The sequence below is a fragment of the Schistocerca americana genome, chromosome 2 (assembly GCF_021461395.2).
Source record: "Schistocerca americana isolate TAMUIC-IGC-003095 chromosome 2, iqSchAmer2.1, whole genome shotgun sequence".
Taxonomy (NCBI): domain Eukaryota; kingdom Metazoa; phylum Arthropoda; class Insecta; order Orthoptera; family Acrididae; genus Schistocerca; species Schistocerca americana.
In genome coordinates this window covers 918,181,828-918,253,916 of record NC_060120.1, presented here as the reverse complement: position 1 = coordinate 918,253,916, position 72,089 = coordinate 918,181,828, and the positions used below count along the sequence as shown (strand labels likewise).

At 43.9% G+C, this 72,089-nt stretch overlaps 1 protein-coding gene across 1 annotated transcript; it reads left to right on the top strand.

The window, feature by feature from the left end:
- The first annotated feature begins 24,504 nt into the window (after positions 1-24,504).
- Positions 24,505-65,113, top strand: LOC124595756 (glutathione S-transferase 1-1-like). Its single transcript, XM_047134634.1, has 6 exons — positions 24,505-24,564; positions 51,314-51,462; positions 51,829-51,887; positions 61,161-61,299; positions 64,125-64,286; positions 64,876-65,113. Exons 2-6 carry the CDS (start codon positions 51,322-51,324, stop codon positions 65,023-65,025), a joined length of 651 nt encoding a protein of 216 aa, XP_046990590.1. The 5' UTR covers positions 24,505-24,564; positions 51,314-51,321; the 3' UTR covers positions 65,026-65,113.
- The last annotated feature ends 6,976 nt before the right edge of the window (positions 65,114-72,089 follow it).

Below are 72,089 nucleotides of genomic sequence, written 5' to 3'. Positions count from 1 at the left end.
AAATCTCCTGTACAAAAATGAACCTACATTCCGCAAGCAGAAATCTAGCGAAACTCAGCTCGCTTTCTCATGAGATTTGTAGCACTGTAGACAACGACGCCGTTTTCCCTGACCTCAGGAAGGCATTCCGCAACGTCGTTTAGTGAAAAAAATACGAGCTTAACTAGTATCGGAACAAGTTTGCGACTGGAATCAAGACTTCCTTGCAGATAGAGCTGAAGACGTGGCTCTTCACGGAAATAAATCGACATAGTTAAAGATAATTTCAAAAGTTGCCCAAGGAAGTGCGACAGGACCATTACTGTTTACTGTGTATATAAATGACCTAATAAAAAGCATCGGAAGCTCTTTAGCATCGTTCCGTACGACCCGTGATATTTTTTATCTTCTCTTGATGGTCTTATGCAGGAAGTATGTTGGTGGTAGTAGCATCGTTCTGCAGTCGCAAATGCCGGTTCTCTGAACTTTTTCCCGAAAACACATTCCCTCCAGGGATTCAGGTTTGCGTTCACGCGCCATTTTCATAATACTCGCGTGTTGGTCGAAGCTACCGGTAACAAATCCAGCAGCACGATTTTCAATTGCTTCGATGTCTTCTTTTAATCCGATCTGATGGGGTTCCCAATCCCTCCAGCGGCACTGAAGAAAGGGTCGTGCTAGCGTTGTTTTACAAATAATCTACGCTTTACCAGAATTCTGCCAATAAACTGAAGTCACCTTCCCTACAACCGACTTTACGTGCCCCTTCCACTTCACGTCATTTTGAAATGTAACGCCTAGATATTTAATCGACACCTCAGGCAACACACCATTAATGCTGTATCCGAACATTACAGAATTTTTTTACTGCTCCTCTGAATTTTCCACGTTTAGGGCAAGTTGCATACAGCCATACCAATTCTAATTTCTGTGAAAGTCATCCGATGTCGCCCTACAGTCACCCAACGGCAACACTTCCCCTTACACTACAGCATTATCAGCAAACAGTCGCAAATTGCAGCTCACCCCAGTAGACAGATTATTTATTTACGTAAAGAGTGTCTGATGGACATTCACCGTCAAGGACAACGTCAGTGGTTTCTTTTATTTAGTCTTAAAAACACTCACACACCTGAGAAGCTATTGTGTGTGCTTGGACTTCCGTTACCACTCTGCAGTGTGGCAGTGTGACAAAGATACTTCGTAAAGACCGATCATTCCGCCCTCCTGGAATGCTCACAAATGCTGGCTAAGTACTTTTCATGTCAGTGAGACATGCTAACTCTGTCACGTTTCCTCCTCCTTTGATGCTCTTAGGTGAGTGAGCTTGCTGTGGAATAATCTTTCGCGGTTATATAAGTGCGGACGCTGTAGGGCATATTACTTCGCTATCCACGCCGGCTCTGAGGCCGAGCGGTTCTAGGCGCTTCACTCTGGAACCGCGCTGCTGCTACGGTCGCATGTTCGAATCCTGCCTCTGGCATGGAAGTGTGATGATGTCCTTAGTTTAGTCAAAGTAGTTCTAAGTCTGGGGGACTGGACCTCAGATGTTAAGTCCCATAGCGCTTAGAGCCATTTTAACCATTTCCTATCCGCTTCCAGTTTTGTTAATCCATTTGGGCTATTTCCACAAATGTTAGTGCTCGTAATTTCGTGTCCAAGAATTCTCAGTAAAAGTAAAGGGAAATCATATCGGACTTTTGACTGGTAGATCTCAAGCAGAAGGTTCCGTCACCATCTACACAAATGGGCCGTTGTCAGCGGGAGCAACCCAGAAGGAAGTCTTGAGTCCTGTGAATGTTTGACGAAGGTATACTTCCTAATATGGGGAAGTTTTGAGGGATTGTTACGTGGACCAACGAATCTACTCGCAAGAACAATCTAAAGCCTCCCGTAAAGCAGCACAGTTGTGCATCCTCGTCTATTATAAATCTTCACGTTCGAGTAGAAGAATGGAATGTGAGTCTTTCGAGAGCTAATATGTGGTGAAGTTTTTCGCCGTGCACATTAATTCATCAATTTGTCTTTGAAGATACGGAATCTCTTATGGATTTACGCACTCCAGCCAGATAAATGTGACCACCGACTATGTTCGACGTCAACGTGCAATAACCACTCACAGACTTTAAGTGGCAATATTAGTAGTGGAGTGTGTATAAAACCTGTCCGGGGGATGCGGAAAACAGCATTTGTAATGCGGGAAAGGAGCGACTTCTGTGATGTCCAAATATCATAGGCTTCCTGGCCAAGGGTGGATGCATTTTCGAAACGGCTAAGTTTATAAACAATCCGCGATCCGCCGTGGTTAAAGCACACTGTGCATGGCAGACCGACCCCGTGCCAACTGTGGTGCACCACGAGCCACGGATGACAGTGGTGAACGATGGCTGCAGAGATGTGTACGGCGGCAGATACATGCAATGTTTGAGCAACTGACAGCCCAAATGAACCAAGGGGCTACCAACAGTATCTTCTCAACACAATTCAGCGAATGTTGCTGCGTAATGGGTTCCGCAGCAGTGCGAGGTACATGGCTCATACACCTATACTGGCTGCTGGAATTTGCACGCCAGTACCGCAACTGGACGTCCACCTACAGGTGGTCTATTCAGATGACAGATGACCGTTGGTATACACGCCGTGGAAGATATGAAAGGAAACAGTCTGCAACAGTCGTCGATAGGGTCTAGGCCAGAGGAGGGAGCGTTTTAGTCTTGGGAATGTTTTCTTCGCATTCCCTGGGTCGTCTTGTCATTCTGTAAGGCACAGTGGATCACACAAGAATGTATCTACCATTAGGGACCATTTTGGTATTCCTCGGCCCGATGTCATCTACCAGCAGGACAATACAATGTGTTAGACAGCTCTCAGTGTAAACGCGTGATTCGAAGAGGGCCAGGATGAGATCAACGTACATCCCTGACCCGACATGGCTCCACATCCCGGTTGGTACCTTCCAGAACCTCACAGACTCTCTTCCTGCACGTCTCGCAGCGGTCCGCGCTGCAAATGATGGTTATTCAGGATTTTTACAGGTAGGCACGTTAATGTGACTGGACAGTGTGTATAGTGATTGTGCCTGTCATTACTGAACTGTCTGGAGACGAGGGATGACACCTTAGTATAGTTAACATGTTGTGACATACTTCGGTGACACTATGTTGATGAGTCAATTCGAATTGTATTATTGGGATCCTATAACAATTTTCAAATTTCCATCCATGGTCTCTAAGTGTCCTCTAGAAGATACGAGGCATAGACTACACAGAAGAGCTTCGAGCTGCCCCCGATTCAGATGCAACGTAGTGTGGGGTTAATTTCCAGAGAGGGTGCACACAACGAAATCTGCACTATTGGCCATTAAAATTGCTGCACCACGAAGATGACGTGCTACAGACGCGAAATTTAACTGACAGGAAGAAGACGCTGTGATATGCAAATGATTAGCTTTTCAGAGCATTCACACTTGCAACGTGCTGACATGAGGAGAGTTTCCAACCGATTTATCATACACAAACAGTAGTTGACAGGCGTTGCCTGGTGAAATGTTGTTGTGATGCCTCGTGTAAGGAGGAGAAATGCGTACCATCACGTTTCCGACTTTGATAAAGGTCAGGTTGTAGCGTGTCGTGATTGCTGTTTATCGTATCGCGACATTGCTGCTCGAGTTGGTTGAGATCCAATGACTGTTAACAGACTATGGAATCGGTGGGTTCAGGAGGGTAATACGGAACGCCGTGCTGGATCCCAACGGCCTCGTATCACTAGCAGTCGAGATGACAGGCATCTTATCCGCATACCTGTAACGGATCGAGCAGCCACGTCTCGATCCCTGAGTCAACAGATGGGGACGTTTGCAAGACAACAACCATCTGCACGAACAGTATGATGACGTTTGCAGCAGCATGGACTATCAGCTCAGAGACCATGGCTGCGGTTACCCTTGACGCTGCATCACAGACAGGAGCGCCTGCGATGGTGTACTCAACGACGAACCTGGGTGCACCAACGGCAAAACTTCATTTTTTCGGATGAATCCAGGTTCTGTTTACAGCGTCATGATGGTCGCATCCGTGTTTGGCGTCATCGCGGTGAACGCACATTGGAATACTGGCGTATTGCCCAGTATGATGGTATGGGGTGCAATTGGTTACACGTCTCGGTCACCTCTTGTTCACATTGACGGCACTTTGAACAGTGGACGTTACATTTCAGATGTGTTACTGCCCGTAGCTATACCCTGCGCAACCCTACATTTCAGCAGGATAATGCACGACCGCATGTTGCAGGTCCTGTACGGGCCTTTCTGGATACAGAAAATGTTCGATTGCAGCCCTGGCCAGCACATTCTCCAGATATCTCACCAGTTGAAAACGTCTAGTCAATGGTGGCCGGGCAACTGGCTCGTCACAATACGCCAGTCACTACTCTTGATGAACTGTGGTATCATGTTGAAGCTGCATGGGCAACTGTACCTGAACAAGTCATCCAAGCTCTGACTCAATACCCAGGCATATCAAGGTTGTTATTACGACCTGAGGTGGTTGTCCTGGGTGCTGATTTCTCAGGATCCAAGCACCCAAATTGCGTGAAAAGTTATCACATGTCAGTTCTATTATAATATAGTTGTCCAATGAATACCCGTTTATCATCTGTATTTCTTCTTGGTGTACCAATTTTAATGGCCAGTAGCGTATATTAATCATCTGCCTTACGCCACGTAAGTAATTCCCAACGGGACATCCATCGACCAAACGTGAATATAAACAGACACAGAGCAACACTCAGTGTGTTGTACCTCAAGATAATCATCTGACAGTACCAGGACAAGGTCTTAGAGAGTGTCTCAAGACTCATCTACAACCTCCGCCAAAAAGAGCCAAACAAGACACTATATAAGTGATGTTAGTCGTCGTTAGGTGGATTTTGGACTATACTAGTGTTTAGAGATGGATCAGTGTACGTGAACTTTGAACGATATTGCCATCCACAATTTCATACTCCAGGTATTGTGTAACTTCTATCACTAAACCACTGTAAAATATTCCTAATCTATGTTGCTTTCAATTTTTTCCAGAGCTGTTTCCTAACCTTATTTGACCCTCTGAGCAAGCCGCTTCATAACAGCAACTACTGCAGTGGTAATGTTTGACCCAAGTGCATGTGGTGACTGTAACAGTAACATATCCAAACTTCTACTTATGGAGGACGTTGAAAGATGCCATTTATCAGCAAACCCCACCTCGAGTCTTACTGGAGTTTCATTTTCAGCCATCTCACCAGGCACAAGTGCAGCTACAAATTTCTCATCAGTTCGGCGAATCCATTATGTTTAATCATTGATGTTTTTCACTTCGATCACTACAATAACTCGACAATCACGGAAGAAAAGTGATTAAACTTTATTTTGTTTCAAAGATGTAGACCTACACACCAAAGACAGGACGTGTTTTGGTACCAGGTGTGAAGGCTGTGTCCTGTTTCAGCTTTAATGCATAATATTCGAATGTCATTATGACAGGTATTTCGGCACATGACATGTCAAGCATATCATTTAAAAACGAATCAATGATCGTACTATTTCCTCGGAGGGGACACGCTAAAATCAAAGAAATTCGGGCTCATGCAAATGGACACCAGTAGCCGCTTTCTCTCGTGCCATCCGCGACTGGAAGAGAAATGAAAGACTATGCACGCTCGATCACACACCACATGGTGACTTAAAATGTGTTAATGTATCCTTATATATCTTCGCTACAGATAAACCTGTTTTCGACTATCGAAACTAAACAATCGAGTGGTACGGCTATGGCGTGGGGAACGCTGATTATTGACCTGATGGGTGGACTTCGTGGGATGAAACGGATGAAATATTTAAATCAATTTGTACACCACTTCGTGTGATCTCTAGAAAGACTGTGATTAATGCTATTTAAATTGTTAAATGTGTACTCCGCTGTTATGCGATAATGAACTAAAACAACTTTTGCGTGTTCAATGGACGCAAATCGGCGAGTCTCCGGCGAAACAATATGTATGCACGATATTAGGTTCCAATATTTCGACGACTTAAAAAAACCCATGAACTATGTTGAATCAATTATTAGGCTGAAATTGTTTCGAGGGTGTCACGCAGCAGGACATTGTATAGACTGTGGAATATACTCCATAAATAAGTCAGTTCCGTTTACTTAAAAATGTGCACACTATGGAAGTTGCAAAAAAAATGGCTCTGAGCACTATGCGACTTAACTTCTGAGGTCATCAGTCGCCTAGAACTTAGAACTAATTAAACCTGACTAACCTAAGGACATCACACACATCCATGCCCGAGGCAGGATTCGAACTTGCGACCGTAGTGGTCACGCGGTTCCAGACTGAAGCGCCTTTAACCGCTCGGCTACACCGGCCGGCTGGAAGTTGCAGTCCCAAGACATCAAGATCAAGACGACAGCTGCGACGGTACAGGCGTAATCGCAAAGGAGACATAATTTACAATGTAGAATAGTCTAATACCAGAATCGCGTGTCGTCGTCGCCACATTATACTTGAATCTTCTAACGAAGCGAGGTGCAGCCAAAGCAGAGATTTTTGAAAGACTGCTACATAAATTAGGCTCTCATATTCAAAATTAATGTAGTACCTGAGTTCTCTTTAAAACAGAATGTTGTTCCAATCCTAAAACTATAATTTCTCAGTCTATAACAACAATGTCGTTGCAATAGTGTCAACATATAAATGTAGGGTTTACTCCACATCCAACGCTACAATTGTCCTACTATTTAGTGACATAAGTCACACATGTTCCAATTTATTCAGTGCATTTGCCGTGTTCGCAAGTTTTGATTTCTCACGTAATAAATAAATAAGTTCATGAAGCGAGCAAATCTGCAAGCTGCCATTATACTGTGTGTCTGAGAACCTATCACAAATGTGCTTTGTATTGATTGGCCAAATACTGTAGCATGCTCGTTGTTTGAAATTGACAGCCGACATACACGTGTTTCAGACTGGTTCATTTACAATAACATGAGTTATATATGTCGGGGGCATCAATATGTTTCGAGCAACTGAATGCATTTCTCAGCGCATGCACACTTATTACGCAAAAACGTTAGTACTATAGACACACGTTGACTGTATTTAATGTTGAGGGTCGTGAGTCGTGCTCATGAAGCTCAGTCGGTAGAGCACTTGCCTGTGAAAGGAGAAGGTCCCGAGTTCGAGTCTCGGTCTGGCACACAGTTTTAATCTGCCAGGAAGTTACATGACATTGTTGTATGTCCTACCTTTGTATCTGCACAGTGAGTGTACTAATGTGTGCAAACTTAGCTTACCACTTAGTGTGCAAATTGACAAAACATCTGAACTTTCTCCTCAAGCCCAGGGTGTCAAACAGACATTCTAAATAAATATGACCCTGGCCCTGTAAGGCAGCTAATATCAGGTGCGGATCATAACAAGAATCACAGCTGCTGTCACTTACCACTTGTGCGGTCTGCTACGAGACGAGAGAGAGAGAGAGAGAGAGAGAGAGAAATGTTAGGTCTGAAAGTGCTTTTATACAATGGGGATCTACATCTTCATCTACATTTATACTCCGCAAGCCACCACCGGTGTGTGGCGGAGGGCACTTTACGTGCCACTGTCATTACCTCCCTTTTCTGTTCCAGTCGCGTATGGTTCGCGGGAAGAACGACTGTCTGAAAGCCTCCGTACGCACTCGAATCTCTCTGATTTTACATTCGTGATCTCCTCGGGAGGTATAAGTAGGGGGAAGCAATATATTCGGTATCTCATCCAGAAACGCACCCTCTCGAAACCTAGCGAGCAAGCTACACCGCGATGCAGAGCGCCTCTCTTGCAGAGTCTGACACTTGAGTTTGTTAAACATCTCCGTAACGCTATCACGCTTACCAGATAACTCTGTGACGGAAAGCGCCGCTCTTCTTTGGATCTTCTCTATCACCTCTGTCAACCCAATCTGGTACGAATCCCACACTGATGAGCAATACTCAAGTATAGGTCGAACGAGTGTTTTGTAAGCCACCTCCTTTGTTGATGGACTACATTTTCTAAAGACTCTCCCAATGAATCTCAACCTGGTACCCGTCTTACCAACAATTAATTTTATATGATCATTCCACTTCAAATCGTTTCGCACGCATACTCCCAGATATTTTACAGAAGTAACTGCTACCAGTGTTTGTTTCGCTATCATATAATCATACAATAAAGGATCCTTCTTTCTATGTATTCGCAATACAATACATTTGTCTATGTTAAGGGTCAGTTGCCACTCCTGCACCAAGTGCCTATCCGCTGCAGAACTTCCTGCATTTCGCTACAATTTTTAATGCTGCAACTTCTCTGTATACTACAGCATCATCCGCGAAAAGCCGCATGGAACTTCCGACACGATCTACTAGGTCATTTATATATATTGTGAACAGCAATGGTCCCATAACACTCCCCTGTGGCACGCCAGAGGTTACTTTAACGTCTGTAGACGTCTCTCCATTGATAACAACATGCTGTGTTCTGTTTGTTAAAAACTCTTCAATCCAGCCACACAGCTGGTCTGATATTCCGTAGGCTCGTACTTTGTTTATCAGGCGACAGTGCGGAACTGTATCGAACGCCTTCCGGAAGTCAAGAAAAATAGCATCTACCGGGGATCCTTTATCTAATGTTTTCTGGGTCTCATGAACAAATAAAGCGAGTTGGGTCTCACACGATCGCTGTTTCCGGAATCCATGTTGATTCCTACAGAGTAGATTCTGGGTTTCCAAAAACGACATGATACGTGACGTCAGAGATATAGGTCTATAGTTTTGCGCATCTGCTCGACGACCCTTCTTGAAGATTGGGACTACCTGTGGTCTTTTCCAATCATTTGGAACCTTCCGTTCCTCTAGAGACTTGCGGTACACGGCTGTTAGATGGGGGGCAAGTTCTTTCACGTACTCTGTGTAGAATCGAATTGGTATCCCGTCAGGTCCAGTGGACTTTCCTCTGTTGAGTGATTCCAGTTGCTTTTCTATTCCTTGGACACTTATTTCGATGTCAGCCATTTTTTCGTTTGTGCGAGGATTTAGAGAAGGAACTGCAGTGCCGTCTTCCTCTGTGAAACAGCTTTGAAAAAAGGTGTTTAGTATTTCAGCTTTACGCGTGTCATCCTCTGTTTCAAAGCCATCATCATCCCGGAGTGTCTGGATATGCTGTTTCGAGCCACCTACTGATTTAACATAATACCAGAACTTCCTAGGATTTTCTGTCAAGTCGGTACATAGAATTTTACTTTCGAATTCACTGAACGCTTCGCGCATAGCCCTCCTTACGCCAACTTTGACATCGTTTAGCTTCTGTTTGTCTGAGAGGTTTTGGCTGCGTTTACACTTGGAGTGAAGCTCTCTTTGCTTTCGCAGTAGTTTCCTAACTTTCTTGTTGAACCACGGTGGGTTTTTCCCGTCCCTCACAGTTTTACTCGGCACGTACCTGTCTAAAACGCATTTTACGATTGCCTTGAACTTTTTCCATAAACACTCAACTCTGTCAGTGTCGGAACAGAAATTTTCGTTTTAATCTGTTAGGTAGTCTGAAATCTTCCTTCTATTACTCTTCCCAAACAGATAAACCTTCCTCCCTTTTTTATATTCATATTAACTTCCATATTCAGGGATGCTGCAACGGCCTTATGATCACTGATTCCCTGTTCTGCACATACGGAGTCGAAAAGTTCGGGTCTGTTTGTTATCAGTAGATGCAAGATGTTATCTCCACGAGTCGGTTCTCTGTTTAATTGCTCGAGGTAATTTTCGGATAGTGCACTCAGTATAATGTCGCTCGATGCTCTGTCCCTACCACCCATCCTAAACATCTGAGTGTCCCAGTCTATATCTGGTAAATTGAAATCTCCACCTAAGACTATAACATGCTGAGAAAATTTATGTGAAATGTATTCCAAATTTTCTCTCAGTTGTTCTGCCACTAATGCTGCTTAGTCGGGAGGTCGGTAAAAGGAGCCAACTATTAACCTAGCTCGGTTGTTGAGTGTAACCTCCACCCATAATAATTCACAGGAACTATCCACTCCCCACCGTATGGAGTCTGTGTCGCCACGTATGGCTTCAGTCAATCACTGTCTCGCTAGAGGGTAATAAACGTATTTTTCTTGCTGGGTCGCAGCCTAGCCCTGTTAATGACATGCAGCCACTTATCCTCGGTCCTGGCCTTATTTCCTTTAAAAGGAATAATGTATTGTTCTTGCCTTATCCCTTTCTGCGCTGAAGCTAGCTCGCCATTCCCTTGCTAAACGGGAGTTTTACAATATCATTAACCAGCTGCTCTGTTCATCTCCAAAATGCGTTTCACTTTAACTTGTTTGTTCATGCCAGCCCATATATTGGTAGATATTGTTTTATTAGTTTCTGGTACATGAGATTAACTGCAGTTGCCTTTTGTTGATATGATATAATTATTATTTTCTGAAGATCTCATACTGTATCGTCCTGTCGTTATGGATCAAGGTCATGTAAGGTCCTTAAAATCCGGACGCCTTACAACATGTCATCATTGATTTGTGTTTGTTTAGCTTTGGACGTTATGCTTCCCCGTGTGACGGTAGCTCGGATAGGCAGATATCTATCGTTCCGATAGCCCTGGGAGCTTCCCTTGGCCAGAGTGTCCGCTAAACAAGTGAGAGCGCGACCGACAGCCATCTCTCCAGCTGTCCGTTCCGTTAGCGGCGAGGGCCGGCGGTTTGGCGCCCACACCGACGCAACAAATCTCACTTGCCTGCAAGGCTTTCACAGTCGCCACAAATTGGCGTTTACACTGTGCTACGATCAATCTGAACTCCCGGCCATCTTTCCCTGAGATCATATTCCATAGTCATTGATGTTGTGGTCCTCACGACGATAACTTAAAGACGTAATGAAACTCGACGAGAAAAAACGGCAAATTCTACGATTCAGTTAACATAATCAGTGAAAAGCAGGTAGAATGAAGATTTCTTCCCCACTTATACGATTCAGTTCTACAATTCCTTCAGTTTCATGGGATAGTATCTTTTACATGAAAGAAGATAGAAACTGTAGGAAACTGTACGAAACATATATCTTTAGGAATTCATTGCCTTGTTTTCAAAAGGACAGTCCGATTTTATGAGACTTTACTGTGTATTTCAAAAACAGAGGGAGTAACTTTAGGTGTGTGTTACCAATATGCAGACAATAAAAACAGTTCATTACAATATTTCTCCAAACGCACGGCACACAAATCTGTAGCAGTACATAGTTTTTGTTTCTCGAAAGACATTCCGATTTTACAAGATTGTGCAGTGTGTTTCAAAGATTGGGGGCATAATTTCAGGTATGCATTCCCCATGTGTAGCCAATGACCATAGTTCATTACAACGCGCGTCGAAGTTACAGTTTTCAGAATGGTGATATTCCCCAAACGCATTCCTTCGCACATGTAGATGCCGTGACAGAAAATATTGAACCGACAGTTCCTTTCGAGGCTGCGTGTTTGACATTCGACATGAACTCAAGATGGCAGAAGCGTACTTTCTGTAAGGTAAGGGAGACGAAATTTCTCCGCTGGCTCGTAGTCGGTACCTGGAGAGGACTCGCACCGAAGATGTCCAGACATCGTCGTCTGCGCGCTCGTGAGAAGTTTATATCTCCTGATTTCCAGAGGGGTCAACAAGGCTCTATAGTCCCAATAGTAGGTGAATAGATGGTGGATTTTGTGCGTGCGACGCCTTCTGTTGGCACTCGAAATTTGGTATTGCAAGTGAATACTACTCCAACGACGGTATGGAGATAGTTGCAGTAGCAACAATGGTATTAAGTATGTAGAGGGACTCTGGTTCTTGCAGCGGTATGCTACAAATTCATGACATTATAAATTTCTACAATCAACATAGGTTATATATACACTCCTGGAAATGGAAAAAAGAACACATTGACACCGGTGTGTCAGACCCACCATACTTGCTCCGGACACTGCGAGAGGGCTGTACAAGCAATGATCACACGCACGGCACAGCGGACACACCAGGAACCGCGGTGTTGGCCGTCGAATGGCGCTAGCTGCCCAGCATTTGTGCACCGCCGCCGTCAGTGTCAGCCAGTTTGCCGTGGCATACGGAGCTCCATCGCAGTCTTTAACACTGGTAGCATGCCGCGACAGCGTGGACGTGAACCGTATGTGCAGTTGATGGACTTTGAGCGAGGGCGTATAGTGGGCATGCGGGAGGCCGGGTGGACGTACCGCCGAATTGCTCAACACGTGGAGCGTGAGGTCTCCACAGTACATCGATGTTGTCACCAGTGGTCGGCGGAAGGTGCACGTGCCCGTCGACCTGGGACCGGACTGCAGTGACGCACGGATGCAAGCCAAGACCATAGGATCCTACGCAGTGCCGTAGGGGACCGCACCGCCACTTCCCAGCAAATTAGGGACACTGTTGCTCCTGGGGTATCGGCGAGGACCATTCACAACCGTCTCCATGAAGCTGGGCTACGATCCCGCACACCGTTAGGCCGTCTTCCGCTCACGCCCCTACATCGTGCAGCTCGCCTCTAGTGGTGTCGCGACAGGCGTGAATGGAGGGACGAATGGAGACGTGTCGTCTTCAGCGATGAGAGTCGCTTCTGCCTTGGTGCCAATGATGGTCATATGCGTGTTTGGCGCCGTGCAGGTGAGCGCCACAATCAGGACTGCATATGACCGAGGCACACAGGGCCAACACCCGGCATCATGGTGTGGGGAGCGATCTCCTACACTGGCCGTACACCACTAGTGATCGTCGAGGGGACACTGAATAGTGCACGGTACATCCAAACCGTCATTGAACCCATCGTTCTACCATTCCTAGACCGGCAAGGGAACTTGCTGTTCCAACAGGACAATGCACGTCCGCATGTATCCCGTGCCACCCAACGTGCTCTAGAAGGTGTAAGTCAACTACCCTGGCCAGCAAGATCTCCGGATCTGTCCCCCATTGAGCATGTTTGGGACTGGATGAAGCGTCGTCTCACGCGGTCTGCACGTCCAGCACGAACGCTGGTCCAACTGAGGCGCCAGGTGGAAATGGCATGGCAAGCCGTTCCACAGGACTACATCCAGCATCTCTACAATCGTCTCCATGGGAGAATAGCAGCCTGCATTGCTGTGAAAGGTGGATATACACTGTACTAGTGCCGACATTGTGCATGCTCTGTTGCCTGTGTCTATGTGCCTGTGGTTCTGTCAGTGCGATCATGTGACGTATCTGACTCCAGGAATGTGTCAATAAAGTTTCCCCTTCCTGGGACAATGAATTCACGGTGTTCTTATTTCAATTTCCAGGAGTGTATATATATATATATATATATATATATATATATATATATATATATATATATATATATATATATATGTATATATATATATACATATATAACCTAACCTAACCTATATATATATATATAAAACCCACAAGCAACTGTTTCATCTCATCACCAAGTGCGGTTCTCCCTCAAAATGTGGGCCGACATCTACATCTATATAGATACTTCGCAAGCCACTGTACGGTGCGTGTCGGAGGGTACCCTGTACTACTACTAACCACTTCCTGTTACAGTCACAAAAAGACTGACGGAAAAACGATCGTCTATATGCCTCCACACGATCCCTAAATTCTCGTATCTTATCATCGTGGTCTTTACGAGCAATGTATGTTGCTGGTGGTAGAATGCTTCGGCAGTCGACTTTAAATTCCGGTTCTCTATATTTTCTCGATTGAATTTCTCGAAAAGAACGTCACCTTCCCTCCACATATTCCCATTTGAATTCTCGAACCACCTAACACTTACGTGTTGTTCGAACCTACAGGTAACAAATTAACAGCCCGCCTCTGAATTGCTTCAGTTAGTGACTGGTTAGTGGGACCTCATACACCTGTAAATATACTTAAGGGGCTGTCTGTATAGGATGGGCTAAGGATGGATTTTTTTGTGGACTCTACGATAGTTAAAATCGAAAGAGAGTACCGCAGAAATCTACAAAAATGTTTCGAGGTTTATTCTATTCCAAAGGGGTACAGACAGCGTACCTAAGGTAGCCGCCATCCATCTGGAGGTGGGTGAAGTCCCAAATAGAACACGGGAGACTAGGAGAGGGACTTGTTAGCGGATCGGACGGCACCAGCCAAGAGAGCGAGGAGTCTATTCTGTAGCTATTCCAAGCAACCCCCTAGCTAGAGGAGCCGAAATGGAGCTAGGTACCATTAGGCTAGAGTCAATATATATTTTTTACAGTGTCAGTCATTAATATGCGCAGTAGAGCTATCCATACGAGGTGCATTCGAGTTCTAAGGCCTCCGATTTTTTTTCTAATTAACTACTCACCCGAAATCGATGAAACTGGGGTTACTTCTCGACGTAATCGCCCTGCAGACGTACACATATTTCACAACGCTGACGCCATGATTCCATGGCAGCGGCGAAGGCTTCTTTAGGAGTCTGTTTTGACCACTGGAAAATCGCTGAGGCAATAGCAGCACGGCCGGTGAATGTGCGGCCACGGAGAGTGTCTTTCATTGTTGGAAAAAGCCAAAAGTCACTAGGAGCCAGGTCAGGTGAGTAGGGAGCATGAGGAATCACTTCAAAGTTATTATTGCGAAGAAACTGTTGCGTAACGTTAGCTCGATGTGCGGGTGCATTGTCTTGGTGAAACAGCACACGCACAGCCCTTCCCGGACGTTTTTGTTGCAGTGCAGGAAGGAATTTGTTCTTCAAAAAATTTTCGTAGGATGCACCTGTTACCGCAGTGCCCTTTGGAACGCAATGGATAAGGATTACGCCCTCGCTGTCCCAGAACATGGACACCATCATTTTTTCAGCACTGGTGGTTCCCCGAAATTTTTTTGGTGGCAGGGAATCTGTGTGCTTCCATTGAGCTGACTGGCGCTTTGTTTCTGGATTGAAAAATGGCATCCACGTCTCATCCATTGTCACAACCGACGAAAAGAAAGTCCCATTCATGCTGTCGTTGTGCATCAACATTGTTTGGCAACATGCCACATGGGCAGCCATGTGGTCGTCCGTCAGCATTCGTGGCACCCACCTGGATGACACTTCTCGCATTTTCAGGTCGTCATGCAGGATTGTGTGCACAGAACCCACAGAAATGCCAACTCTGGAGGCAATCTGTTCAACAGTCATTCGGTGATCCCCCAAAACAATTCTCTCCACTTTCTCGATCATGTCGTCAGACCGGCTTGTGTGAGTCCGAGGTTGTTTCGGTTTGTTGTCACACGATGTTCTGCCTTCATTAAACTGTCGCACCCACGAACGCACTTTCGACACATCCATAACTCCATCACCACACATCTCCTTCAACTGTCGTTGAATTTCAATTGGTTTCTCACCACGCAAATTCAGAAAACGAATGATTGCACGCTGTTCAAGTAAGGAAAACGTCGCCATTTTAAGTATTTAAAACAGTTCTCATTCTCGCCGCTGGCGGTAAAATTCCATCTGCCGTACGGTGCTGCCATCTCTGGGACGTATTGACAATGAACGCGGCCTCATTTTAAAACAATGCGCATGTTTCTATCTCTTTCCAGTCCGGAGAAAAAAAATCGGAGGCCTTAAAACTTGAATGCACCTCGTAGAGCACGGGAGACTAGGAGAGGGACTTTTTAGCGGATCGGACAGCACCAGCCAAGAGAGCGAGGAGTCTATTCTGTAGCTATCCCAAGCAACACCCGAGCTAGAGGAGCCGAAATGGAGCTGGGTACCATTAGGCTAGAGTCAATATGTGTATTTTACAGTGTCAGTCATTAATACGCACAGCAGAGCGATCCATAGTGATCTGTCACTTTTCATGAGCAATGAGTTCGCCAGCTGACCATAGCAAACCCTTGTCGATAAGGTATAGTAGCACTGACCAATTGTCTTGAGAGTGTACCTCCAAAGGTATCTCTCTTAAATATAAAAGAAAAGTCTAAGTTTATACTGAAATGATATTTCAGGCGCTCTGACGACTTAGAAGTAGGTGTGATGCTATCACAGTGGGAACTATTAAACAGTAAACTGCTACCGATTAAAGTAACGCAGCAGGTTTCAGGAACAAGCGCTTCAACATAACAAATTGGAGTAACAGTCGACGGTACAGACACAGAATACAATCGGCTGTTGTTAACAGGGATAAGAGTAGCACTTGCAGCCCACGTCCTTTCTCATTTGTTGGGTGTATTCCAACCTCTGTCTTCCTTTACAGTTTCTACTCTCTACAGCTCCCTTTAGTACCATGGGAGTTACTCCCTGATGTCTTTAACACAGGAAAATTTGGAAATTTGTGGTAAGGTCTTACAGGAACAAATTGCTGATGTCATCGGTCCCTACACTACTTAATCTAACTTCAACTAACTTACGCTATGGACAACACGCACGCCCATGCCAGAGGAAGGACTCGAACTTCCGACGGAGAAAGCCGCACGGAACGATACAAGGCGCCTCAGACCACGCGGACCCCGTGCGGCTCTTAAGACAGGTCCTATCATCCTGTCCCTTCTTCTTGTCAGTGTTTTCAATGTATTCCTTTCGTTTCCGATTCTGAACAGAACTTCCTCACTCCTTTCATTACTTTCATATGTCTTCAGATTACTCCAATACATATTCTGAGCTGATTAGAATGTTCATTCCATTCAACAGACCGTATAATACTTCTTCACTTTTACTGAGGATAGCAATGTCATCAGCGAATCTTAACATTGGCATCTAACCACCTTGAATTTTAATCCTACTCTTGAACCTTTGTTTTATTTCCGTTATTGCTTCTTCGACGTACGTATTGAATAGCAGAGGCTACAGACTACATCCCTGTCTTACACCCTTCATTTTTTCATGCACTTCTTTCTTAGTTTTCCACTTTTATTGTTCCCTCTTGGTTCTTGTACACTGAAGCGCCAAAGAACCTTGTTCACCTGATTAATATCGTGTAGGGCCCCAGTCAGCACGCAGGATTGCCGCAAAACGACGTGGCATGGACTCGACTAATGCCTGAAGTAGTGCTGGAGGCAACTGACTCCATGAATCCTGGAAGGCTATCCTTAAATCCGTAAGAGTACCAGGGGTGGAGATCTCGCTGAACAGCACGTTGCAAGGCATCCCAGATATGCTCAACAATGTTCATGTCTGGGGAGTTTGGTGGCCAGCGGAAGTGTTTCAGCTCAGAAGAGTGTTCCTGAAGCCAATCTGTAGCAATTTTGGACGTGTGGAGTGTCGCATTGTCCTGCTGGAATTGCTCATGTCCGTCGGAATGCACAATGGACATGAGTGGACGCAGGTCATCAGACAGGATGTTTACGTACGTGTCACCCGTCACAGTCGTATCTAGATATATCGGGGGTCCCATATCACTCCAATTGCACACGCCCTACATCATCACAGAGCATCAACCAGCTTGAACAGTCCCCAGCTGAAACGCAGGGCCCATGGATTCATAAGGTTGTCTCCATACCCATACACATTCACCCACTCGATACAATTTGAAACGATACTCGTCCAGCCAGGCAACATGTTTCCAGCCATCAACAATCCAGTGTCGGTGTCGATGGGCCCAGGAGAAGCGTAAAGTCATATAGTCGTCATGGGTATACGAATGGACCTTCGACTTCGAAAGCCCATATCGATGATGTTTCCTTGAATGGTCACACGCTGACACTTGTTGATGGCCCAGCATCGAAATCTGCAGCAATTTACGGAAGAATTGTACTTCTGTCACGCTCAACGATTTGGTTCAGTCATAGTTGGTCTCGTTCGTGCAGGATCTTTTTCCGGCCGCAGCCATCTCGGAGATCTGATGATTCGCCGAATTCCTGATATTCACGGTTCAAAATGGTTCAAATGGCTCTAAGCACTATGGGACTTAACATCTGAGGTCATCAGTCCCCAAGAACTGAGAACTACTTAAACCTAACTAACCTAAGGACATCACACACATCCATGCCCGAGGCAAGATTCGACCTGCGGCCGTAGCGGTCGCGCGGTTCCAGACTGAAGCGCCTAGAACCGCTCGGCCACATTGGCCGGCGACGTTTCACGGCCGTACGAGAAAATCACACTTCATCGCTACCTCGGAGATTCTGTGTCCCATCGTTCGTGCGCCGACTGCAACACCACGATGAAACTCACTTAACTCTTGATAACCTGCAATTGTAGCAGCAGTAACCAATCTAACAACTGCATCAGACACTAGCCGTGCTATACGTATAGGCACTGCCGACTGCAGCGCCGTATCTGCCTGTTTACATATGTCTGTATTTGGATACGCATGCCAGTACCAGTTTCTTTTGCGCTTCAGTGTACATATTGTATATTACGCGTCCTTCACTATAGTTTTTCTCGAGATATCGAACATCTTTTAACATTGTCGAACGCTTTTTCCAGGTCGACAAACCCTACGAGCGTGTTTTGATTTTCCTTCAATCCTGCTTCCATCATTAACCGCAACGTCAGAACTGCGTTTCTGGTGCGTTTACCTTTCCTAAAGCCAAACTGATCGTGATTTAACACACCAATTTTCTTTTCCATTCTTCTGTATATTAGTCTTGTCAGGAACTTAGATGAAAGAGTTGTTAAGATGATTGTGCAATAATTCTCGCACTTTTTGGCTGTTGCAGTCTTGAGAAATGTATGTATGATGTTGTTCCGAAAGTTTGATGATGTTTCGTCAGTCTCGTACATTCTACCGAACAACGTGAATAATCGCTTTATTGCCACTTCCCCCAAAGATTTAAGAAATTCCTTTCCATCCCTTCTGCCTTATTTGATTTTAAATCGTTCAAAGCTCTTCTGATTCTAATACGGGATCTCCTATTTCTTCCCTGTCGATTCCTGTTTCTTCTTCTATCACATCATAAAATGGTTCAAATGATTCTAAGCATATGGGACTTAACATCTGAGGTCATCAGTCCCCTAGACTTAGAACTACTTAAACCTAACTAACTTAAGGACGTCACACACATCCATGCCGGAGGCAGGATTCGAACCTGCGACTGTAGCAGCAGCGCGGTTCTGGACTGAAGTGCCTAGAACCACTCGGCCACAGCGGCCGGCTTATCACGTCATAAGACAATTCCTCCCCCTCATAGAGGCCCTCAGTGCACTCCTTCCGTCTATACCCTCTATCCTCTGTATTTAACAGTGGAAATCCTATTGCACTCTAAATGTTACCGCAATTGCTTTTAATTTCACCGGAAGTTGTTATAACTTTTCTGTATGCTGAGTCAGTCCTTTCGACAATCATTTCTTTTACGATTTTTTCAAATTTTCATGTAGCCGTTTCGCCTTAGCTTCCGTACACTTCCAGTTTATTTCATTCCTAAGTGATCTGTATGTCTGTATTCTTGAATCTCCCTGAGCGTTTTTGTACTTCCTTCTTTCGTCGACCAACTGAATCATTTTTTCTGTTACCCACGGTTTCTTCTCCGTTACCTTCTTTGTACCTATGTTTCTTTCTCCAACTTTCGTGATTGCTCTTTTTAGAGAAGTCCATTTCTCTTCAAATGAACTGCCTGCTGAACTATTCCTTATTGAAATGTCTATAGTCTTAGAGAACTTCATTCCTTAGTACTTCCATGTCCCACATCTTTGCGCACTGATTCTTCTTCACTATCTCACAAATTTTAGCTAACTTTTCGTCTCTACTAAATTGTGATCTGCGTCCGTATGTGCTCCTGGGAACGTCTACAATCTAATATCTAATATGGGAATCTTGCTCTGACCGTGATGTAATCTAACTGAAATCTTCCTATGTCTCCCGGCCTTTTTCAAGTATACCACTTCCTCTTGTGCTTGTTGGACAGACTATTCGCTATCACTACCTGAAAATTTTTGCAGAATTCAATTAGTCTTTATCTTCTTTTATTCCAGGTACCAATCCCGTATTCTTCCGTAACCCTTTATTCTGTTCCTTCCTCTACAACAGCATTCGAGTCCCCCATGTCTATTAAATTTTCATCTTCCTTTAGTACTGAATTACACGTTCAGTATCTTCTACTCCCTCTATCTCTTCATTTTATGCTCGCGACGTCTGCATGTGTTCCTGAACCATCATTGTCGATGTTGGTTTGCTGTCGATGAGAACAACTCGATCACTGAATTGTTCACAGTAACTCACTCTCTGTCCTACCTTCCTATTCATAACGAATCCTACCCCCGCTACATCTTTTTCTGCTGCTGCGGATATTACCCTACATTCATCTGACCAAAAATCCTTGCCTTCTTTCTACTTCTCTTCACTGACCTCCACTACATCTAGACTGAGCTTTCGCATTTCCCTTTTCAGATTTTTTAGTTGCCCTAGCATGCAGAAACTTCTGACATTCCACGCCCCGACTCGTAGAACGTTATCCTTTCGTTGGTTATTCAATCTTTTTCTCATGGTCATCTCCCCACTGGCAGTCCCCTCCCGGAGATCCGAATGGGGGATTAGTTCGGAATTTTTTGCCAAAGGAGAGGTCATCATGACACTTTTTCAATTACAGGCCACATGACCTGTGTCTTTAATGCAGTGGTTTCCATTGCCTTTTGCATCCTTCTGCTTACTGCCCCATGGGCAAGAGAGTGCCCTGAACCTCCGTCCACTCCTGCGCCGCCTTTGACAAGGCCGTAGGCCTCATGCTGGAAGTTTCGGTCGCCAATGCTGATAACTTTTATTCAAAATTTAAGTATCGGCGATGTTCTAACCCGGGACCGAGGACATTTTGATTTCTAACCAAGCGCGCTACCCCTAGTCTTTGGTTGGGAACTCCACATTCCCTATTAAACCATCAGTTTCGAGGCTCCATCCGCCTACGACGAAGTTAACCAATGACAGCTCATATCTGGCGTCTCCACTTACATAGAAATCGAACAGGACGTCATAGGGGTACTACTGTTTTCATCCAGCTTTGCAAGTCACCCATTCCGAAGACCGAATCCGACAACCTAAATCACCCTTGGTAAGTTATTGTAACTTTAGAGTTTTGTAATGGTGTGATTTATTTGTGACGAAAATTCCCGTTACGGGCCGTATGGTTGATCAAAGTTCCCTATGAGATGCGGCGAGTTCTGCGCTTTGGACTCTCAATGAAATACCCCATAACAGTGGTTGCTCTTCGTTCTTAGACGTTTCCGATCGTCCAGCTTTCAGTTTTACGGAACTTCGTGAGAAGTATTATCACCCCTTTCCAATCACCCCTTTCCAATTGTACATTCCGAGTTGCATCCAAGATGGTGGCTTCCAAATCCAAAATGGCCTCCGTGTTGATAACGTAGCCTCAAAGATTTTTCCCTTCACCTTTCTCTTACGACTTGACTTTAAATTTGCGTTTATACATTTATTTTTGTGTTAGAAACGTGGTTCCACACCTATGAACCAACCTGTGTACTGTTCTACGACCGTTTTTGCAGCGGCCTACTATTTACCGACTTCCAGTGGTCTTATTCTAATAATTCCTAACAGTAGCTAACACCTAAGAGAAGTGATTTATTTGGGCGTTCAGTTTAGTTCTTTTTAATCTAGTAGCTTCTCACGTTCTTCTAGCCCGCCGTTAGAATCGAATTCATGGGAAGACCTAAGGATAGTCTTCGTTCTTCATCGACATTTGTTACCTGCGACCCTTCTGAAAACCACTGTCCATCATTGTCTTGACACTAGAGATTATCCAGAGTTGTAAACAGTTTATAAATATAGATCAAGGATTGCAAAACAGTTTCTGTTTCGACATAAAAGTTTGCTGGGTTTGGTACCTCGTCATAATGTAAAAACTACTGCTGCTATAGAAAAACCAACGTTTCGGCCACGATAGCAGCAGCCATCTTCTGGGTCTAATGGTCCGTTCTAGCTATGCAGTGTCCTTTATATTTTGTTGTTAGTGTTCACTGCGCATGTCATTACGTCATAATTTTAAGAAGGTAGTTAGTTTCATTGGTCACCTAAGGAAGAAGGAGAGGAAACTTTATTTTAATAGGTTATTGCGGTGGAGGGAGAACGTGACCTCTGTTGTCCATTGGCTCTTGTGTTACGTGCCATGATTGGTGGCCACCGTCGAGTGAGAAGTTTGCTGCTGTTTACCAACTGCTGGACGTCGGCCGCGCGGCGGCAGTTACTCGCCGGTAGTGCTCGTGCCTCGTGTTGACAGTGCGGTCTGTTGGGCTCTGATTGCTGGCAGCCAAGATGCGGCAAGCCTGAGTCCATCCTCCCTGTTCAAGTTGCTAGGATGTTTAAGTATTTCGATGGCCTCTCTGATTTTTCGTTTCGTCATAATTGGCTGCTTGGCCAACACACAGGCTTCGCTGAATTTTATTTCTTTTCCGCAGTCATGGTGATGTTCTGCCACTGCGGATTTGTTGTGTTGCCCTAGACGAATATAACGCTCGTGCTCCCGAATTTGCGTTGCTATTGGCCTACCAGTCTCGCCGATGAATGCCTCTCTACATTCGCATTCCACCTTGTAAACGTCTACAGTGTGTAATGCATCCACCTTGTCCTTGGTGGAGCCTAGCACGTCCTGGATCCTACGACCACTATAGAAGACAGGTTGCGCTCCAACGCGGCGAAGGCGTTTGCCTATTCCGTCAGTAACGTTTTTCACATAGGGTAAGCGCACTGTTGGCTGCAGTTTGTGTTTCCTGCTTATCTTTCTTGCTTGTGTTCGTCGACAGGGCTGTGTTTATCGACTTATGGCTGTAGCCACTGGCTAGACACGTTGTGCGTAACCAGTCTCTCCTAGAATTTGTGGTGTTCCAAAGCCTGTGGCTTTCCCAAGTTACTAAGTACTCATAAGTATGTAATCTCGAGTATGTAATTTACTGCGTAATCACTCAAATTATTTAAATGAGTTTGTTTCATTGAAATTAAGTTCAAATTTTCAGTATCGAACTGCTTCTACGTTTCATATCGAAGAAATGGGGACGTATATTGACATTATATAACACAAAAAATTTATGGCAGTAGACAAACACTTCCAGATAAGACACACATTTACGTTTATATTAGTTCCTGCCCTTGTACCAATCTGTATTTTACTCATATTTCCTCTTCGCTTCTGCCTACATCAATTATTTTGCTACCGGAACTGCAAAACTCATCTACTACTTTCACTGTCACAGTTGCAAATCTATGTCCCTCAGCGTCACCTGATTTAATTCGACTTGTTTACATCATCCAAGTGCAGCTGTTTTCGAGGTTCTAATACAAGAAGCAAATATGATAATTTGAAACATGGTTTCACGGAACCGTGTTAACAATGTATACAGAGCAAGTAAGAAAAAATAGGCATGGAAAGAGGTCAACGGAAAACCTCAGCTATAAGAATGGGCAGTTTAATAAGATACATGATTTGACATTCAGGTATAATTATTTTGTCAATGGAAGCAGCGACAGAAGCGAAAAATTGTAGGGTAACCAAGGATAAGAACTATATGAAACAGATTGTAAGAAACATTTAATATCCTTTGTGTACACCAACTACATGATTAACTCAAGACAATGAGTGCTGCTGACTGGCAGTAAACCAACAGAGTTACATCTTTACTGTATCTCATGAATGGAATACAGATCATTCCAAACAATAAAATCCTGTTCTTGGTAAGTTTTTATTTCTATTGATATTTCTTACTCTTTGGGCCTCTTCTTATATCTTTTTTTCCTATTAAAATTGGATTTGAGTCTATGAAACTTTTGTTCTTAGGTCACATCATCTTCACGGTTTGGCTAATTAGATGTTATTCTAAGATATTAATTAGACACCAAACGAAAATGTACGTATTCGCCGTACCTTTGATGTACAACTTATGTACACGAGCTTCAAAAACTTATTTCCACTAGCTCTGAAGTCCATAAGAAAATACATATGGCATCCAAGTTTATACATTAATTTTAAAGCAGTGCGCGCGTCGGACGGAAAGTACTGGATCATCCTCTCTATAGGTCGTACTTGGCACTCAGTTATATCTTTCATGATGGATAGAGCTTAGATGCTTTTTTCAAGTCCTGCAGGGCTATCAGTGGCCTTGCTACTAGCGTTATGTTTCAGTATCCAGCAACTGCAGCAATTTCCTTGCCTTTTAATAAGCGCACATTATGGATGCTACGACAAGTATAAGAGCCACAGAGCCAGTCTCGTGGCTGTGAATCCGTGAGTGGAAATGTGGGTAAACGTGTAAAAGTAAAGTCCTCACTCAATGAATTTCTGTGTTTCGCAGGTGTAATCTTAAACCTAAAAAAAGAGCCACGAAAGTTTCAAGCAAGAGAGTACAGGAAGTGAGTAGTAACATTTTGAAGAGCAGGTTGGAATATACAAGTCATGGGCTATTCGGCCACAGAGGAAATGTTGCGGGTTGTAAGATGAGTTACGGGCTTTCCACAGAGCAGAACAAGCCGGCATGATAAGCAAGTTTGGAGCGCGCCTTATCACCGCCGCTGTTGGCGCGCGCTGAGTGACCTTGACGCTGCTTCCACATAAAACCAGTAGCCGCCGACAAGTCCGCTACAGACGCAACTTGCCTCCACAGGCAGTTAGTGCTACGCTGACCTCGTCTGGTAAGTAACGTATCAAATGTCATTCTGTACGCACCAAAGCTGTATGGCAGTGAAATGGCTGGTCTCTTCGCCTACAGCGTGTTGTAAAATCTGTCTCGAGGAAGAGGAATAATTCTGCACGTGTCGTAAGAGAAGTCACTGCAATATTCGCGTATCAGTAAAACTGCTGGAATACTCAGAATTTTTTTTTTCGATATTACCGTTTCACTCAGTATTACTAAGCATTTGTCTTTCTAAAGTAACCAAAGATGGAAACGACATCAATGATAGTTGTTTACATTTGATACCAGCTACCTGGAGTAGTGAGTACATTGCAACTCTGCTCCACATATCGTCTTTCGGTATTTGGCGGAGCGTACTTCTCGTACCACTATAATTTCTGCGTGGTTCTGCTTGTTCGAGAAGGGTTCCCGGGAAAACGACAGTGAAAAAGAACGGCCTAGTGCATTAAGCCACATCAAACATTCAGTTTTGGTCTGTCCCTTATCTGCTGCATCGCAATATCTGTACGTTCTCCAAACCCCGTAATGCACATTGTGCCTGTTTACATTCCCGGAGATGTGAAAAGTCGCTTCATTGTCTGCATAGATTCCTTCCAGCATTTTCCTAGCAAGCTCAGAACTTCTAGACCTATCATCTGGCTGCAAGCTTTCAGGAGTTGGCACCTTGTATCCACGCAAATGCAACCGTTTGTGTAAAATCTTCATCACTGCGCTCTGAGGTATGGCTGTTTCTCGGGAAACACGAGGCCTCGATTTTCGTGGATTGCGTTAAAAAGCTGTACGCACGGTATCAACAGTGTCGTCACTCACCCCAAGTCTGCCGCCACTTGCTTTGTCACTCAGTCTGCCGGTCTCTCTAATCTTCTCGTACCATCCTTTCATGCCCTTCACATCTGACAGATCTTGACCACAGGCACTTCAGAACCGTCGCTGACCGTGTTTCATGAAACCAGAAAACACGTTGGGTTCTCTCCTAAAAAAATGGTTCAAATGGCTCTGAGCACTATGGGACTTAACAATTGAGGTCATCAGTCCCCTAGAACTTAGAACTACTTAAACCTAACTAACCTAAGGACATCACACACATCCATGCCCGAGGCAAGATTCGAACCTGCGACCGTAGCGGTAGCGGTCGCACGGCTCCAGACTGTAGCGCCTAGAACCACTCGGCCACTCCGGCTCCCTCCTACATAGAGGCCACAGTATAACTCCTGAATTATGTTACCTACAACAAATAGAAAAAATGAATCAGATGCTGCCAGAGCACATGCAGAATAGCATCCATGAACTAAGCTACCATTTGCAGAAAAACCGGAAACATGTGTGGAAGTGTATTCGTAAAATAGCTTTATGCATTGCGCTACCATTTGCAACGAGCCACATAGCTGTATGTAGCATATTTCTTTAGAAACAAATATTTTTAACCAAAGAAAGACTTAACGCTCATTCTGTATATATTATGACTTATGCTAGGACGTATGTTCAAGGATATTTATCAGTATACTACTCTTCGCACCTGGTAAGGAGATGCGATACTCAAGAATCGGCAGGAAGAGGGCTAATATACTGATCAGCAAGAACATTATGACCATCTACTTGATAGCCGGTATTTCCACATTTGACACGGATAAAAGCGGCGACGCGTCGTGGCATGGAACCAGTGAGGCTTGCTAGGTCGGTCGAGGGAGCTGGCAACATTTCTGCACGCACAAGTCACCTACTTCCCGTAAATTCAGCGGAGGGGTCAGTAAGCTCTGTCGCCACGTTCAACCACATCCCAGACGTCTTTGATCGCGTTCAGATCTGGCGCGTTGAGTGGCCAGCGCATCAATTGGAATTCACCGCTATGTTCCTCGAACCACTCCATCACGCTCCTGGCCTTGTCATATGGGGCATTTTGTTACTGAAGAATGTCACTATCGACAGGAAACGTGATCGTCATAAAGGGGTACACGTGGTCTGCAACCACTGTACGACACTTCTTGGTGGTCATGGTGCCTTGTAAGAGCTCCGCCAGTCGAGGTGGTCGAGCGGTTCTAGGCGCTTCAGTCTGGAACCGCGCGACCGCTACGGTCGCAGGTTCGAATCCTGCCTCGGGCATGGATGTGTGTGCTGTCCTTAGGTTGGTTAGGTTTAAGTAGTTCTAAGTTCTAGGGGACTGATGACCTTAGAAGTTAAGTCCCATAGTGCTCAGAGCCATTTTTGTAAGAGCTCCTCCGGACCCATGGATGGCCAAGCGAATGTTTCCCAAAACATAATGGAGCCGCCGCCAGTTTGTCTCCGTCTGTCAGTATAGGCGTCAAGGGGCTGTTCCCTTGGAAGACGACAGATTCGCGCTTTTCCACCGACATGAAGAAGAAGGTATCGTTATTCATCAGACCGTGCAATGGTCTGCCACTGTGCGAGCGTTCAGTGCCGATGATCATATGCCCATTTCAGTAGTAGTTGAATATGTCGTGCTGTCAACATTGACAAATGCATGGGTCGTCGTCTGAGGAAGCCCATTGTTAGGAGTGTTAAGTGCGTTGCGTGTTCTGACACACTTATAACCTGGCCAGCATTAAAGTCTGATGTTAGTTCCACGACACTTCGCCGCCTGTCCTGTTTTACAAGTCTGCGCAGCCCACGACCTGTGACGTTTGTAATGAGGGTTGCCGCAGAATCCCACGAAGTAAGGATGTAGTTTCACCTTGGTTTCGTCACGTGTTGAAGACTCCTACCACAGTACTCCTCGAACACCCCAAAAGTCGTGCAGTTTCCGAAATGTTCGTATCGAGGCTCCGGCCATCACAATCTGCCCTCGGTCAAACTCAGACAGATCGCGTCCTTTGCCCAGTTTTCACAAGGACAGCACCCTCCCTGATGCTACGTGCGCCGTGCGCGTGTCTGAGGCAGTCATTCCTCGCCAGGTGACGCTGCTGTCTCCTGGGTGGACATATATCGATAGTAGATGTTATGGTTGATCACTGTATGCTAAGGCTTTCGTGGGTAAATTTGTGATAGTCTTAACACATACTTTTCCTAGAACTGGTTTTATGTGACCGTTCCACTTTGATCTGCACGCTTACTCCTAGATACTGTATGTAGTTACCATCGAACAATAATTGGTTTTTCGGCCTATAAATGCTCTTGGTGTACGCACTACACTACTAGAACATCTTTTTCTATTGTACTGCGTGCGTGGCGGGCCCCAGCTTTGGTGTATTGTCTTGAGTGACGTTCTGATGATTGCCTGTGCGCTTTCCCAAATACTATGAAGAGTGAAAATATTATAACTTCCCGCTTAATAGCGTGTTGGTTCATCAATAACGCAGCGATGCTGTGGGACATCAATTCAACAAGTTCTTGACAGATTTCTTGAAACTTTTGTTGTTGTGGTGTTCAGTCCAGAGACTGGCTTGATGCAGCTCTCCATGCTACTCTATCCTGTGCAAGCTTCTTCATTTTCAAGTAACTAGTGGACCCTACATCATTCTGAATCTGCTTAGCGAATTCATCTCTTCGTCTCCCTCTACGATTTTTACCCTCCACTCTGCCCTCCAGTACTAAATTGGTGTCCCTTGATGCCTCAGAACGTGTCCTACCAACCGATCTCTTCTTCTAGACAAGTTGTGCCACAAATTCCTATTCTCTCCAATTCTATTCATTACATCTTCATTAGTTACTTTATCTACCCATCTAATCTATCTAATCTTCAGCATTCTTCTGTAGCACCACATTTCGAACGCTTCTATTCTCTTCTTGTCCAAACTAGTTATCGCCCATGTTTCACTTCCATACATGGCTACACTCCATACAAATACTTTCAGAAATGACTTCCTGACACTTAAATCTACACTCGATGTTAACAAATTTCTCTTCTTCAGAAACGCTTTCCTCGCCATTACCAACCTGCATTTTATATCCTCTCTACTTCGACCATCATCAGTTATTTTGCTCCCCAGATAGCAAAAGTCCTTTACTACTTTAAGTGTCTCATTTCCTAATCTAATTCCCTCAGCATCACCCGACTTAATTCGACAACATTCCATTATCCTCGTTTTGCTTTTGTTGATGTTCATCTTACATCCTCCTTTTAAGACACTGTCCATTCCGTTCAACTGCTCTTCCAAGTACATTGCAATCTCTGACAGAATTACAATGTCATCGGCAAACCTCAGTTTTTATTTCTTCTCCATGGATTTTAATTCCTAATTTTCTTTTGTTTCCTTCACTGCTTGCTCAATATACAGATTGAATAGCATCTGGGATTGGCTAAAACCCTGTCTCACTCCCTTCCAACCACTGCTTCCCTTTCATGTCCCTCAACTCTTATAACTGGCGTCTGGTTGCTGTACAAATTGAAAATAACTTTTCGCTCCCTGTATTTTACATTTTCCACCTTAAGACTTTGAAAGAGAGTATCCCAATCAGGACTGTCAAAAGTTTCTCTAAGTCTACAAATGCTAGAAACGTAGGTTTGCCTTTCTTTAACCTATCCTCTAAGATAACTCGTAGGGACAGTATCGCTTCACGTGTTCCAACATTTCTACGGAATCCAAACCGATCTTCCCCCAGGTCGGCTTCTACCAGTTTTTCCATTCGTCTGTAAAGAATTCGTGTCAGCATTTTGCAGTCGTGACTTATTAAACTGATAGTTTGGTAATTTTCACACATATCAACACCTGCTTTCTTTGGAACTGGAATGGTGTCTACTACCGGGGCCATGTTTTGATTTAGATCTTTCAGTGCTCTGTCAAATTCTTCACGCAGTATCGTTTCTCCCATTTCTTCTTCACCTACGTCCTCTCCATTTCCATAATATCGTCCTCAGGTACATCGCCCTTATATAGACCCTCTATATACTCCTTCCACCTTTCTTCTTTCCCTTCTTTGTTTAGAAATAGTTTTCCATCTGAGCTCTTGATATTCATACAAGTGGTTCTCTTTTCTCCAAAGGTCTCTCTAATTTTTCTGTAGGCAGTATCTGTCTTATCGCTAGTGATATATGCCTCTACATCCTTACATTTATCCTCTAGCCATCCCCGCTTAGCCATTTTGCACTTCCTGTCGATCTCATTTTTGAGACGTTTGTATTCCTTTTTGCCTGCTTCAGTGATTGTATTTTTATATTTTCTCCTTTCATCAATTAAATTCAATATCTCTTGCGTTACCCAAGGTTTTCTGCTTGCCCTCGTCTTTTTACCTACTTGATCCTCCGCTCCCTTCACTATTTCATCTCTCAAATCTACCCATTCTTTTCTAATGTATATCTTTCCCCCATTTTTGTCAATCGTTTCCAAATACTCTCTCTGAAACTCTCTACAGCCTCTGGTTCTTTCAGTTTATCCAGTTCCCATCTCCTTAAATTCCCACCTTCTTGTAGTGTCTTCAGTTTTAATCTACAGTTCATAACCAACAGATTGTGGTCAGGTCCACATCTGCCCCTGGAAATGTCTTACAGTTTAAAACCTGGTTCCTAAATCTCTATCTTACCATTATTTAATGTATCCGAGACGTTCCAGTATCTGTAGGCCTCTTCCACGTATACAACGTTCTTTCATGATTCTTAATCCAAGTGTTACCTATGATTAAGTTATGCCCTGAGCAAAATTCTACCAGGCTTCCTCTGTCATTTCTTACCCCCATTGCATATTCACCTACTACTTTTCCTTCTCTTCCTTTTCCTACTATCGAATTCCAGTCCCCCATGACTATTAAATTTTCGTCTCCCTTCGCTATCTGAATAATTTATTTTATCTCATCATACATTTCTTCAATATCTTCGTCATCTGCGGAGCTAGTTCGGATATAAACTTGCACTACTGTGGTAGGCGTCGGCTTTGGGTCTATCTTGGCTACAATAACGCGTTTCTTGAAATATGTGGCACTAAATATCTGCGCACACCATTGGCGACCCCTGACGTATTCCATTGGCGGTGCAAAAAAAAAAAAAAAACTTTGTTGGGGAGCATCGAACGTAATATGGCATTTCGTCAATAGTTCATATATTTCATAAGATATTATTTCAAACAAAACGTATAGGGAAACAGAAATAAATACTTATTACAGCAGAACCCTTCTTATGCACAGTGAGAGTTTGATATATTCCTGGAGAACATGATAACAAGCTTTTGTATAAGAGAGAGAGAGAGAGAGAGAGAGAGAGAGAGAGAGAGAGAGGTTGCTTTAGCTATCTTTTTCCCATGGCTGCGTGAGATATAATACGTAACACTGACTCCCAAAATCTCTCTTGTACACATATACGCACACGTGTGCACACATATCAACAGCACAGTTCTTCACTGCTCACAGGGCATATGCGATCACTTTTACGTGGCAGACGTAAGCAGGGGGTGTTTTGATGTATGGTTGCTTAAGATACCGGTGGAGATCGGACCTGAACTACCACGTTGACGACACTGCCAGTCTCAGCCAACAGTTGCGCTCTACCCGTTACCGAATAATTTGTGTGCTCAGCTTTGCTTTGAGTTGTGCTTGCTGGTTGTTTCCTTTTCTTATTTTGAACTGAGTGCAGGGAGCAATCTTGTTCTGTCACAGGGTTCGAATACGACTCTCACAAAACCAGAATACATATGTCCATTATTACATCGGTTCTGCCTTCCCGGGAGCACAGAACACGGACGTAGGCTGCCAGCCCTGTGAGAGGGAGGCGTGCCGTGTCCTCCCATGTGCTCTTTTCCCATCGACTGCTAGAGCATGTATAAATGATTCGAACTCGTAATCTGGATTTTGCGAAACAAATTTAATCAAATTATGACATTTAAAACTAAAGGCACTGTACTCACCAGAAACAGCAACTCCATGACTTTGGGATGACAGCTTCAAAATATTTAGTAGGAACGGTATTGGAAATCCATTCCTTGCCAAATAAATCTGTCACTCTCAAATTGAAATCTTCAATTTTATACTCAAAGGACTTTTCACAGGATAGCATCCCTAAGGCACTCAGTCGTTTTTCTTTCACGGTGTTTCGTAGGAACGTTTTAATTCTCTTGAGCATCGAAAAGCATCGCTCAGTTTCTAATGTCGAGATAGGCGTCATTGTTAGCAGTTTCAAAACTTTTAACAGTCTCGTCGAATGTGTCACAAAGTTCATCCTCTAGAATCAGCGAAAGAAACGGAACTCTGCCAGAAACTGCTCTCAACTCAATCTAACGCAGAAGACACGAAGGTCACCCTTCTAATTTCTTTTTTCCAGAAATTTATATGTCTGTAATTTCAACGTATTTGTGTGGAAAATTTGTGATGAATTGGCAAACTGATTACATCAAATAAGTTGGCTGCAATGAGGTATCCATTGAACTGAAAACGTAATTTTGTTTCAGAAAGGATGGCAACGAGCATTTCCAAAGCATCTCTTTTTTTATGCCCATCATAATTCCTTGGCTTCTTGGCAGGCATCTTTCCGTCATTTTCCAAACTAATGTCGTTAAGGATTGAGTCAATGTCATCTCTGATGTTTTGCGTTATCACTTCAAAATTCTGGATGTCTTCTTCTGAAGCTGATTACAAAGTACGTCTGTATGAGGAATTATCTTATAGAAAATGAATTCGTTATCTTGCAGTCTTTTTTGTATGAACCAGTTTTTTCAATGATAGAAGATAGTTTTATGCTCTCACTTGTTTCAGTGACTTCCTTGACAGCAACAGGATCTTTCCTGAATGAGATTTTCACTCTGCAGCGGAGTGTGCGCTGATATGAAACTTCCTGGCAGATTAAAATTGTGTGCCGGACCGAGACTCGAACTCGGGACCTTTGCCTTACGGGGGCAGGTGCTCTACCACCCTTTTTTTTTTTAGTCGTTTTCGTTCGTTGTATCTGGTCGGTGCGGACGTCGCAAGACATCCGTTTCAATTCGTCGTTGATCCATTAACTCAGTTTTTTATTACAGAAGGCAACTAACCCTCTGACCGAACACGCTGAGTTACCGTGCCGGCAACGAGCTAATCAATCACGACTCACGCCCCGTCCTTACAGCTTTACTTCTGCCAGTACCTCGTCTCCTACCTTCCAGACTTTACAGAAGCTCTCCTTCGCAGGGGGTACTGGCAGAAGTAAAGCTGTGAGGAGGGGGCATCAGTCGTGCTTGGGTAGCTCAGTTGGCAGAGCACTTGCCCACGAAAGGCAAAGGTCCCGAGTTCGAGTCTCGGTCCGGCACACCGTTTGAATCTGCCAGGAAGTTTCAGGCTCTTTCCTGTTTTCAAAAAATATCTTTTACCACTCCAGAATGGTAATTCCATCTCGTGACACACAAACGGAGTAGGCTTATTTTAATAATGCTATGCAACACTTTTGATCTTTGTGGATGGTAAAAAAAGAAAGAAGAAATACTTGAAAGATGTGCAAAATAGATGAGGGCTTTGCGATTAACAGAGGCTGCCATAGATATAACAAGGTTGAGCTGATGCACATAACAATGGATGTACTTTTCAATTAGGTATTTGTCTTTCAACAGTTTTTGAACCCGATTCGACTTGCCACTCGTAACGTTTGCACCGTCGTAACACTGAGCTATTATTTTGTCTCTGTCATCGCCAATTAATGGTTCAATTTCTTTCAAATTACTCTCAGCTATAGTATCAAGATTCTGACTTCCTGGATTAACAAAGTTCCAAAATCTTTCAACAGGTTTCCCTCAACAATGTAACGCACTTGAAATTCGTAAGTCACATCTGCGGTTTCATCCACGATTATTGCAACATAATCGACACGTTTTATCTCTTTACGAACTTCATCATGGTACACTTCCAACATGCATTGTAGTAGTTCGTTCTCAACAGTCTTAGAAATGCCTTTGAACACAGATGCTTGACTAAGATGAACGTGAAGGTCTTTATCCTGTTCCGCACTGAAGTGAATTATCTCACGGGAAACCCCCTTATTTTGAGAGACATCAGGTTCATGGTGGCACCTGAGAGCCAGTTCCAAAGCACCACAGAACTGAATACAGTTTATAATTAAATTCAATATATATCTATTCTTTTCTACACGTCTGCTGTGGCTGTCAGTTGTTTGTCTATATTGGGAATCTAATTTCTGCTGAATGTTCATTTTGGCTAGAAATAAAAGACTAAGCACATTATTCATGTGTCGCTTTGACATTTCATGTACGTTTATTTTAGACTATATATGCCCAAAATCAGTTATTTTGGTCTTACCGCAATGAACGACTCCCCCAAATAACACGCAAGGAAAACAAAAAACAGCGTTGCTTTCTTCACACCCACAAATCCATTTGTTCTTTGGTAAATTTCTGGATTGAACTTACGGCGTCGATTTTTTGTTTGCTGTCCGCCTGCTTGTCTGGATGGTAACGTGCTGGCCTCCTATGCAGGCGGGCCCGGGATCGTTTCCCGGCTGGGTTGGAGATTTTCTCCGCTCGGGGACTGAGTGTTGTTGTCCTCATCGTCATTTCATCCTCACCACCGGTGTGCAAGTCGCCCAATGTGGCGTCTACCGAAGCGTGTAAACAGTAATCTGCCGCTGCAGTTTAGTGCATAAGTGCCTAGTGATGGGCTAACGAACAAGAGTGTCTGCAGACTATGTTGTTTTATGACATATGGATATGTGTGCTCACAATAGTAACAGCGTCACGAATATATGTAATCGTAATGCCAACGACAGATGAATTTGTCAACTCATTTTAAGTTGACATGGCTTAAAGCCACAAAAATGTAAGTAACATGCTTTCGCAATTGCCTTTTTTCATTCTGTGTAATCGGACGAATATCAAGATACACAACAATTTTGTTAAATAATTTATAAACCTGTCACACATCAATTGCAATAGTGGACTTGTTGCTGAAGCAACAGGTTTTCGGTTTTTCCAACGCCAATTTAAGCTGACTTTTAAAGCCGCTCAAAATAAGCGGTTCTGAAATAACCGATTTTTGGCTTTTTGTTCATATTATATACTGTAATAAAAGTAGAAATCGAACGAAGTTAAAAATTTTGATACTCTCAGTTTCGAAATCCACAGAATCAAAAATTTAAATTAATTAGGCAAATAAAAGAAAATTTCGTCCGTCCACCGTTCGCTTTTCTCGAAAAGTGGTAAGTTGTTAAATACTATACAAAAAGCACCAGTATTCTCCTATTGGTTCCAATCTTTGAAATGCTGCTCAAAAATCATGGTGTAATCGATAATCATAGCACTATTTTGGCATTACGAATAGTCAGTGCTAACGGGTTGAAAACTGAGGTTGAAGAACATGTTTTTCGTGTTAATTTGTCCTTTTTCAAGGGCTACAAGCAGATAAAGGCGTATTCTGTAGGCACTGGCAGCAGATCAGTTACTTCCTATATTTGTTGTGTAATATAAATAAATTGCGATAAATATTTTAATTTATGAATGTTACCTTACTTTTCTTCCTCCTTTATTATTTTATAAACACGGTAGGTATATCTTTAATCTTTTAAAGCAAAGGAAGCGTTGTACTTCATTGCTACATCACTTTCTCAAAATATTTCAAGGCTAGAGGTGGTGCCATTCTGCGATACAATTAACTTCCGGCGACGGCAGCGAGGTTCCATCACAAAATAAACCTTAACATGAGCTGTCAATTTTGAAACTTTCTTGATCATCTATATTAACATACTTCGTTCCCTTTTCGTTAGGTTCTGTGTTCGACCTAGTCTTTCGCTATTAATTAAAGCGTCTCTTTCTCTAAATCGCGATATTGCGGACTGCACAGCTGTCCGATTTCTTCCAGCAGCATCAGATATTTATGAAAATGATTTTCATATTGGTAATAACTATTTGCTTTTCTCTACAATCCTTTCTGGTAAGCTATAGGATTGGTAAGTAGGGCACATGGACTACAGGAATAGACTGTTGACCCCATTTAGTTTCACAACATTAATTAAAACAGAGCATTGGTAACAATAAAATGATTAATTAGCATTTGTTAATTGCGCTGACCTTCACCAATTACTCAATTGTATAAAAGGAATGAGAATAATCCAAAAATTTTTGAAAGAAAAACAGCTTTATGGCTCCAATTTAAAAAAAAAGATTACTTTACACAAATATAACTTTAACATAACTGCAGATCTGAGCTCACTAGTTGTGAAATTAAGTCAATTATCAGGCCTTGTGAATATGAAAATTAACAATTTGTAAAAGCTATTATGTCTCAAAAGTACTCAAACAGCAAAACTCATAAATATGTGAATTACCCATTATGGAAAGCCTTCGGCAATATGATGTTATGATAGCCTGAAAGACCTACACAGCAAACAGCACATTCTCGACGTTTGGCGTCCACGACGGCCGCGCGTCTGAATTCCGTGTTGGAGAGCTCAAGTGACAACAACAGGCAGGAGGGCCTACGCACACCAATAGCGGCTTGTAGAACACACGAAGCCAGTATTAATACACAGTTCACTGAAATGTTAAAACCAACCGCCAAGCACTGGGTAGCGCGAAATGCAGGAAGAGATGTTAAACGTTAGAGTGTGACAACCGCAATTACAATTAAAGCAACAGTTCATTAAACAATCTCCAATGACGTGAAATTTCACTAGATAAATTTATAAACCACAACTAGCTCAAGGTGATAATGACTAGACAACCCGCACACAAGCTTAAATACCAAAGCAACGTTTGACAGCGCAAAATTGTTATTATAATTGCAAACAAGGAAGAAGTTTACAATTCCAATTTAAATTAGCGGCTTAAGTTTTATACAGAGAATATACTTCGATTCATAAAACTGACCACTTAATATATTAAGAATAACAATTAAAAAAAAATGAATCGCCCAATATAGGTCACACTTGTAATTCAAGATAAATGCAACGGAACCAAGGGACAGTGCAGTCACATGGACTTGCAATACCTACTATCCTGGACCCACGCCCAAGCGGTTTAAGGACTAACTAGCGAAAATCAAAGTGGCTACAAGGAGCAATCACATTCAAAAGTTCCGCCACAAAATAGCTCACCCTTTAAAGTTAGTCCAGGAGCTCGCACTTAACATGCGCGCCAGGGTGAACTCCCGCGCTCTCCTCAGGATTCGAGATAGACACGACTCTTACACAGACTGTATGTTGACGGGTGACTGCTTCCACACTCCAGTTCCGCTCGCCGCCAGACGCAGGCGCCGGATGTCAACACGGTGCGTCCTCGCAGTACACCAAGTGCCGACTGACTACTTGCGATGCTCCGTGCGCTCTCTTCCCCCTGTCACTGCCTCCAACAGAGTCTCCGTCACTGTCCCCTACCGAGTCTCACATCGCGAGCCGTGGCCATCCTAAACAGAGGGCGCTAGCCAACCAGGACGCCGCGAAGCGCGTAACTTAGACAGAAAAACTATCGTGTCAAGAGCATCGCAGGAAGTCACGGCTCACTTTGCGCCCCTTTGAGGCCCATTTTGCTGTTGCACGACATTCACCGCGTATCAGAACCAACATTCACGACGTGCTGCTTGGCGCTGAAGGCATTTCGTGCTGCAGGCGGTTCGTTATTCGTTTCTATGTATGCATTTCTGGCATTTGTAAATCTGCAATCTTTGTGATAACTTCACATGTGGCAAATTCTTTTTGGTGCGTGCGTGCGTGTGTGTGTGTGTGTGTGTGTGTGTGTGTGTGTGGTGCTTTGCACAATATGGTGATGTACAAATTACCTAAGTGCTGGATATATTTTGGAATATTCGAAAGATACAATGCTGCAACTTCGCCACAAAATCGCGCGGAATTTTCGACGGTAACAACACGCCAAAAATACTTCGCCACAGTGGAAGAATAAAAATCGAAAACGGACGATAATGTAAAGTGTATCTTGAAAATCATTTGAACAACCGTCTGATGATGAACTTTCCAGTTCGAAACCAGTAACGGTGCTATTTACCTAAATCAATAGCAGTATTAATAATGACTGGTTGCTGGTCTTCTTCATTGTAAGAATTAACCTACATTAATTGTACACAGCCACAGACTCACCATGTCAGTTTTAGACAAAATAGCATTTCTAGTAGTGTATGAGTACTTCTTTTCCAGTCTGCGAAGCCAACTGGTACAGAAACTTTGTCGGCCGGTGTGGCCGAGCGGTTCTAGGCGCTAACAGTCTGGAGCCGCGTGCCCGCTACGGTCGCAGGTTCATATCCTACCTTGGGCATGGATGTGTGTGATCTCCTTAGGTTAGTTAGGTTTAAGTAGTTCTAAGTTCTAGGGGACTGATGACCTCAGAAGTTAAGTCCCATAGTGCTCAGACCCATTTGAACCATTTTTGAACAGAATCTTTATTTACGTTTTGCAGAAGGCTAATTTGGTTACCTCTTTTATATACAGATGAAGGAGGAAAATGCATAAACGTAGTTTACGAAATAACATCTCTGGTTGTGATCTTTAGTTCTACTCACTAAGTTATTCTACATGAACAACAGTGTATGAATACGTTTTGCAATGACTGTATATTGCAGGACACCAACGATAAACACGATGAAGGGAACGGCGAGGCAGCATCTCGGCGACTAACTGATATCGCATTTGTGTGGTTATTTACGTGGCAACACTTTACTTCGATTACGTAACTCAAAGTCACTCGAGTCAGAGATGCTTATCTCGGACGGTAGAAGTTTTCGAGTGCGCGTATCGAGCGACAGCGTGGTGCAACTGCTTACACAATCTGCTGAGCAACCAGAGGGGGGCCTAGGAGACAGGTACTGTGTTCAGGACCCAGAGGATTAAATCGCTTCTCAGCTCTTATTTCTTAAAAATTTCTAGAAAAGAAAAAAGAAAATAAAATAAAAATACATAAAAGTAAAATAAAACAAAAAATCAGGCTTCAGAAAATTGTTGCTCAAGCAATAAAAGAGAATCCCCTTACTTTGCAAACGGTAAACATATTTTATACAGGGTATTTCTGACCCTGTATGTGCTCTTTTGTAAATAAGTTCTTAATAAAACGGTTACTTCACACTTCAAGAGGTAGCCATCCCATCTCAGGCACAAAAACGCAGTAGTAAGCAACTGTATTCACGTCTGGTGTTCAATGCATGTCAGCCATCATATACAATAAACCATGATGGCCTTGTCCACCTAACATTCTAAAAAAATTACTGTTTTTTCAGTTTTCAGAAGTGAAAAATATGCATATGGGAAATGGGAAGAAGAAAAAAGTTTTCCTTATTAAAATGTGATAAATGTGTTTGAATGTCATCAATTATCCTCCAGAATTACTGTTTCCTTCACTAACCGTTCCTTAACTCGCCAGAGTTACTTACGTTGAGGTGAAAAACGTCATGAGATACCTTCTAATATCGTATCCGACCCCCTTCTGCCCGGTATAGAGAAGCAACTCGACTTCGCATGGACTCACCAAGTCTTTGGAAGCCCCAGCAGAAACAATAAGTTATGCCACCTCTATAGCCGTCCATAACTGCGAAAGTGTTGCCATGGCAGGATTTTGTGCACGAAATGGCCTCTCGAATGTCCCGTGTCGGGCGATGTGGGTGGCCAAATCAATCTCTCGAACTGTCCAGAATGTTCTTCAAACAAGACGCGAACAATCGTGGCGCAGTGACATGGCGCATTGTCATCCATGAAGTTCCATCGTTGTTTGGGAATATGAAGTCTATCAATGGCTACAAACGGTCTCAAAGTAACCAGTGAAAAATCCTTCCATGTCATGATCATCAGCCCTAACTTTTGCAAATATAGCTGATTCTGTACTTCCACCACTTCGGAAAGCAAACTGTGAGACGATAAGAAATTTGCATTTATAGAAGCAAATCATTTCACAAATCGTTTACTATCAAAAACAGTCTTGATCACAATTTATATATTGCGATAACCGGTTTCGACCACTACTGTGGTCATCTTCAGACCAATGAGTAAGAACCCCCATCTGCTAGAGAATCATTGAGTAGTGATTCTCCAGCAGAAGGAGGTTCTTACTCATTGGTCCGAAGAAGAAAACGGTAGTGGTCAAAACCGGTCACCGTAATAAATAAATTGTGATAAAGACTGTTTTTGATAGTACATATTGATCACTGTTAACTCCCATAATGTATTAAAAAGTAATTTCACAAATCGGTTTTTGGATGGCGAAATCAGGAAATAGACTTGTGGTTTTCCACGTATGCCGGCCACTGTGACCGAGCGGTTCTAGGCGCTTCAATCTGGAGCCGCGCTGCTGCTACGGTCGCAGTTTCAAATCCTGCCTCGGGCATAGATGTGTGTGATGTCCTTAGGTTAGTTAGGTTTAAGTAGTTCTAAGTCTAGGGGACTGATGACTTCAGATGTTAAGTCCCATAGTGCTCAGAGTCATTTGAACTATTTTTCCACGTATTTTGTGCTACCCTCTATTAGCAGAGGTATAATTCTTGCCCGTTTTAAATATTGTGTTAAGTGTCCTAAAGCTAAATCTTGTACACACTGTATACGTTGTTTCAGCACACAGACTGCTAAATCATTTACGCTTTATGACATTTTACCTTCTACACTCCTGGAAATTGAAATAAGAACACCGTGAATTCATTGTCCCAGGAAGGGGAAACTTTATTGACACATTCCTGGGGTCAGATACATCACATGATCACACTGACAGAACCACAGGCACATAGACACAGGCAACAGAGCATGCACAATGTCAGCACTAGTACAGTGTATATCCACCTTTCGCAGCAATGCAGGCTGCTATTCTTCCATGGAGACGATCGTAGAGATGCTGGATGTAGTCCTGTGGAACGGCTTGCCATGCCATTTCCACCTGGCGCCGCAGTAGGACCAGCGTTCGTGCTGGACGTGCAGACCGCGTGAGACGACGCTTCATCCAGTCCCAAACATGCTCAATGGGGGACAGATCCGGAGATCTTGCTGGCCAGGGTAGTTGACTTACACCTTCTAGAGAACGTTGGGTGGTACAGGATACATGCGGACGTGCATTGTCCTGTTGGAACAGCAAGTTCCCTTGCCGGTCTAGGAATGGTAGAACGATGGGTTCGATGACGGTTTGGATGTACCGTGCACTATTCAGTGTCCCCTCGACGATCACCAGTGGTGTACGGCCAGTGTAGGAGATCGCTCCCCACACCATAATGCGGGGTGTTGGCCCTGTGTGCCTCGGTCGTATGCAGTCCTGATTGTGGCGCTCACCTGCACGGCGCCAAACACGCATACGACCATCATTGGCACCAAGGCAGAAGCGACTCTCATCGCTGAAGACGACACGTCTCCATTCGTCCCTCCATTCACGCCTGTCACGACACCACTGGAGGCGGGCTGCACGATGTTGTGGCGTGAGCGGAAGACGACCTAACGGTGTGCGGGACCGTAGCCCAGCTTCATGGAGACGGTTGCGAATGGTCCTCGCCGATACCCCAGGAGCAACAGTGTCCCTAATTTGCTGGGAAGTGGCGGTGCGGTCCCCTACGGCACTGCGTAGGATCCTACGGTCTTGGCGTGCATCCGTGCGTCGCTGCGGTCCGGTCCCAGGTCGACGGGCACGTGCACCTTCCGCCGACCACTGGCGACAACATCGATGTACTGTGGAGACCTCACGCCCCACGTGTTGAGCAATTCGGCGGTACGTCCACCCGGCCTTCCGCATGCCCACTATACGCCCTCGCTCAAAGTCCGTCAACTGCACATACGGTTCACGTCCACGCTGTCGCGGCATGCTACCAGTGTTAAAGACTGCGATGGAGCTCCGTATGCCACGGCAAACTGGCTGACACTGACGGCGGCGGTGCACAAATGCTGCGCAGCTAGCGCCATTCGACGGCCAACACCGCGGTTCCTGGTGTGTCCGCTGTGCCGTGCGTGTGATCATTGCTTGTACAGCCCTCTCGCAGTGTCCGGAGCAAGTATAGTGGGTCTGACACACCGGTGTCAATGTGTTCTTTTTTCCATTTCCAGGAGTGTAGTTTTTGCACTCCTCAGAGATCTCATAATCAAGGCAAACATAATACACTAAAAGACTGACTATCATAAGACTCACTTTATATGGACACATCAGTGCTTTCGATAACCAAGGAAAGAAGAAAGGTGTGTAATAGACGGATGAGCCGAGTATCGTGAATAGTATCAGAAATTTCTGAATATGGTTCATAGGTTTGACTTTGCCAGCTCAAATATTGTCCATTGCAGGCTCACGGAACTTAAAGCAGCTGTGTTGTACGTTACACACACTATACTGCAGCACTGCTGTGGAACCTCCGACAGCAATCGTGATATTTACACAGGCTCTCTGCGATAAATCTGCGCTCGTGAGAAGAAAAATGTCACTTCACAACAAAAGCTTACACAATTATATTGAGTAACAACCCATCCCTCTATGAAATCTCTCTGATAAACAAAATGATAGAACAAATGGACTTAAAAGGCTAACAAAGTATGTTCAGAATGAATATAGTAGGGTTATGTGGAAGAAGTAACGATTAACTCTCGAAGTGTAGACTTTGTGTACTAAATTCACTTAAATTTATATTAGACTAAAAAATTCCTCTTTTTCAGAAATGCTATGTTTGCTACTGACAGTCTGCATTTTATATCTTCTCCACTCCGGCCATAATTAGCTATTCTGCTGCACAAATAACAAAACTCACATGTTACTTTTAGTATCATCTCCTAATCTAATGCCCTCGGCGTCGCCGATTTAATTCGGCTGTATTCTATTAACCTTGTTTGACTTTCATTGATTTTCATTTTATAATATCTTTTCAAGATACTACGCACTGCGTACATATGCTCTTCGTAGTTCTTAGCCAGTCTCTGACCAAATTATAAAGTCATCGTCAAGCTGCAAGTTTCTTATTTCTTCTCCCCAGGTACTAGTTCCCTTTCCAAATTTCTCCTTGGTTTCCTTTCCTGCTTGCTCAATTTACAGGTTGAATAACATCGGGGATAGGCTACAATCGTGTGTGACTCCTTCCTTAACATTGGCGTACCTTTAATATCCTTCGATTCTGATGACTGTACTCTGGTTTCTGTACAAGTTGTAAATAACTTCTCGGTTCCTGTGCTTTATCCTTGTTACCTTCACAGTTTCAAAGAATACACTCCAACCCACACTGTGAGAAGCTTTCGCTAAATCTAGAAATACAGCAGAAGTAAGTTTGTCTTACCTTAACCTATCTTCTCAGATAAGTCGTACGGTCAATATTGCCTCGTGTGTTCCTGCATCTCTCCAGAACCCAAACTAATTTACTCCAAGGTCGCCCTCTACCAGTTTTTCCATTCTGCTGTAAATAACTCGTGTCAATACTTTACAATCATGAGTTCTTTAGAACTAGAGTTATTACATTTTTCCTGAAGTCTGAGAGTATTCTACCTGTCTCATATATCATGTACACCAGGTGGAATAATTTTATCGTGGTTGGCTCTCATAATGATCTCAGGTATTCTGAGGGAATGTCGATTTCTGCAAGGAACTGCTTCCCACGTAGATCTTTCTTAGCTCTGTCAGATTCTTCTCCCGCTATCATATCTCCCACCTCGCGTTCACGTACTTTCTCTTTTCTTTCTTCAACACTGTTCTCAAGACTATTTCCCTTAAGTAGTCCCTCTACAGATCCCTTCCGTCTCCACAATTTCCTACCTTTTTGTATTTTCTTCAGTTTGGATCTGCAGTTGTGTAGTTGATAACGAAAAACAATAATGGTCACTAAGAGCACCAAGAGAGAGACAGGATTAACAACAAGAAAAGTATTTCTAGAGCATCAGTCCAACATTAAATCAGGATTGAAGGTGTTTAAAGTTCAGTTAGGATGTTTACAATGTCAAGCAATTGATTAGCAAAAGTCCATGTGGGACAATGGATCTGTGAATCCTGCTGCAGTCTCATCAAATGTTTCGGACGCGTTATTATTCACGACTTGTGCATCTCGTATGCTGGACAAAACCAGAACCACACATTGGTAAAGTTTTTTGTGCTGCTTATAATTGTTAAGCGATTTAATGACATGCTAGAGACAATAGCTTTTTTTTACATTTTGACCGGATCTTGGAGTGATAAAGAAAGTGATTTATGGCCCTGATCAATATGACAGCCCGATTAACGCTATTAAAACAAAGCAACCTCCATTCGTCGTTAAAACAGCAGTAAATGAATACATTTTGAACTTTTAAGACTGGTAGCCACAATTTTTCAAAAAGGCTGTCATCAGAGCTACTAATAAACAGTCTTTCAGATAAGTCTTGTAAGACCTGACTTTCACATCAGCAAAGAGAGGATATGTTACTGCTTACACGTATATAGCTGGCATGCACAGAGAAGTCTTCAAGTTGTACAAAGGAATATATCTGTTATAAAAGTGTGTAATGGAAACGTTCCTGTCAAAAAGAAGAAACTTGAAGATGCTGCCAAGATAACACATTATGTGCCTGACATATACAGATAGTTTTATAACAGTATTTCACCATGGCATACAGCTACCACTACTCAGACTACAGATTACGACAATGATTAAGGCCGCGCGGGGTAGCCGCGAGGTGTAGGGCGCCTTGTCACGGTCCGTGCGGCTCCCCCCGTCTCAGGGTTAAGTCCTCCCTAGGGCACGGGTGTGTGTGTTGTTCATAGCGTAAGTTAGTTTAAGTTAGATTAAGTAGTGTATAGGCTTAGGGACCGATGACCCGAGTAGTTTGGTCCTATAAGACCTTACCACAAATTTCCAATTCTTTTTTCCCCAATGATTAAGGACTCAGAAACTCTGCAAGGACTCAAAGATGAAGAATTTGTCTTTTTGAAATTTAAATACGTCTCTATCACTTATCCGTTTTTTGCTTTTTAAGGCAATAAAAGTCCTGTAATAAACAGTGGGAACATCGCTTGCGTATTATTCTCACTATTTCACTCAGTGGAGACAAAGAAGGGAATGATTCCACCTGTTTTGAAAATATATCAGAGTTAAAACAAAGATCGAAAAAATTCACTAGTGGAATATTGCTACTGTGGTTAAGTTTGTAAGTTAATTTAAGTTTCTTCATTCTACTTTTAGTTTCGTTGCTTCGAAGTTTTTTTTTTCCGAATACAGGTTCAAGTGGAATCTTTCCCTTCTTGGTCTCACCGGTTCAATTACAGATCTATATCATTGACCTCAACCTACTGTAGAATTATGGAACATATTTTATGCTCAAGAAATACAACATTTTTGGAGAACGAAAATCTCCTCTAGAAAAATCAACACGGTTTCTGCAAACAGAGATCTTGCCAAATTCAATTCGCTCTGTTCCTTCATAAGATCTATAGCTCTGTAACTCAGGCTGATGCGGTGTCTTTGGCTTCAGGAATCCTTTTGGTACCGTCTCGTTCTGCCGTAATTTCCGGAGTATCCCAAGGAAGTGTGATACGGCCATTGTTGTTTACAACATATATAAATAATCTAGCAGAAAGCGTCAGATGCTCTGTAAGGCTGTTCGCCAATGAAGCGGTTGTCTATAGCAAAGCAGCAACTCCAGAAGACAGTATCGATTTGCAGAATGACCTGCAGAGGGCTGATGAATGGTGCAGGCTCTGGCAGCTGAGCCTAAACGTAAATAAATGTAACAACATCTACATCTACATCTACGTGATTACTCTGCTATTCACAATAAAGTGCCTGGCAGAGGGTTCAATGAACCACCTTCGGCCGGCCGGAGTGGCCGTGCGGTTCTAGGCGCTGCAGTCTGGAAACGAGCGACCGCTACGGTCGCAGCTTCGAATCCTGCCTCGGCATGGATGTGTGTGATGCCCTTAGGTTAGTTAGGTTTAATTAGTTCTAAGTTCTAGGGGACTGATGACCTCAGAAGTTAAGTCGCATGGTGCTCAGAGCCATTTGAACCATTTGAACCACCTTCAAGCTGTCTCTCTACCGTTCCGTTCTCTAACAGCATGAGGGAAAAACGAGTACTTAAATTTTTCTGTGCGAGCCCTGATTTATTTTATCGTGATGCGAATAAACAGGAAAAGAAAACCCTACCGTTCAATTGCACTATCGATGAGAAAATGCCGGAAGCATAATTTACTGTAAAATATCTAGGAGTACTTATCCTGAGCGCTCTTAAGTGGAATGACCACATAAAACCAAATAGTAGGAAAAGCAGATGCCAGATGTTAATCATAGTATGAAACTGAAGGAAATGTAACTCATCCACGAAGAAGTGGCTTCTAAGGCGCTTGTTCGACACATTCTTGAGTATTATTCAACAACATGGGATCCTGGTCAGGTAGGACCGATGAGAAGATATGGAGAAGATCCGACGAAGATCGGCGCGTTTCGTCACGGGATCGTTTAGTCGGTGCGAGAGCATTACCACGATCCTCAACAGACTCCTTTAACAGTCGTTGCGAGAGAGACGTCTGCATCACGGAGAAGTCTGCTATTGAAATTTGGAGAGGGAACTTTTCAGGAAGAGTCAGATAACATATTCAACGTACTACCCTAATCGTGTGGACTCAGCTAGTCACAAGTTTCTCAATTGTACGAATGTGAGCTCTTGCGGCTATATCCATTAATATAATATTCTCGGGTTTCAGGCCGCATCAAGTGGTTAACTGCCCACGAGCTTTCAGAAGAGATCTCTGCCATTGTCAATTAGTTAGCCACTTGACAATGGCCGAGGAGGTCTCTGCCGAAAGCTCGTGGGCAATTAACCACTTGACGCAGCTTGAAACCCGGAAAATTTTTATTTCGTTTCTCCATTGTTTGACTCATTTTTTCGTGCTGCTTTACGTGATACTGTATGCTTTGGCCTTTTGCTATGTATTCGAATCCAACTGTCTTGTGCTTGCAGTTTCCTTTTCAGCACTTACTCGGCTACTGCTTGAGATGGTTCTGCATGCACTAACAGTGGCATTTGCTCTGGGGTTTGTAACCAACTGTCACTGACAATCCGTAGCACTCATCTCCACTCTGCGTCTTTTTACGACCACTCTTTTGTGCCGTGTTATGCGGCTGTGAGTGGTACCCCATTCCTTGTATACGCGTTGTATAGGCAGCACTGATACACAATCCAGTCGCATAACTTTACTGAAATGTGGCGGTGGACATACCCAAACACTATAGCCTCTTTCTGCCGTGCTGTCACGTCTTCACGTGATCCATGTTACATCTTAAGCTGTATACAATCGGCTGGCACCCCTCCCCCCTTACACACACACACACACACACACACACACACACACACACACACGCACAAAACCACTTTATTACGATAATTTACGCCAGCATTTAGGGTCACGTGACCGTCTGGTAGCAGTTCTACACCATATAAAACACTCCAAAGCTGTGAGACTCTTTTAATGGGGCGACTAGTATTTTGTCTGGAGAGATTAACATCGAGTGCTCCCCAAGGAAGCGTAAGAGGACCATAATATTCTCAAGACAAAGCGAAGTCAGTGATACTTTAAAACTTTTGGCTGCTGATGCTTTTGGCTACGGAAGAGTGTCATTGCTGGATGGTTATGAGATTACGCTCAAGTAGTATTCATATGCTAGCATCCTTAAAAATTGCCGTGGCAAGTTATGAAAAGGAACCAACTCGTGAAATGACCAGCGAGGAAGGCGAATGGACAATACAGTAAATCTGTCAAGAAAAACGCATGAATTACATTAGTGAGACCTTGTACTAACGCAAAAATTATTGGAGATTTCACAAAGTTTGCCTTCCAAGTAGACAATGAAGATAATAAACGGTCTGTCATTACAATTCTTAAAAGACGGTATAGTCCACGCTAAATTGTTACAGACACTCTAGGCAAACCTTTTTCGTCTTTCTGAGTGGACTGCGGCAGCATTCCACTACTTACTCTCCCGTATCTGCCTCTTCATCTCTGAGTGTTATCTCTGTACAATAATTCATATTTCTTTACACATGGAAATAATTTTGTAGCTCTTCACCAACAAGATTGGCTGCGTAAGTGGGTCATGTTAGCGTTTGCCTCTGGGATTTGGTAATTACTTAACCCTGTGGCGCATAGCGTCCAGTACAGTGGACAGCTGTTAATGATCGCTTCTTTGGCATTTTCAGTCAGTCCTGAGGCTGCAAATGCACACAGTTCACCGCAGTGGGCACTCCCTACTGGTGCTGTGTCCTGCATGCATTTGTAGCCTGATGACTGATTGAAAACGCCAGAGAATCGACCATTAAAAGTTGTCCACTGCAGTGAAATACATGCACCATAGGGTTAAGGCTGCCACACACAAGCGGACTGGTCCACCGACCCGCTAGCTGAGTGGGTCAGCTCCGACCTCTTCGCCTCTGAGTGGACGAAGGATTCAGCTCGGGTCCAATGTCCATGTCCGTCGGTTCGAACGGCAGATCTCCACCTGCTTCTCCAGGGAGCTACCTACCAGCCCACACTGCGTCAGTGCAAGCAGGTAGGGTCCGGCACACAGTCACCGGTGTTCACTCAAGTTGGACGGGTCAGCAGACCAGTCGGGCTGTGAATAGATGCCTTTAGCCGTCGATCTCCAATCCTGAAAGTGCCTCCCAACTCCAGGGGTCATTGTGCCAAACTTGATGAATCCCATCTGTACCGATCCGTGAAAGCTTATTAGGACTCTGTTATCACTGACGCTTAACTGTAACGTCGTATCCAGCACATCTATATTTACTCATAAGCACTTTCAACTTGTCATCTTTGTATTGCTCCCTACAGTGCACAATAACTTCCTTATGAATTCCTCATACCACACGCCTTTCATTAGATCAACCCAAATTTCCTCACCATCTGCGCTGCTTAGTGCTTTTCCACGTGAATAAATCCCCAATCCTGCATTAGGTATTATGTTGGTCTAACCGGGTCCGTAAGTTCCTTCAAAATCATAAGGTAATAGTACTAGCACATATTAGACAACTTGGAAACTAAAATGATGCTTCTGTTTCAGGATATCTCTTTTACTTATTTTAACACTTGTTCTAATGTTTCAAGTAATCCTGTAGTCACATATGGTGAATAACGATTACGAGAGTTGTCAATAACCATCACAAAAGCCCTATGTTGAATCAAGATAATTACATCTTTCACTGCAGGATTAACACGAAGTTCCATCGACAGCCATGTAGACATCTCTTGTTACTAACCACCAACATCAGAATCCATCTTATCAAATTGACTTTTTGCAAGAACGATTTTCCTCGCTGACAACGGTGTTGATCTTTGACACACTAAACACTATTAAATCACGTCATTCACACAGAAGCTAATGAGGTCGTTTTCTACAGTCTCTCTCTCTCTCTCTCTCTCTCTCTCTCTCGCTCGCTCGTTCATTCTCCATCCGTCTGTCTCTCTCATTTTAGAAATACACCCATGCACCCACACCAACCCCCCCCCCCTCCCACACACACACATATCACGTCACGTCACATCACATCACGCAAGTTCTCCCGCCAGCAGAGGCACCCCAATAGCTCTCACGAAACATTCAGAATTAGCGTCACTCTAAACGTAAGGCACACTACGAAAAAGCAACGAGCGACAATAATACAGCATCTTTCAATGAGCATGGAGACAGAAGTATCTGCTCATATTACGTTTTGTGGAAAATAAATATGAAGTAAAGGTGAGAGTGAATCTACGAAAAACAGCGTGAAAGCAGTGCACATAATAGAAGCAGAAAGAGATATCCACCAGAGATAAACAGCACGAAAAATGAGGATACAGTAACGCACATAGCCACTACCCACGAAAAAGTACATAAAATGTACTTATTTTCTTTCTGACTACATTGCAGATGACATGCTGTCAATACGACAAAAAAAGGAAAAAACAACGATCTATAAAAACGCATTTTCACTAGGAATGTAATTTTCGGTTCAGCAGCCGAAACAAAAAAATCAAAATGCACAATTCATAATCTTTAGCCCTACGATCGATAAACGATCATAAACTTTGTATTGTACTTGACAGGAATAAATTTGAACCAGAGAAGATGACACATAAGTATCGAAACAAAGCGAGGAGAAATAACTTTCCATCTGGCGGATTTAAAAAGAAAAAAAAAAACGAAATTGTAAATAGCAAACACAGAAAAAGCTCGAGAGGAGCTTTCAACCTGTGGAAGATGATATTCCCACTGACATTAAAATAAAATGTTATGTTGTCCATTCAGGACCTCATGACCTCCTTGGCCCTAAAAGACTGTTGGCGAATAACGCAACCAGCCACAAATACTTTTAAAATGCTTTATTTCAGTGTCATAACCGCTCTCAGGCTATCATGTTGAAAAAGGGGCATGACAGCCCGAAACCGGTTATGACACTGAAATAAAGCTTTTTAAAAACATTTGTGGCTTGTTGCGTTATTCACCAACAATTCATACAATACAGGAGAAGACGTTGAAAGCTCTGCTTGCGGATTTTCCTTAGTTTTCCACAAGAGAAGACCAAATCGTGGGGCAGTATGAAAAACTATTATTACCGGGTGAATGAATTTTCGATTCTCATGCCTATATAGAAGAAAATAAATGTTATTTGTGATTAATATGATTATGAACTGTCTGATACCACGTAAAGTAAAAGTATCCTTAATATGGCCAAACTTGTGCGATGTTCAAAGAAATTGCTGCAGAGTTATTACAAATGACACAGCAACTAATCACCCTAACTCGCTAAAATTTGTTTCCGATATGGAGATTGCACAACTCAGAACATGTCTCTAACGATAAGAACGCGCCTTTGTCACGAGATGATACGTTTGCCTGGCGTGAATCCCAACAATCGCACCCAGGTGCTAGTACGAGTGTACGTCTCACAATCTGACAGTGAAGACTAGCATTACTTACGGATTGGACTATGTGATCTTTTTTCTGAGTTGTCACTTTCCTGCTTTTGTTGGATGTTTCCAAATTTATGTCATTCCCTACAGTTTCTACTCTCTACAGCTCCCTCTAATACCATGGAAGTTATTCCCCATTTTTTAACACGCGCCTTATCATCCTGCCTCAGAGCTGCAAGATGTTATATTGCTTATTTTCATTAATTTTGTATCATGATCAGATAACCCATTAACAGTGGGTTACACATTATGGTTTCAGCCTGAACACTGTCTATCAAAATTTTGCCTGGATCCCAATACCCTGCTGCACACGAGTTGTAAAATTAACTACTAAAATTAAACTGAAATACCCAAATAATGGTTGCAGTTAATTTTACAGTTTAATTCTTTAATATCTCCACAGATTACTGTTTCTTCTTGTCTGACAAAAGCTCAATAATTCTTTTAGATTTCTCATAAATGGCTGAAAGCTTCCTAGAGAGGATTTGTAGACTGTTACAATTTCAAGAGTAGTCTTCCGCGGTGATAATTCACAAGCACATGTATCTAGGTTCTGATGTACACAAAAACTATTTGTTTGAATATCTTTTACTTTGTTTCCAACTGTTGCATATGTTTCAACTCCTTGTTTTGCCATGTTTATACGAAAATGATGCTAGTCTACAAACGAGTATGTTTAAATTCTCCATCCCCGTAGTTACATAGAGGCACAAAATATCTATCCCAACAGGTGTCTCCACACTTTCTAGACATACAAGAAGCCCATCTTGTGTTCTGATGAAAGAAATTAATTGTATTTTTCTGGCAACTGTCACATATATTATGGTCCGGATCTGTTCTAATTTCTTTTAAGTTCGAATGTCTATAGCCTGACAAAGCTAAAAAATATGCCCCTCAGACTCCAGTAACCACAGGTATTTTCCTTTGTGTGCTTGTCCCCCTCCCTTTTACACTTCCTACAAGATGCTCAGCTAATCTGTTCTTTCCTCCTCCTATTCAGGTCAACCACACTATGATCGACTTAAAATGCGTTTCATTTTTCAGAAACAACCATGCCACCGTTGACTCTCTACAATAGCAACCTGAGCGTCCCATGCCGCTTAGTACGTATAGTGGCTGGTGTTGTTGGAGTCGACCTGAAAATTGTCAACGTCGTCCCTAGGGTTGATCTGAGAACGCCTGAGTGGTTGAAGGTAAGCTAGAACGCAGTTTTGAAAAAAAATTCATCTACAAAGACAAATGTCAAATGGTATTCGTTTTAAAATAACTTACGTTTTATGCAATAATTCTGAATGTAACCATGAAAATAATGAAATAAAGCATGAAAAATGACATAACGGAAAAACATGTTCGTTGTCTCAAAAATAAAATTATGTAATAATAATAATTCTTTCTACTCAGTTAAATATTTGTAAAAGAGTTGTTGGTAGAAATGCAGTGTTAGTTAATGGGATCCTAATTTTATTTTCCATCTCTTAAATCGGATATATTTCAGGGTATTGCTCATTAATAACCAGAGTTTTGCACGACATTGTCAGCTGAATTTGCACTTGTTTCAGAAAAACCCACAACACACAGTTCCAGTAGTGGATGACAATGGGTTATGGCTTAATGAAAGGTAGGTGTTAATGTCACTGATTCTCTTTTCACTGTCGACTTCTTTAGAGATGGATACGATACGATAGATATTTTTTTCAAAAAAAATGGTTCAAATGGCTCTGAGCACTATGGGACTCAACTGCTGAGGTCATCAGTCCCCTAGAACGTAGAACTACTTAAACCTAACTAACCTAAGGACATCACACACATCCATGCCCGAGGCAGGATTCGAACCTGCGACCGTAGCGGTCGCGCGGTTCCAGACTGTAGCGGCTAGAACCGCTCGGCCACCCCGACCGGCTATTTATTTATTTTTTTTTTCACTTAGAAAAGAATAAAACAGATGCCTCAGCTAAAATCGGTCTTTCAAGTTTAGACGCGCACAAGTTTACATTCGACGAAATATGTTCGTACTGGTAATCTCTACCTATACAAGTATTGAGGGATGAGTGTTACGAACATGTTTGTTTTAAGCACCTATGTGTGCGTCGCTGAAAAAGTAATGTACCTTAATGGTACAAAAGGTTTTTGCTTCATAAAAGAACAATCTTTCAGCTACAGTCGGATTCTTTTCTATTGCTCTTGAAATCTATTCCAATATCAACGAACTAGTAAAGTTATAGAAAATATTTAGAGGCCGTAAGATGATCCTGATTCGTGAACGATGTCATTACAACAGTTTTCCTGTTCCTCACTTGTTCCAGTGACATAACGAGTGTGCCTCATACAAAGCGAGAGATAAGACATTTCTTATCGGAGCTAATTTAAAGAGAAGACACACTCATGTAAACAATGGCCATCGAACAACAAAATAAACGCCCGAGTGGCATTAATTTCTTTCGTATTTTTAATGCTGGTAAACGGCCCCTCCCGCCGGAGGTTCGAGTCATCCCTCGGGCATGGGTGTGTGTGTTGTTCTTCGCATATGTTAGTTTAAGTAGTGTGTAAGTCTAGGGAACGATGACCTAAGCAGTTTGGACCCTCAGGAATTCACACACATGTGACCATTTGAATGCTGGTAAAATGGTTTCTTCTGCTTATTTTTGCAGGTCCTCCGAAATTCCATGTCACAAAACGACACTGAGATTAATAACGCCACTTAGTCTTTTTCGTTCCGTCCTGTCGCAGCTTTGGAGTGACTTAACAAGTTTATGTGGGAAGATTATACATTTTGTGAAAGCATTGCTAACAGCTATTAAGTATCTTATTATATTCATGAAGTGGTAGCTGTCTGTATGTTCTTCACAAATTATTATATCACTTAGTAGCGGAAAAGCATCCGGACCAGACGAGATATCCTTAAGATTCTACAGTGATTATGCTAAAGAACTTGCCCCCTTTCTATCAGCAATTTATCGTAGATCGCTGGAAGAACGTAAAGTACCTAGCGACTGGAAGAAAGCGCAGGTCGTTCCCATCTTCAAGAAGGGTCATAAATCAGATGCGAATAATTATAGGCCTATTTCGCTTACGTCAATCTGTTGTAGAATAATGGAACATGTTTTGTGTTCTCGTATTATGACGTTCTTAGATAATACAAATCTCCTTCATCATAACCAACATGGATTCCGCAAACAGAGATCATGTGAAACTCAGCTCGCCCTATTTGCCCAAGAAATTCACAGTGCCGTAGACACTGGCGAGCAGATTGATGCCGTATTCCTGGACTTCAGGAAGGCATTTGATACGGTTCCGCACTTACGTTTAGTGAAAAAAATACGAGCTTACGGAATATCGGACCAGGTTTGTGATTGGATTCAGGATTTCCTAGAAGAAAGAACACAACATGTCATTCTTAACGGTTCAAAATCTGCAGATGTAGAGGTAATTTCGGGAGTACCGCAGGGAAGCGTGATAGGACCTTTATTGTTTACAATATACATAAATGACTTAGTTGACAACATCGGTAGCTCCGTGAGGCTATTTGCAGATGACACGGTTGTCTACAAGAAAGTAGCAACATCAGAAGACTCGTACGTACTCCAGGAGGACCTGCAGAGGATTAATGCATGGTGCGACAGCTGGCAGCTTTCCCTAAACGTAGATAAATGTAATATAATGCGCATACATAGGGGCAGAAATCCATTCCAGTACGATTATGCCATAGGTGGTAAATCATTGGAAGCGGTAACGACCGTAAAATACTTAGGAGTTACTATCCGGAGCGATCTGAAGTGGAATGATCACATAAAACAAATAGTGGGAAAAGCAGGCGCCAGGTTGAGATTCATAGGAAGAATTCTAAGAAAATGTGACTCATCGACGAAAGAAGTAGCTTACAAAACGCTTGTTCGTCCGATTCTTGAGTATTGCTCATCAGTATGGGACCCTTACCAGGTTGGATTAATAGAAGAGATAGACATGATCCAGCGAAAAGCAGCGCGATTCGTCATGGGGACATTTAGTCAGTGCGAGAGCGTTACGGAGATGCTGAACAAGCTCCAGTGACGGACACTTCAAGAAAGGCGTTACGCAATACGGAGAGGTTTATTATCGAAATTACGAGAGAGCACATTCCGGGAAGAGATGGGCAACATATTACTACCGCCCACATATATCTCGCGTAATGATCACAACGAAAAGATCCGAGAAATTAGAGCAAATACGGAGACTTACAAGCAGTCGTTCTTCCCACGCACAATTCGTGAATGGAACAGGGAAGGGGGGATCAGATAGTGGTACAATAAGTACCCTCCGCCACACACCGTAAGGTGGCTCGCGGAGTATAGATGTAGATGTAGATTATTGGTTTTAGTGAAAAACCATCATCACATTAGAAAAGTCAACATAGACCCTGTTATTTATGTATCATATCATTCCATATTTGATGTCACATCTGATGTGACACGAAATGATACGTAAATAATATATCAACTTTTGTGTCGTGGGGATGGTTATTAAGGGAAACCGATAGCGGTAATAGGGGACACACAGAAAAAAGGGTCACATATTCGTGCACGAGGTAGTATTGGTCAAAACTAGAAGAAACGTTCATATAATGACATGTCCGGGAACCAATACCTGTTGAAATAGGACTCGTTGGGGATCCACTGGACATACTCTGCATTTTATTTACAGACGAGGCTGGATTCACGAGAGTAGAGCAATCATGGAACTGAGGCATCAGGATCACTTCAGTGTATGGGCAGGAATTTTCGGTGACAGATTCAGAGGAGCATGCTACGCCTTAGCAGTCAGATCAGCAGATGCTGTGTGCCACCGATTTATGCGCGGTAAATTACCAGCTTTATTTGAGAACATAATTTTATTGGGAAGACCAAAACTGCGGTTTATGCACGACGGGGCACCATCTCATTTTTTTACAATACAAGTTTATCACTTAGCGCTAGAAAACGCAATTTCTTCAAAAAAAGGTAAAATATAAAAAAGCAAAACAAAAATGTACAAAGCATCAAAACATCGCTTCACTACTTTGTCAAGCTTGTATAAAATACGTTTCTATTATTCACAAACAACTTTCACACTTATCAACAATAACGGAAAACTCCTGTCTTTGATCATGGCGCAGAGCCTTCTATTGAGGACAAAAAAGCAACAATAATTATATTGTTTCCCGTTTGTGCAAGTAAACATTACTTCCATCACACATAATTGCTTTGGTAGCATAAAAGCGCAGAAGTTACATGATCGACTAATTTTTGCACATAAATGCAGTTTACATTTTGTAAAGGTATACAATACACAGTTGACTAACACTGAAAAATGTGATCTAATTAAGTATAAAACTAACAAACAAAAAACAAAGAGAAGTGTCAGCACGCAGTTTCTCTTTCAAACATTTATCTATGTTTCTTTCCCTACTAATGCTACCAATATTACCGGTAATCCCATCATTTACTGCATCATTTATGTACAGTTTCAAAGCTATCGAACCATTGTTTTGGTTCACCGCTTCTCTAGCTCTACTTATGCTATTAGAGTTATTGCAAATTTTGGTGATAAACATATCAGTAAATTATCTTACCATCCTTATTTTCATTCACTGCTTTCATATGGCATCGTATTTTGGAGCAATTCGTCATTAAGAGAGAAAGTATTCATTGCACAAAAGCGTGTGATCAGAATAATAGCTGGAGTCCACCCAAGATCACCTTGCAGACATTTATTTAAGGAACTCGGAATATTCACAATACCTTTGCAATACATATATTCACTTATGAAATTTGTCATTAATAACGCATCTTAATTCAAAAATAACAGCGAAGTGCATGGCTACAACACTAGAAGAAAGGATGATCTTCACTATTCTGGATTAAATCTCACTTTGGCACAGAAAGGGGTGAATTATGCTGCCACAAATTTCTTTGGTCATTTGCCAAATAGTATTAAAAGTCTGACAGGCAGCCAACTGACATTTAAAGCAAATTAAAAGAATTTCTGAATTACAACCCCTTCTACTCAATAGATGAATTCTTAGATATGAAGTAGTAACTGTAAAAATAAAAAAATAAAAAAAAGAAAAAATTAATTATTTTGTGCGAAGAAAACTTATGGTAAAGTGACACGTTCCACATCATTACGAAATGTCGTATTAATGATCTATGTGACAAGGATTAATGTATGTGTATGTGTGTGTGTGTGTGTGTGTGTGTGTGTGTGTGTATGTATGTATGTACACTCCTGGAAATTGAAATAAGAACACCGTGAATTCATTGTCCCAGGAAGGGGAAACTTTATTGACACATTCCTGGGGTCAGATACATCACATGATCACACTGACAGAACCACAGGCACATAGACACAGGCAACAGAGCATGCACAATGTCGGCACTAGTACAGTGTATATCCACCTTTCGCAGCAATGCAGGCTGCTATTCTCCCATGGAGACGATCGTAGAGATGCTGGATGTAGTCCTGTGGAACGGCTTGCCATGCCATTTCCACCTGGCGCCTCAGTTGGACCAGCGTTCGTGCTGGACGTGCAGACCGCGTGAGACGACGCTTCATCCAGTCCCAAACATGCTCAATGGGGGACAGATCCGGAGATCTTGCTGGCCAGGGTAGTTGACTTACACCTTCTAGAGCACGTTGGGTGGCACGGGATACATGCGGACGTGCATTGTCCTGTTGGAACAGCAAGTTCCCTTGCCGGTCTAGGAATGGTAGAACGATGGGTTCGATGACGGTTTGGATGTACCGTGCACTATTCAGTGTCCCCTCGACGATCACCAGTGGTGTACGGCCAGTGTAGGAGATCGCTCCCCACACCATGATGCCGGGTGTTGGCCCTGTGTGCCTCGGTCGTATGCAGTCCTGATTGTGGCGCTCACCTGCATGGCGCCAAACACGCATACGACCATCATTGGCACCAAGGCAGAAGCGACTCTCATCGCTGAAGACGACACGTCTCCATTCGTCCCTCCATTCACGCCTGTCGCGACACCACTGGAGGCGGGCTGCACGATGTTGGGGCGTGAGCGGAAGACGGCCTAACGGTGTGCGGGACCGTAGCCCAGCTTCATGGAGACGGTTGCGAATGGTCCTCGCCGATACCCCAAGAGCAACAGTGTCCCTAATTTGCTGGGAAGTGGCGGTGCGGTCCCCTACGGCACTGCGTAGGATCCTACGGTCTTGGCGTGCATCCGTGCGTCGCTGCGGTCCGGTCCCAGGTCGACGGGCACGTGCACCTTCCACCGACCACTGGCGACAACATCGATGTACTGTGGAGACCTCACGCCCCACGTGTTGAGCAATTCGGCGGTACGTCCACCCGGCCTCCCGCATGCCCACTATACGCCCTCGCTCAAAGTCCGTCAACTGCACATACGGTTCACGTCCACGCTGTCGCGGCATGCTACCAGTGTTAAAGACTGCGATGGAGCTCCGTATGCCACGGCAAACTGGCTGACACTGACGGCGGCGGTGCACAAATGCTGCGCAGCTAGCGCCATTCGAGGGCCAATACCGCGGTTCCTGGTGTGTCCGCTGTGCCGTGCGTGTGATCATTGCTTGTACAGCCCTCTCGCAGTGTCCGGAGCAAGTATGGTGGGTCTGACACACCGGTGTCAATGTGTTCTTTTTTCCATTTCCAGGAGTGTATGATAACCCGCTTACCACCGGGTGGTTATAACTAACTGATTGTGTCGGAGTTTTGCATTCAGGCCTGTATACATCAAAGTATTTTCATTAATCGGTGCACTGGCGGATTGTGCTGTAAACAATAATAGTTCCACTTTCTGCCAGCATGTGAAAATAGGGCGCTGTAAGCAGTCCGAATGTGAAACGTGTCTTGTTCTGATGACAGTATTCTACACTCCTGGAAATGGAAAAAAGAACACATTGACACCGGTGTGTCAGACCCACCATACTTGCTCCGGACACTGCGAGAGGGCTGTACAAGCAATGATCACACGCACGGCACAGCGGACACACCAGGAACCGCGGTGTTGGCCGTCGAATGGCGCTAGCTGCGCAGCATTTGTGCACCGCCGCCGTCAGTGTCAGCCGGTTTGCCGTGGCATACGGAGCTGCATCGCAGTCTTTAACACTGGTAGCATGCCGCGACAGCGTGGACGTGAACCGTATGTGCAGTTGACGGACTTTGAGCGAGGGCGTATAGTGGGCATGCGGGAGGCCTGGTGGACGTACCGCCGAATTGCTCAACACGTGGGGCGTGAGGTCTCCACAGTACATCGATGTTGTCGCCAGTGGTCGGCGGAAGGTGCACGTGCCCGTCGACCTGGGACCGGACCGCAGCGACGCACGGATGCACGCCAAGACCGTAGGATCTTACGCAGTGCCATAGGGGACCGCACCGCCACTTCCCAGCAAATTAGGGACACTGTTGCTCCTGGGGTATCGGCGAGGACCATTCGCAACCGTCTCCATGAAGCTGGGCTACGGTCCCGCACACCGTTAGGCCGTCTTCCGCTCACGCCCCAACATCGTGCAGCCCGCCTCCAGTGGTGTCGCGACAGGCGTGAATGGAGGGACGAATGGAGACGTGTCGTCTTCAGCGATGAGAGTCGCTTCTGCCTTGGTGCCAATGATGGTCGTATGCGTGTTTGGCGCCGTGCAGGTGAGCGCCACAATCAGGACTGCATACGACCGAGGCACACAGGGCCAACACCCGGCATCATGGTGTGGGGAGCGATCTCCTACACTGGCCGTACACCACTGGTGATCGTCGAGGGGACACTGAATAGTGCACGGTACATCCAAACCGTCATCGAACCCATCGTTCTACCATTCCTAGACCGGCAAGGGAACTTGCTGTTCCAACAGGACAATGCACGTCCGCATGTATCCCGTGTCACCCAACGTGCTCTAGAAGGTGTAAGTCAACTACCCTGGCCAGCAAGATCTCCGGATCTGTCCCCCATTGAGCATGTTTGGGACTGGATGAAGCGTCGTCTCACGCGGTCTGCACGTCCAGCGCGAATGCTGGTCCAACTGAGGCGCCAGGTGGAAATGGCATGGCAAGCCGTTCCACAGGACTACATCCAGCATCTCTACGATCGTCTCCATGGGAGAATAGCAGCCTGCATTGCTGCAAAAGGTGGTTATACACTGTACTAGTGCCGACATTGTGCATGCTCTGTTGCCTGTGTCTATGTGCTTGTGGTTCTGTCAGTGTGATCATGTGATGTATCTGACCCCAGGAATGTGTCAATAAAGTTTCCCCTTCCTGGGACAATGAATTCACGGTGTTCTTATTTCAATTTCCAGGAGTGTATTTGCCGCTTGGAGACTGCTCGTCCTTTTGTGTGTGTGAAGTGACTGTAAGGTTCAAGTCTGCCGTATGAAACGCATTGGCTATTGAGAAGAAAGGCTCTACATTCTTGGTAAAGCTGTTTTATCAGAACAGTAACAAAGGCGGCGCTGCAATCTGGGAATATCGCCGACAGATACAGATGTGATGAGGTGTCCTGCCATGAGTTGAGGAATATGACCAATAAATTCTAGGAAACAGGTGGATTTTGTGGTGCAGTAGGGAGAAGGAGGTGGTCAATTCCCGCGGCAGTTGGGGATGAAGTTGTTGTAGCTATAACCGACTGTGAAAAACATGCCTCAAATTCTGCAGCCAGTGCTCAAGCTGTGTCACGGGAATTGTTTAATCCCTGATCAACAGTTGAAAAGTTCTTGCGGCGTTTTTACATTGATATCGCTACAGCATTCAGAATGTGCAATAAACGAAGCTCCAGCATAGGCTACAACATCATGACCTTGTCCTTCGTGTTTTGGCAAGCATGGAAATTGATGGCGGATGAATATTCTTTGGAGGACGAAGCACAATTTACTCTACACGGTGTCATGAATGCACAGAACCGTCGCATATGGGGTTCTCCCCTGCCACATGTTGTGCAGAAACATCCATTGCATTCACCTTACGTGACTGTCTAGTGTGGTTTCACAAGCTCGTCCATTCTCGGTCCGTTTTCCTTCGAGCAGATGACACCTCGCGCTCCTGATAAGTGTACAGTGACACCTGCACGTTATAAAGTCGTCGTTGTGCAACAGGTGATTCCAGATTTACAAGAACGTAGCTGTGTCCACACCACTATTTTCATGCAAGTTGAGGCGACACAACATGTATCTTGACATGTGAAACATTTAATTCGAGAAACCTTCGGTAACAACCGTATCATCTCTAGGCAATTTCAACGCCTATGACCTTCCAGATGCCGCTACCTGAAACCATGTGACTTCTGGTTGTGGGGATATCTGAAAGATGGTGTCTATCATGGATGTATTTGGATTCTGGTCTGAAGGATGGCACACAATGACACATCGCTCTAATTACATTGGATACCCCGCGAGCAACCGTCGACCAGCCCGATGTTCGGATGCAGCATGTTGCTGAGTCGCGAGACCATACTGAACACATAACTTGTTACCATATCATAATAACCGTGCCAGAATCAAAGTTATCTTGTGTTTCATCGTTCCTTCCCATTTTCTGCACCTACACCACATTCTGACTGCTTACGGCGTCATATTTTCACTTGGTGACAGAAGGTGGAACTATTTTTTACAGCATACTGCGCGATCGCACCGAATAATGAACATGCTACGATTGTCATCGTCCTGCGATGTATACAGGTCACACTGCAGCACTCGGAATGTCTTCAGTTTAATTATGGCCACCTGGCATAATAACCGATGTAGTAAATTACAGCAGTAGTTTGTGGAATGATATAATAACTCGAATTGAAGGAAACGAAACATTCACAAACACACATGACCGTACAAAAGAAGTAACAAGTTAGTTTCTAAGATGTAATTAATTTGATATGATACGTTGATAACGCGTCATCTCTTTCCGTAACAGCCGCGCCATATCAATGTACCTCATCTCAAAGTACGCAAAAGACGACTCTCTGTACCCGAAAGATGTGAACAAGCGGGTTCTCGTCGACCAAAGACTCTTCTTTGATCAAGACCTGTTCGGCAAGTTGGCGAACATTTTCGTAAGTACAATATTACTTGGTTCCATGTACGTTTATTTGTCCTGTCAATTTTTACAGCGTCATTTAAGACCCATCTGTTTGTTTAGATTCACTGATTGTCTCATTTCGCAAGTTAGTTTCATTAATATCTGCACTCACTTTCTTTGATTTACTCGATTTACTGCAAAACTCTCAAATCCGCACTAGACACATTTACCTCATTATCTACACTCATGGTCATAAATTAAGGATAATGCTGATATATGGTGAAACAACGCTCTGGTGGGCGGTTTGCGGGTTTAAATCACTTCGGGATATGACCATGCGGTGCATTTGACCTGCGGTCGTCGCACGGTGGCGCTGGCAGCAGTCCACATACGCAGAGTTGTGTTGGTGCATGTCAGAGTGCGGCGCAGCGAGTAAGTGTGCAGACGTTTTCAGACGTGCTAATGGTGACTGTGTGTTGAAAATGGCTCAAAGAACACATATTGATGTTATGAGGGGTCGAATACTAGGGTGACTGGAGGCTGGTCAAACACAGCATGTCATAGCACAGGCCCTTCGTGTGCCACAAAGTGTGGTCTCACGATTATGGCAAAGATTCCAGCAGACAGGATACGTGTCCAGGCGCTACAGTACTGGACGTCCACGGTGTACAACATCACAAGAAGACCGATATCTCCCCATCAGTGCCCGCAGACGGCCACGGAGTACTACAGGTAGCCTTGCTCGGGACCTTACCGCAGCCACTGGAACAGTTGTCTCCAGACACACAGTCTACAGACGACTGAACAGACGTGGTTTAATCGCCCGGAGACCTGCAAGGTGCATTCCACTGACCCCTGGCCACAGGAGAGCCGGTAGAGCCTGGTGTCAAGAACACAGTACATGGTCATTGGAACAGTGGTCCGAGTCCAGGTATAGTCTGAACAGTGATTCTCGCCGGGTTTTCATCTGTCGTGAACCAGGAACCAGATACCAACCCCTTAATGTCCTTGAAAGGGACATGTGTGGAGGTCGTGGCTTGATGGTGTGTGTTGGGATCATGATTGGTGCATGTACACCCCTGCATGTCTTTGACAGGGGAACTTTAACAGGTGAGGTGCATCGGGACGCCATTTTGCACCAGTATGTCTGCCTTTTCAGGGGTGCAGTGGGTCGCACCTTCCTCCTGATGGATAATACCGCACGACCACACCGAGCTGCCATCGTGGAGGAGTACCTTGAAACAGAAGATATCAAGCGAATGGAGTTGCCTGCCTGTTCTCCAGACCTAAACCCCATCGAGAACGTCTCGGTAAACGTATCGCTGCACGACTTCAAACCCCTACGACACTTCAGGAGCTCCGTCAGGCACTGGTGCAACAATGGGATGCTATACCCTCGCAGCTGCTCGACCACCTGATCCAGAGTATGCCAACCCATTGTGCGGCCTGTGTACGAGTGCATGGTGATCATATCCCATATTGATGTAGGGGGACATGCGCAGGAAACAGTGGCGTTTTGTAGCACATGTGTTTCGTGACGGTTTTCTCAACTTATCACCAATACCGTGGACTTACAGATCTGTGTCGTGTATGTTCACTATGTGCCTATGCTATTAGCGCCAGTTTTGTGTAGTGCCACGATGTGTGGCACCACGTTCTGCAATTATCCTTAATTTAAGAGCATGAGTGTATAATACCCCCCGATTTAGTTTAACGGCACCATCTGCCAGGATATTAATGAAATCAAGGAAAACAACTGACGCCTGTAAAGACTGCAACACCACCAAAGCGCCATGCAGCAAGCATCAAATGGGCATTAAGTGTACAAAATGTGTAAAATAATAGCATTCCAGCACAACTGCACAAAGTTGCTAGTGGTATCGCCATATTCAGTATCTGGTCACAAATATCCGAAGACCCTATGTAATGCGGAATTGTCCACTAGATGTCACAAGAGGCGGATATGCCAGTAAAGACGGAGACTGGGATTGTTGTGTTGTCAGTAGCAGTAACAAGAAGAATAGATCGGTTGAGGGGACTCGGGAAATTCTAAAGTGGGCTCCACCTGAGTAAAAAATCCATCAGAGGTATTCCAGACGTTATAAAGCAGTCCAAGTCGACTGCTGCTGATGTGACTGTGGAGGGTAAGGACGCAGTAACAACCACGGTTGAACCAAGGCCAGGCAACCTCGTGTATACTGACGGACAGGGACCGCCGAGCATTGCGGAGTCCGGGTGTAAGAAATCGCCGGAAGGAATGGCTAGTGAGTTCCAAAGTGCTACTAGCATTGCAACTAGCATAATGACTGTGCACAGGGAGTTAATGAGAATAGCGTTCAATGGTCTGCTAGTAACAGCATGGAAAGGATATGATCCATATACACAATACTTTTGTAGTTAAAAGATTAAGCTTATCCAGTATGGATGTTTAAGAACCCGTGACTGTTCATTCAATATAAAAACAGGACACTGCAGCCAGTCACTTTTTTTAAAATAGAAGCAGTGTCATTTGAGAAAATGAGAGACTAATTGGAAACAGAGAGCGGTGGAGTAGAATAATTTCTGTCAACCAGTCTTCGGATAGACGTTTAAGAAATCTTCTGGATGTTAAGTCTGTAATGTTCCTCTTCCCGTTGGGAAACAAATTCGCTCTGATTTCCTGCTTTCCTTGTGACTTTTTACCTGTTCTTCATGTTTACTTATAAATCCGTTTAGCTGGGTTGTAGTGATTACTAAGTTTTCTGCTTTCTTTATGGTTTTTACCTGTTCTTCACGTTTCCGTACAAGTGCGTTTATTTGGGTTATAGTGAATGCTAATAACCGGTGATCTCTGTGCTGATCTCATGCTTTTTTCAACAGCACCCACAACTTTTTGGCAAATCGTTCGACCCCAGCGATGTCGAAAAAGTGAACGACAGTTTCGAGAGCCTGTCACGAATGCTGGAGGATAAACAGTGGTTGGCTGGGGAGAATATCACCCTTGCGGACTACGCTGTAGCTACTTCTCTAGTCGCTGTTGAGGTAAAACTACACACATTTCCTCTTGGAAACTCATACGTAAATGGCTACACATTACGACTCAAGGACATGTGTTCATATTTTTTATACACCAAAGTAAACCATTTTTATAATATCGACGTGCTCCCATTATTAGTTACTGATATTTTTACAAGACGATGATTTCCATACGGCCTTTCGTGGGGAGCCAATATTTTTCTTAATTTATGGCCAATTTTGAGCTTGATGTCCTGCAACATATGTTAATGACATAAACACAATCATGTGGAAATAGCATAAAAGGTCAAAACCTGGGTCGTAATTTAACGAACAACAATACAGTCAAATGGTGATGTTTTCTTTTAAAAATTATTGTATGACTTTTGCTCTGCAACATCAAAAACTATTTATAACACTCTTTGGTTTACACATACAACATAGCATACGAATATTGTTCATTGTTCATAAAATATTGAGATTTAACAAAATATTGAGTGAAATTAGTTTACTTCACCGAAAATTACTTCATCCTAATTCGTTGTACTGGCTGTTAATTTTAAATGTTAATTAATTATTTAATTGGCGCTTAACTTTTATGCTTGATTCTTTCCAGAAAACTCCAAAGGCCGCTGGAGTTGACCATCTGAAACACGCTAACATCAAGCAGTGGCTGTCACGTTTTGAAGATCGCTACCCACAGATTTTGGAACACCGCAAAGGAGTACGTGAAGCTCTCGAGCAAAGACTACAGTCAATGAAGTAAATTATGGAACAAAGATTTGTAAATATACTGTTTATTTATGATGTCGATTATGTACTGCTCAAATAAATCTTCTGGATTTTTCGTTAAGCGAAAATACTGTTATGATGTATTTTCCAAATCTTCTGTGGCATTTACAGACGTGGAAAGAGAATCTGAAAAACTAAAAGTGTAATGAACTATTTTTTCTGTAGCAGTAAATTCGACGTTTCCGTAGGCATTCCCTCTAGGTAATATTGGAATGGCACCTGTCTGTAGATGCATTTGACACGTAGGTACCTGGTTCGAATCCCGAAGGTGGAATTAATTTTCGCCATTCAAGATAAGCGTAATTATTACGACTAGGATTTTTATGATAGAGCACGTATTTTTCGACTGACATGTTCTTTGTATAAATGCTTGTTATGATAAAATTAAGTCGTTTACTGTGATTTGCTAGGTCATATATATGCATATGTGACCATTTCTCTCTGATAGAGCATATTTTAGTAAGTAAATGGTCAGATTCGTAATATTTTCACGGTTTCAAGAAGTAACTGCGAAAGCTATTTTATTTCATGGAAATTGGCAAATAAGTACGTTCCTCCCCTATTTCGTCTGAATTCACGACATTGGCTTCAGTGGCTTCAGTCTTACACAACATAGAGTTTTTGTAGCTTATTGCTACTCTGTGAGCTGGCAGCTGGTTAAGCTACTTGCGGCGGTCCGATTACGTTCGTCCATTACCTGCACCTACCTGTGAACTCGTTGCAGCAGATCGCCGGTAGGAAAGCCGAGCAGAAACCTAACGTACTGCAACTCGCACCAGGCTGCATACAAAGTAACTTTTCTCGCACAACTCCTTCTTGGTGGTGTGATCTTTTCCGTCAATGTGTTAAGTGTACTGGTGGCCATTAAAAATGCATACATACACGCCGAGCGATCATAGACCCTTCAGATCACGCGCTGCTTCCACAAACTGCCTCCTTTCCGTTTAGTCTCGGTTGCTCCAAGTATCTTCTATTGCCAGGGCAGCTATATCCTAAAAGGCCGTCCACCCGGTGCTGCCTTTGTCCTTGCATGGGTTTCCCAAAAAGTGCCTCCTTCGCCTGTCTTCCTTCTGGCACACACGGCCCGTCTACCGTAATTAAGAGTGCAATATCAGTAAATAACGACAATTTCGCGTGGATGTAATGTAGTAGGAAGCTTAAGCCATTAAATTACTAGATCACGTTAGGGTGTACAGTGAGCGAAATTTAGTACTCAGAGCTGCCAATGCGGGCAGAAACAGTGGCACTAAAACGGCTGGGCATCGAGTCAAACTGAGCTTAGATGTCAGATACGGTGCTACGTCATTCCATGCTGCGTTAGCTCTATGCCAAGGCGGACGTGGCAGTATCTCGGCAAATTGCTTTGGGTAAGATCTGTGAAGAAATTGCTGACTAGGATAACAGTCGAGCAATTTCTGTATCGAGCTACGTCAGGATAGCACATGTAACATGGAGCATTTTGATATGTTGTTGGAATATGACGTCTTAGAGCCTTTGAATTTTGGGCAAAGCCTCCGATCTTAACACGCCATTTTTTTTAGGCTTCCGTATCTGACTGATCTGACGCTGCCCGCCACCTATTCCTCTTCTGTGCCAACCACTTCATCTCAGAATAACACTTCCAACCAACATCCTCAATCATTTGCTGGGTGTATTCTAATCTCTGACTTCACCGATGTCTTAACACATGTCCTATCATGTCCCTTACTCTTGTCAGATACAGCTCTTGTCAGTCTTGCATATATTCCTTTTGTCGCCGATTCCGCACAGAATCTCCTCATCCATCATCTTATCTGTCCACCTTATCTTCAACATTCTTCTGTACCATCACATTTCACATGCTTCTATTCTCTTGTCTTCCAGCTTTCCCACAGTCCATGTTCTACTAACGTTCAATACTGTGCTCCAAACGTCCAGTGAACAGCTGGAACATTATGACCACAGAGCTGCTATCGATATAAACCCGACCAGGCCATAGCAGCGTCATCTGGCGCGGAATGACTGCTAGTCAGAAGCACGCACGATGCGTGTGGTATCAGTGAGTGTACTGTCCGTGTGTAGAATGGGGAAGGCGCGCGATCTATCTGACCGAGGACAGATTGTGATGGCCTGGAGGCTCGGCACAAGCATTTCGGAAACTGAACGACTTGTCGGGTTTTCGAGGAGTGCCGTAATGAATGTCTTCAACACATGGTGAAACCACGTCCAGATGTTGTGGGCTTGGGTGCACACCCCTCATTAGAGATGTCGGACGTCGTAGGTTGGGCAGACTGATGAAAGATGACAGGCGGCGAACTTTGGAGGAACTAACAGCACACTTTAATGTTGGGTAGAGTGCAAGTGTGCCTGAACACGCAGTGCACCTGACACTCATAACGGCTGGCCTCCGCAGCGGACGACCTATGCATGTGACAATGTTAATACCACGACATCAGCAACTGCGACTGAAATGGGCGCGTGACCATTGGCACTGGACACTGGCGCTGTGGCAGAGCGTTGCATGGTCTTATGAATCCTGATGCCTTCTTCATCATGCCGGTGGGAGGGCGCGAATCCGTCGTCTTCCACGGGAACAGCTCTTTGACATCTGTACTGCGGGGCGGTGAGAAGCTTTAGCGAGCCTTCTTCATCATGCCGGTGGGAGGGCGCGAATCCGTCGTCTTCCACGGGAACAGCTCTTTGACATCTGTACTGCGGGGCGGTGAGAAGCTTTAGCGAGTTCCAATTGATGTGTTGCCCCCCTCCCCCCCCCTCCCCATTTCGCCAGATCTGAACCCAATCGAACACATTTGGGATGTGATTCAACACGTGATCATCGCTCCCCTCCCTGGAATTTACGGGAATTAGGTGACTTGTGTGTGTAGATGTGGAGTTCACTCCCTCCAGCGACCTACCACGGCCTCATTTCTTCCATGTCACGACGCATCCCCATAATCATCATGTTCTGGCTGATTAGTGTATATTCTCGGAAATTTCTCCCTGAAATTGAGGCCTATTTTGAAACTAGTAGACTTCTCTTGGCCAGGAATGTCCTTTTTGCCAGAGCTAGTCTGGCTTTTATATCCTCCTTGCTCCATCCATCGAGGGATATTATTCTGCCCAGACAGCAGAATTCCTTAACTTCGTCTACTTTGTGACCCCAATTCTAATGTTAAGTTTCTCACTGTTTTTATTCCTATTACTTCTCATTGCTTTCGTCTTTCTTCAACTTACTCTCTATCCATACAATGTTCCTATTAGACTGTTCACTCCATTTGTAGCGGCACTAACATATTTTGGAGCACAGAAGTTGCAGTGATGGCCTGTTGACAGTAAGTTACAGCGGTTCCGAAATTGAATGGAGGCCACAGGGCCGTAGACCCGCTGAAAAGAGTAAATGCAGCGGTTTGCATGGCGCAAGTTACAGGTAGAAGGGACCCACTGGCCGGCCTAAGTGTTATGAGTACATGACTTGGAGCTGCGCGTTAGGAAAACAGAGGCACACAGCTGCGTATAAATAGGTGCCAGTTCTCTAACAAGGCATTCAAGTGTGGCAGCTCTCCAGGACGGCAGGGCGTGTCACACCACCGGCTACACACAGCACCAGATGGGGCGCCAGCATTCCGGTCTCCGGCGGGTCGCTGGTTTGACACTCTGAGGCCGAAATTGGGTCCATAGCCAGCCAGCGACGAGCCACTCCACGGCTCGCTACTGTGGGCAGTCGTTTAGGCTCCCTGCACGCACCGGAGACATCCAGGTTGAGGGCCGCATATTCGGACTCCGGATCGTGGGCACTCTTTGTCGCCGCGTTCTTACCCACACTGGCGAGGGAGTGCGCCACAGGTCACTTTGCAGCGGGCGGCGCTGAGGCAGCAGAGGCAAAGGACGCTGAGTCGGCTCCTGGTGCATCATGACGACGCAGCAACTCCACTGCCGTACAAGGCCGACACACAGCAGTGCGTGGATGGATCGCTGAGGCAGCCATTCTGCAGCAACCCGTTTTGCAGACACCAAAGTGGTGTCCTCAGCATTGCAGGACCTGATCACACAGACCGAGAGGAATGGGGGCACTGTAGTTGGAAGCAATAAATCACTTGGGTAGCTGGCACGAGTCTTCATACGGTGCCTTCTACCACTTCCTGCTACATCTGGTGGTGTTGTTACATTCGGTGTCAAAAGTTGCCACTACAAATTCAACAGATCCTGTGATGCTTATTCACTTTCACTGAGGATGGCAATGTCATCAGCGAATCTTATCAGTGATGTTCTTTCATCACGAATTTCAATTCCATACTCGAATCTTTCTTTTATTTACGTGATTACTCCTTCCATATATCGACTGAACAACAGGGAGGAAGATTACAGCTCTGTCTTACACCCTTCTTAATCTGATCACTTCATTCTTTGATCTCCCACTCTTATTATTTCCTCTTGGTTCCTGTACACATTGTACTTTAATCATTCTCTGTAGCTTATCCTACTTTTCTCAAAATTTAAAATATCTTGCTTCATTTTACATTGTCAAACGCTTTGCGAAAGTCGAAAAATCCTATGAACGTGGCTTGATTTTTCTTTAGCCCTGCTTCCATTATCAACCGCAACACCAGAACTGCCTCTTTGTTGCGTTTACCTTTCCTAAAGTCACACTGATCTTATACAGCCTCAATTTTCTTTTCCATTCTTCTGTATATTATTGTTGTCAGCAGCTTGGATGCATGAACTGTTAAGATGATTGTGCGATAAATCTTGTCGGCTCTTGTAATCTTCGGAAATGTGTGGATGATATTTTTCCGATAGTCTGATAGTACGTCGCCAGTCTCACACATTCTACACACTAACGTGAATAGTCGTTTTGTTGCCACTTTCCCTGATGATTTTAGAAATTCCGGTGGAATGTTGATTACCCGTTCTGCCTTATTCGATCTTAAATCGTCCAAAGCTCTTTTAAATTCTGATTCTAATACTAAATCGCCTTTCCCTTGTATACAGGCTCCTGTTCCTTCTTCTATCACGTAATCAAAAAAAAAAAAATGTAGAAATGTGTGTGAATTCCTAAGGGACCAAACTGCTGAGATCATCTGTCCCTAGAATTACGCCGACACACACAAACACATACACACACACACACACACACACACACACACACACACACACACACACATGCCTGAGGGAGGACTCAGACCTCCGGTGGGAGGGCCATGCAATCCGTGACATGGCGCCTCAAACCGCGCGGCCAGTCCGCTTGATCCATGTAATCAGAAAAGTTTTCCCGCTCATATGAGCCTTCACTGTACCTATCCGCTCTCTCCTATGCATTTAACAGTGAAGGTATCATTGCACGTTTAATATTATCACCCTTACTTTTAATTTCACCGAAGGCGTTTTTTATTTTTCTGTGTGCTAACCAGTCGTTTCAGCACATGTTTCATATGTTGTCAGGAAATATCGTAATTTGGATAAAAAGCCATGGACTTGTTGATCGATTACCAGTTGGCTGTCAGTTGTTATTTCATGAAGCTTTAAAGAACATAAATTTGTATATAGGTGAATAAAATTTATATACTGTTAATAACACAAAGCGTCTCATTCTAACCTTCCAGATTTCAAAGCTCCAGGAACAAAACTGTAGTAGTTATAATAATGAAATTGCATCATACGCTAGATCGTCTCAATGAATTTATATTCCTGCATCGGACTGGTAACTATTGTCGGCAGAGCGCAGCAAGAGTGCATGAAGCGAAAATGGCGACATCACAGCAGCACGCGCAAGCAGTAGTGTGGTTTGAGAAGAATTTATAGTGAGTTGAATAGTGTGTTTCACCTGATGTGAAAACAATTAAGGAATGATTTCGTCGGTTTCTGCCAGCTAGAAGAGCTCTGAAACATTCTGGCGGCGCGCACGTTGTGTTTCCTTATGGACAGTGGAGGACATCTGCCAAGCGTCTCTCAAGCCCACGTAAGTCAATTCGGCAGGCATCTAGGCACCTTAATGTACTTCGAAACACATTCATCGTGTAACAGACCAGCGTTTTCGTCTGTATACCTACAAAGTGCAAATTCTCCAACATCTGATGGCGAAGGACAAACCATGGCGACAACAATGTGCTACTGTTATGCTGCAGCGTAGTGACACGAATGACAGCTTCCAACGAGGCAACCTTTCATGTATCAGGAAAGGGTAATCAGCATAATGTTCGGTTTTGGATCTTGGGACGTCAGTACGCTATCAATGAACACGTTTGCAATAGTCCTACAACGTCGGGTGTGGGCTAATACATGACACCACTGTTGGAGCGTTCTTCCTTGCAGAAAACACAGTGAATGGTGCACTTTACCTGGACATCATACAACAGTTTGTATAACCTCAGGCACAAACCTTCCGACTCAGATTCTTTCTATAACATGGAGCTCCATCGTATTGGTCAATGACTGTTCGTAAGTTCCGGGATGCGAAATTTCGCACTCGCTGGATCGGATGCGGGAGAGCCATTACCTGGCCACCACCTCGCCTCCGACGTTATCCCGATGTATTTCTTCTTGCAGAAATTCGTGAAGGACCGCGTGTATGAGATCACAGTGGACGATGTTCCCGTGGTAAGATGTCGCATCAATGATGCAATTATAACAGTGACAGAGGCAAAGCTACGAAGAACAGGGTAAGAAATTGAATACAGACTCGTTATTCTTCATGCTACACATGGTTCGCATGTAAGGGTGTATTAATGATGTAGTGACGGTACTCACGACTGCCCAAGGGTACCGCAGCACAATCGATAAGCCGCGCTCGAAACACTCGTAGCGCAACAGCTGTGTGGGTTGGTAGTACGAACTACACGTTTACCGACGTCCGCCAGGGGAAGCAGCTGCCGCTGACACATTGACAAGATGTGTTTAGATAGTGATTGGTCGACGCCTCGTTAAGTACCGGTGCACTGAGCTACGGCGGACAATTCTCCTCAGTGCGCCGAGTCGTGTACAGTTTCCTGTTACAGCCTAGTCTACAAGCTGCTCAGTTCGTCCGTCGTGTCCGAGAATTAGGCTCCGTAGATATTGCAGGCC

Excerpts from the sequence above, each read along its gene's own strand:
- LOC124595756 (XM_047134634.1), top strand. The coding sequence starts at position 51,322 with ATGCCACCGTTGACTCTCTACAATAGCAACCTGAGCGTCCCATGCCGC. Across the intron at positions 51,463-51,828 it reads GAACGCCTGAGTGGTTGAAG|AAAAACCCACAACACACAGT; the intron begins GTAAGCTAGAAC and ends CACTTGTTTCAG. Across the intron at positions 64,287-64,875 it reads CTTCTCTAGTCGCTGTTGAG|AAAACTCCAAAGGCCGCTGG; the intron begins GTAAAACTACAC and ends GATTCTTTCCAG.